This window comes from Macaca mulatta, chromosome 9, assembly GCF_049350105.2.
Source record: "Macaca mulatta isolate MMU2019108-1 chromosome 9, T2T-MMU8v2.0, whole genome shotgun sequence".
Taxonomy (NCBI): Eukaryota; Metazoa; Chordata; class Mammalia; order Primates; family Cercopithecidae; genus Macaca; species Macaca mulatta.
In genome coordinates, this window is record NC_133414.1 from 22,917,856 (window position 1) to 22,989,780 (window position 71,925).

General features: G+C 45.6%; 2 protein-coding genes across 2 annotated transcripts; both read right to left on the reverse strand.

Annotated features, from left to right (window-relative positions):
- Window positions 1-46,979: 46,979 nt before the first annotated feature.
- MIR1915HG (MIR1915 host gene) lies at window positions 46,980-48,792 on the reverse strand. The gene is given in 4 exon segments (XM_015146584.3): window positions 46,980-47,178; window positions 47,180-47,264; window positions 47,267-47,484; window positions 48,282-48,792. Coding segments are annotated over 4 exon segments (657 nt in total). The 5' UTR covers window positions 48,581-48,792; the 3' UTR covers window positions 46,980-47,123.
- Window positions 48,793-66,318: 17,526 nt separating this feature from the next.
- Window positions 66,319-69,417, reverse strand: SKIDA1 (SKI/DACH domain containing 1). The gene has a single exon (XM_028826056.2). It carries the CDS (start codon window positions 69,415-69,417, stop codon window positions 66,694-66,696), a length of 2,724 nt encoding a protein of 907 aa, XP_028681889.1. The 3' UTR covers window positions 66,319-66,693.
- Between the last annotated feature and the right edge of the window lie 2,508 nt (window positions 69,418-71,925).

The following is a 71,925-nucleotide window of genomic DNA, read 5'->3' on the forward strand; positions in this document are numbered from 1 at the left end:
TCTTTTACTCTCCCAATTATTGGTATTGGCTCCCAAACCAGAGTGTAAATTCCTGGAGTACAGAGATGGCCCCCTCCACCATTACTTTCAATATTTACTTTTTGGGGCCAAAGTACCAAATGTACTACAGGACGAATACTGAGCGTCTATTAGGAACATTTGTTGATCTTCAGTTTTGCAATTCAGTAATCTTACCGGCAGACCACTCTAGTTACTGATTCACATTTTGTGTCCCTAAAGGCCAATCTCTAGGAATCCTTAAACTTACAAATATGTCAAAGATAGCCACTTCAATTTAGACAGTCTCTAAATAATCTAGCATTTGAGGTTTTCTCCCTTCCATCGGCTCTAGAAACCTAAGCTTCCCAAAGCCTCTTTTTCCCTATTTTTCACCAAATGACAGCTGCAATGACTTTCAGAGTTCAAGCCAGTACACAAATCATACTACCATGGAAATCTGCAATTCAATGTATTTGGCAAGCTCATTATACAATAAAACTTGAGGTCAGAGATTAAATTCTACTTTGCAGCAAACTAAAAGCGGTTTGACAATATGCAACCAACAGTCTGTTCAATACAATACTTACAAATGGGAAATTTTGCTTCTGCGGTAAACATTATCATTCTTTCAGTCTTTGGTTATAAAAGCAACAAAAATAATAAGTCTATTTTTTCCCTAAAAATGATACAGACAAGCAGTGAATGGTTTTTCTTTCTTGGTTTATATTAACTTAGAACTTCTCAGTATCACCCTGGGCAACATGGTGAGACCCCGTCTCTACAAAAACTAAAAAAATTAGCCAGGTATGGTGGCGCGTGCCTATAGTCCCAGCTTCTCCAGAGTTTGAGGTAGAAGAATTGTCTGAGCCCAGGAGGTTGAGGCTTCAGTGAACCGTGATTGTGTCCCTGCACTCCATCCTGGGTGACAGAACGAGGATCTGCTTCAATCAAACCTATACTATTTTATTTATTTATTTATTCATTTATTTATTTTGAGACAGAGTCTTGCTCTGTCACCCAGGCTGGAGTACAGTGGCACGATCTCGGCTCACTGCAACCTCTGCCTCCCAGGTTCAAGTGGTTCTCATTCCTCAGCCTCCTGAGTAGCTGGGATTACAAGCGTAAACCACCACCGCCTGGCTAGTATTTTGTATTTTTAGTAGAGATGGGGTTTCACCATGTTGGCCAGGTTGGTCTCCAGCTCCTGACCTCAAGTGATCAGCTTACCTTGGCCTCTCGAAGTGCTGGGATTACAGGAATGAGTCACCATGCCCAGCCTAGACCATTTTTAATATCAGCAATTTTTCAACACATTTCTTTCTTCTTTTCTTTTCTTTTTTTTTTTCCCCTGGTCCTTGACCCAGGATTCAATATAACCCTTTAAGAAAAAAACAAAACAAAACAAACAAACAAAAAATTTCAGTCTTTTATTTTTTCTTCTTCCTTCTTTCTTTCAATAAATATGTAGTGCCTACTATGTGCCCCCACTGTGCCAGGCATTGAACAAACAATAGTGAACCTAACACTACTTAGTCATGAAGACAGATATAAGCCAGAGGCTGTAAACTGGCAGCTTTCAGGTCTACTGCAGCCCACACATGACTTTGGTTTGGCCCACACAATATCTTTTGAATTACTTCCCGACATTGTAAAACCAGAGCATTTCACATAAAAAGTTAGAGCTCTGCCAGGCATGGTGGCTCATGCCTATAATCCCAGGACTTCGGGAGGCTGAGGTTGGTGGATCACGAGGTCAGAAGTTCAAGACTAGCCTGATCAACATGGTGAAACCCCATCTCTACTAAAAATACAAAAATTAGCCCTGTGTGGTGGCACATACCTGTAATCCCAGCTACTCAGGAGGCTGAGGCAGGAGAATCGCTTGAACCCAGGAGGTGAGGTTGCAGTGAGCAGAGATCGTGCCACTACACTCCAGCCTGGGCAACAGAGGGAGACTCTGACTCAAAAAAAAATAAATAAAAAGTAAGTGTCCTGGATTATATGAAAAAATGGGGAAATCTGCTAGCACCGAGCCTCTTACTCCCTCAAAAGAACAACTGGCAAACCCGAGTAGGGACTGCCCTGGCCAGAGACATGGAGTTCTCACCAGGCCTCATGAAACCTTCTTCACTCAACACTGAGTTTACAACTGCTGTGTGAACCAGTCACAGATATAAAAACTGCACAGGTGCCAATAGTGGTGGATGTTATAAAAGAAAAGAGCTTTATTAGAGAATAGAAGAGGAGAAACTAATTTAGATTGAGGGTCAAGGATGATCTCTTGAGGCCGTGGCCTTTTTTACTCTGTTCAGTACTGGCACTCACCTCTTTATGAGGCACTTATCCAAATAATAAGTGCCATTTATTGAGAGTATTGGTGCCAGGTAACTTAATTTAATTCTCATAGAAACAATTCTGCATGATCTCCATCTTGCTGATGAAACACCTGAGATGAAATACTTGCTGTTCAAGGAGGTCAGAACATTAGCCCAAATATACAGAACCACAGGTGGAAAGCCTGGGGTCAGAACAAAGCCCTGATTGATGCCAAATTGCATGCTTGTTCCAGTAAAAAGAGATGCTTCAAATGAGGCCCAGTCCAATTCTAAGAGTTGGTTCTTCTCCATTCTTCCCAAAGCACATGACAAGAATATTCAATAGGGAGCTCCCCTGATTGTTTTTGCAATGAGGTTGACCTTGTTCTTGGATTATACCTCCATTTACCCATAGACCAAAGCAAGTTCTCACCATTAGAGACGAGCCAGCTCTGCAGTGAAGCCCAGGATCTCTAGCCAGGTCTTGGTGCCTGATCATGTTTTCAGTTATTCTAACCCGAGCCAGGTTTACCAGAGCAGGTGCCTTTATATTGTCAGTCCTTTCCCGCCATATTGGTGGGAATTTCCTGCCTCCACCAATCAGCTGGGATTTCCCACCTCCATATCAACAGAACTTAAATTTTGTTTTGTCTGTATCACTTAACTAGGAGCGTGGTCATCTACAGAAATCGGATCTGATCTTTCAGGCTTTCCTCTCAAATCTCTGGATCAGAATGGATGGATGTGGCTGCATGTATTCTTTCTTTTTATTAGTTTGGTCCTAATAATACAAGGCTTTTTTGACCACTCAAATTCCTTTTCATGGTGCCTATTCCAAATTCTCCCCTAACTCATCCAGGATCCCAATTAAAAAGTATCATAAAATAGCTTCCCAAGGCATCACTGTGTTGCTACCACCCCCACACTTCAATTCAAATCAAATATTAAAGTATGACATATGACATTCTGAAAATGAAACCAATAGAAGGAATATATATATATATATATATGCATCTCCATCCAAGGACAAGGCAAAAATTTAGGTATTCCAATTTTGGAAGAAAGCAGAATCTAAGAATTCATGGCATGATTTCTTAGCTTCCTAACACTGTGGTACTCACCACCAAGGCACTTCTACTTTTTTAGGTCTTAGTTTCCTCATTAATAAATTTGCTTTTTGGCTGAGCACGGTGGCTCACGCCTGTAATCTCAGCACTTTGGGAGGCTGAGACAGGCAGATTGCTTGAGCCCAGGAGTTCAAGACCAGCCTAGACAGCGTGGCTAAATCCTGTCTGTATAAAAAATACAAAAATTAGCTAGGCATGGTGACACATGCCTGTAGCCTCAGCTACTCAAGAGGCTGAGGTGGGAGTATCACTTGAGCCCAGGAGGTGGAGGCTGCAGTGAGTCATGATCACATCACTGCACTCCAACCTGGACAACAGAGTGATATCCTGTCTCAAAAAAAAAAGTAAAAAGTAAAATAAAGGCCAGGCACAGTGGCTCACACCTGTAATTCCAGCACTTTGGGGAGGCCAAGGTAGGTGGATCACCAGGTCAGCAGATGAGACCATCCTGGCCAACAGGGTGAAACCCCATCTCTACTAAAAATACAAAAATTAGCTAGGCGTGGTGGCAGGCACCTCTAGTCCCAGCTACTGGGGAAGCTGAGGCAGGAGAATCGCTTGAACCGGGGAGGCGGAGGTTGCAGTAAGCTGAGATTGTGCCACTGCACTTCAGCCTGGGCAACAGAGCAAGACTCTGCCTCAAAAATAATATTAATAATAAAAAATAAAAATAAATAAAAATGAATTTGCTTTCCTAGTAAACTTGGCAAATAAGCCAATATAAGAAATACTTCCCTATCCTGGTTAACACGGTGAAACCCCATCTCTACTAAAAATTTAAAAAATTTAAAAAATTAACCGAGCGTGGTGTTGGGCGCCTGTAGTCCTAGCTACTAGGGAGGCTGAGGCAGGAGAATGACGTAACGCAGGAGGCAGAGCTTGCAGTGAGCCGAGATCGCACCACTGCACTCCAGCCTGGGCGACAGAGTGAGACTCCAGCCTGGGCGACAGAGCAAGACTCTGTCTCAAAAAAAAAAAAAAAAGAAAAGAAATCCTTCCACTTCAAGCTCACAGGAATAAGGATCATTTAGCAGTATAAAATGTCATTTTTTAAAATGTTCAGACAGAAATAAGCTGGAAGTCAAGAAGCAAAACTTCTAGGGATGTTGCAGAATTTAGAAGCGTAATTGGGAACTGAAGTCAGAGGGCTAACAGGGGAATCAGAGTTTAATATATGCCTTAACAGTTAGGGCTTGTGACATTAACACCTAAGTAAGGAAGAGAGTATAGAACTCTATATTACGCCAGAACTCAAAAAGGGCCGGCCCTTGTGAAATAGAACCTAAAAACACTTGGCCACCAGTTTGAGGAAGCAGCAAGGAAACTTGTTCCCGTGAATAGAAAAACAGTCACTGAAGAGAAACCTGAAACCCAGGCCTTTGCCCTGTATGGAAGTGAGTTTGAACTTTACACTGTTTGCATGATACAGAGACTTCAAGGCTGAAAAATTAGCATATAATCTGGTCCGAGACCATAGAACCCACAGGTCCCCAGTCAAAGGGAAAAGGAAAAGCATTTCACAGGAACACTCCAACAAGCTAGGGTACAAAAGACTTTCACAGAAAACAACCCCTGATGAAGATAAATTTACAGTAAAAAATTAGAAACCACATAAGGAAATAAGCTACCATGAGGAAAAGTCAGCAAATAGGACAAAGGTGATAATTTATACTGAGGGATGCCGGGCACCACGGCTCGCACCCGTAATCCCAGCACTTTGGGAAGCCGAGACGAGCAGATCACCTGAGATCGGGAGCTTGAGACCAGCCTGACCAACATGGAGAAACTCTGTTTCTACTAAAAATACAAAATTAACCAGGTGTGGTGGTGCATGCCTGTAATCCCAGCTACTCGGGAGGCTGAGGCAGGAGAATCACTCAAACCTGGGAGGCGGAGGTTACGGTGAGCCGAGATCATGCCATTGCACTCCAGCCTGGGCAACAAGAGTGAGACTCCATTTCAAAAAAAAAACATTATACCCAGGGACTGGTTTCAGTAAAATGATCAAAAGAGAGTTTAAAATACCTATGTTTAAGATGTTTGAAGAGACAACATAAAGAATTTAAAATGTTAGACAAAAATAGATTCAATTTGATGGAACCGATGTGATTTACTGAGCACCTACTATATGCCCAGCATTGCTCTAAATACTTGAGATACGCCAGTGAACAAAAGAAAGGTTCCTGCCCTTGTAGTGCTTACATTTTAATGGGAATCAGTACAAAATGATCGATAGGATGGGGCAATCTGAGCTTTATCAACTCTTCTAGCCCTAACATTATTGGATGCTATATATAGTGAGCATAAATCTTGATCTACAGTCCTGGACAATTAAGAAATATAACTTTATTTTCCACACCTCAATTTAATTTTTATTTTAAGTCCTCATTCCATTAATCTGACAGACAATATAAAGTTTGGACTTTTCAGTTCTTTCCATCACCTTCCCGGTTATGTCGATGTGCCAGGGAGCTTTCTACCAAAGCATTAGGGAAGTAAGTCATTCTTCCTATTGTCTTTTGTAATTTTTACAACATAGCATTTGCTCAATAAATGCTTGTTGATCTAATTTAGAAAAAATGCATAATTATTTAATGAAAAAATTTTTACCTGGAACCTACCACATTCTTAAAATATTTGATTATCAGAGGTATCTATAGTAAAGTTTCAAAACGTAAAAGAAAATAAATTAGGATCAAGGGAAAAGAAAATATGTTTCTGCGAACTGACAATAGCATTTTGTTCTAAGCACCCAAGTAGACAAGGCAAAAGGGGAAAAATTGGGAGTCAATAGTTCACATGTTCAGAAAGAAAAAAAATAAACTTTTTTTTTTTTTTTTTGAGACAGACTCTTGCTCTGTTGCCCAGGCTGGCGTGCCATGGCACGATCTCGGCTCACTGCAACCTCCACCTCCCAGGTTCAAGCAATTTTCTGCCTCAGCCTCCCAAATAGCTGGGATTACAGGCACCCGCCACCACACCCAGCTAATTTTTTTTTTTTGTATTTTTAGTAGAGACGGGGTTTCACCATCTTGGTCAGGCTCATCTTGAACCCCTGACCTCGTGATCCACCCACCTTGGCCTCCCAAAGTGTTGGGATTACAGGCGTGAGCCACCAAGCCCGGCCTCACTCAATTTTTAAAAAATTAAATATAGGAAGTCAGGAATAAAAATAATAATTTGTACTCATTGATTAATTCTATAGACATTTGACTGCCTGATATTTGCCAGTCACCATGCTAGGTGTTAGTAAAGAAACAAAACCTACAACATCAGCTCTCATGTTAAAGGAGTTCATAAAAGCAAACTGCACATATAAATGTAGAAAAATGTTAATCATGTTAAGGAATAGTTTGATAGTTATTCTATTAACAGAGGATTATCACATGTGCATTAAATAAGATTGTCCATTTTCAACTGCCCTACAAGATCTATCTGTACCAAATGTGATTTAATCCTTTATATCTTAGATTAACAGGGATTTCTAATTTAGAGGTCAGTAAAAGGCTGTTTAGCTTTATCTCTGTATGTGTTTACACAGTGGTTAGATGAAAAGGGAAAGTTTAGTTACTTTTGAGTTGGGACAAGTATCTTTAGTGAAATTGTTTGTCCCACACTTTAGCTTCTTCATCCTATTCTTTGGTTTTCAATCACAGATATATTAAACATTATTGCTTAGTAAATTAAAAAAAAAAAGCAAATAACTTAGAAAATTAATGGTTGAACCACGGCCAGGCGCGATGGCTCATGCCGTAATCCTAGCACTTTGGGAGGCCATCACAAGCAGATTGCCTGAGCTCAGGAGTTTGAAACTAGCCAGCAAAACATGGCAAAATCCTGTTTCTACTAAAAATACAAAAAATTAGCTAGGCATGGTGGCACTCACCTGTCCCAGCTACTGAGGAGGCTGAGGCATGAGAATCTCTTGAACCCAGGAGGCAGAGGTGGCAGTGAACCGAGATTACACCACTTCACTCCAGCCTGGGCAACAGAGTGAGACTCTGTCTCCAAAAAATAAGTAAATAAATAAATGGTTGAACCAGAACTAGTACGGTTAAGCCCTACTCTGCTAACTCCTAAAGATGATGTAGTTGTGCCTTTGGAGAAAAAGAAAGAATTGTGTTAAAAACTGTTCTCCCATGATCACCTTATAAGAAAAAAAAAATGCCCTTTTACTCATTGAAATGCATCCAAAAACACCTTTTACTTCAATGACAAGGAAAACAATAATAAAAACTGTATAGACATGAATTTCAGAGAAGGTCCATATAAAAGAATGCAGCAAATCAATCCTAATTGTGCTCCAAAATTACTCCTACAGTAGGTTTAAAACTGAAGTTCTTTGGGAGGCACATAACTGCTCAGGACCACAGGAACTATCTTGTGCATCAAAGTGCATTATTAGTGTAAAGAATAAATGGTGCCCTTATGACCTGAAAGAGTTAATATTACTCCCCTCCCCCAAAATTTATTACTAGCCAGGTCTCTGAGATATGATTTGGCCCTGGAAAAAACCCTTTTGTTCCCAAGCTTTTATAATCAAAGACCTCCCCGCTTTCTATCTCCAAACATCCATTGCTACCTAAAAACCATATTTTGTAAACCCAAATTTTAACTATAAGACTGTTTTTTCTCACGAGGCAAAGAAAAAAAATCCTCTATGATTAATGTATTAGCTAAAAGCATAGAATGTAGAATCGGAAGATTATTTATGGTTCTTCTCTTTAGAAGCTAATAGAGTCAGATGTTAGCCTAAAAGGTTGAAAATCCTACAGTGGGATTTTTTTTTCCAACAGGTAAAAGTGGCTTCTGGAAAGCAGCATAAATACTGTCTGCAGTAAGCCATAAGCACTAATAATTTTGCTATAAGTGCTCAGTCAAAGGGAGATGAACGTGTTAAATGTTATTAAAAAATGGACAGCATATCATGTTGAAAGCCACAGTGAAATAGTAGCGTAAGTGACAAGCATTGCTTTCAGTGCTGTTTTAAGATGGACGGTGGTTGAGGGGATTTGCCAGGCCACCCTTCCCTATAGTCAAATCACATTCAGTGGCTCAAATGTAAAATGGATTGGATTTCCCATTTTAGTTTTATTTTCCACAAGGCTGTTACATTCCTCTTTTCCCTAAATTGTTCATTCTTCTTAGGCTAAATCTGTTTGAAAGACCAGCTTTGTACAAGATAGGCAAGTAAGCATGAGACTCAATTTCACTCTTTTTTGTATTTTGAGACAGGGTCTCGCTGTCTCACCCAGGCTGAAGTGCAGTGGCACAGTCACAGCTCACTGTGGTCTAGACCTCCCGGGCTCAAGCAATCCTCCCACCTCAGCCTTCCCAGTGGCTGGGATCACAGGTACACACTACCATGCCCAGCGGATTTTTGTGTTTTTTGTAGAGACAAGGATTCACTGTTGCCCAGGCTGGTCTTAAACTCCTGAACTCAAGCAATCCACCTGCCTCAGCCTCCTAAAGTGCCGGAATTACAGGCATGAGCCACTATGCCCACCCAGCTGACTTTACTACTTTTGACATTGTTAAAATTTAATTTGGCAGAGAAGGGTGTGTTTGGGTTTTTTTTCAATAGGGTATTTCCAGTGAAAAGCTTTTTGCATTTTTGTTCCCTTTTTAAAAACCAGGAGCATTAGAAGATTCCTCTTCTTTAGGGATATTCCTGAAAATAATTGCATTTAATAAATTACTGGGAACAAATAGAGAAACAGCAATTTTTACCTCCTTTGAGAATGAATGAAACAAAGAAAAGAAAAAAAAAAAAGAAATAGCAATTTGAAAATAAAAGGCCTGAGGTATAACACTAAGACAAACATATTGTCCCTTTATAATAAAAGAGATTTCCACAGAACAGATGTGTTGGTTGTCAGTAAGGCAACACTTAGTTACTGGTTTAATTTGAGAGATGATTAAAACATTCATATGCACAGGAATGGCACTGTTACCAAGTTCTTCCACGGATGACTTTGGTCAGCGTGACTGATGAATCACAGCCTCCTGGAAGGACAGACAGCTCCGGAGGACTGCTGTCTCCATGTGGGTGGAAGTATTCCAGGTGTGGGCTGGTGTTAGAGGAGGAATCCAAATCAGACTTCCTAAATATGTTCAGAATGTTGTGCAAGCATATTTATTGATGTGAAAGAAATTTGCGAATTGGCAGTGTTCAATTTCTTTTTCTTTTTTTTCTTTTCTTCAAATAAGGTCTTACTCTGTGGCCCAGGCAGGAGTGCACTGACACCATCATAGCTCCCTGCAGCCTTGAACTCCTGGGCACACGGGATCCTCTGGCTTCAGCCTCCCGTGTAGCTGGGACCACAGGTATGCACCACCACACCCAGCTAATTTTTTTATTTTTGTAGAGATGAATTCTCACTATTTTGCCCAGGCTGGTCTTGAACTTTTAGGCTCAAGCAATCCTTCCACCTCAGCCTTCCAAAGTGTTGGGATTATAGGCATTAGCCACTGCACATGGCCCAATTTCTTAACAGAAAACAAATCTGAAGCAAATAAGGCATAGATAGATTGATAGATTATAAATCTACATTAGTCCAGTTCCAACAGGAAACAGATGCCTTGTTCAAACTGGATAATTAAATATTGTTAAATGAAGAGATAATGTAAAAAGGTGTTATACTAGTTTACTAGGATTGTCATAACAAAATACTACAGAATGGATGGCTTAAACAATAGAAATTTCTTTTCTCAGAGTTCTGGAGGCTAGCAAGCCAAAATCAAAGTGTCAGCATGGTTCATCCCGTACTGGAGGTGTAAGGGAAAGACCTGGTCCATGCCTCTGTCCTTGACTCATAGATGGCCATCACTTCCTGGTGTCTTCACACTGTCTTCTTTTACGTGTGTCTATTTCTGAATCAAAATTTATGCATTTTCTACAAATACCACTCTCATTGGATTAGAGTCCACTTTTTTTTCGTTGCTTGAGGCAGGGTCGTACTGTCACCTATGCTGGAGTGCAGTGGTGAAATTGTAGCTTACTGCAGCTTCAGACTCCTGGGCTCAAGTGATCCTCCCACTTCAGCCTCCTAAGTAGCTGGGACTACAGGTGCATGCCACCACATCTGGCCAGAGCCCACCTTTATGGCCTAATTTTAACTCGATTACCTCTGTAAAGGTCTTTTATCCAAATAAGGTCACATTTTGAGGTATTGGGGGTTAGGATTCCAACATATTAATTGGGAGAGGGGAACATAATTCAACCCATAACAGGCCAGGAGTGGTGGCGCACGCCTGTAATCTCAGCACTTTGGGAGGCCAAGGCAGGAGGATCACTTGAGGCCAGGAGTTCAAGACCAGCCTGGGCAACATGGTGAAAACCTGTCTCTACTAAAAATACAAAAATCAGCCTGGCATGGTGGCGCACGCCTGTAATCCCAGCTACTCAGGAGACTAAGGCAGGAGAATAGCTTCAACCTAGGAGATGGAGGCTGCAGTGAGCCAAGATTGCACCACTGCACTCCAGCCTGGGCAACAGAGCGAGACTCTGTCAAAAAAAAAAAAAAAAACAGGTGTAGACATTGCCTTGAGAAAATCAACAAGACATAGTACAGCACCCTGGGGCTAAAAACAGCAGAAAGCTCTTTCCTCTCTAGGATGGAAGATGGAGAACAATATGGAACTTAAACCATCGGAAGATTGCTTGAGCCCAGAAGGTTGAGACTGCAGTGAGCTATGCCACTGCACTCCAGCTTGAGTGAAAGAGCAAGCCTCTGTTTCTAAAAAAAAAAAAAAAAAAAAAAAAAAAAAAAAAAAAAAAACCACCGGGCGCAGTGGCTCACACCTGTAATCCCAGCACTTTGGGAGACTGAGGCAGGCAGATCACAAAGTCCAGAGTTCGAGACCAGACTGACAAACATGGTGAAACCCCATCTCTAGTAAAAATACAAAAGTTAGCCAGGCATGGTGGTGGGTGCCTGTAATCCCAGCTACTTTGGAGGCTGAGGCAGGAGAACTGCTTGAACCCGGGAGGCGGAGGTAGCAGTGAGCCGAGATCGTGCCATGGCACTCCAGCCTAGGCAACAGAGCGAGACTCCATTTCAAAAAAAAAAAAAAAAAGGAAAAGATACAAAGATCTTGTGTTTTGGCTGGTAGCCAAATATTCAGGGAGGTATACCTATGAAGCATTGAGGAATTAACTACCTTCAGAGTTCTACATGGAACTCCGATAAAAGCTATTTTTATACCCCAAGTATCCTGACTACACTAGCAATCAACAATCTTTGCTTAGACATCTATTCAGAATGTGTGTAAAAATCTTTTACAGAGCCTCCCAAAATACCCTTTCCCATAGAGTGCCAGAACACTCAGTCTCCTTTGTTGAGATCTAAACAGAGTAGAAGTCATTTCTTTGGAATCACCATTGTAAGATTTTTCTATATGACTTCTGCAATGTCATAGCAGGATCTCTCTGTTGTTATATTGGCGAACAGATGTAAAGTTTTAGCTTCAATATAAAGGTTACAGCATAAATTCTGTATGCCTTTGTAAGTCCTGTGACATGGTAAATAAAGTAAAAAACCATCATCTACACAATATGCTATAAAAGTCTCATATCGGTTTTCATCAGCAGATGAAGAGTTACATACCAAACATGTGCAAACATGTAATATTAGAGCTTTCCAACTCAAAAAAAGACTAAGCTTTTTCTCAAACTAACAATGATTATACTCCTCTGAGGGCTATGAATATGTAGAGTTTGAAGGTTTTATGTCCAACTATTCTTAAAGTTATTTGAGGGCAGAAAAAGGTCACTGGGATTTTTTTTTTTTAATCATTTTACAGAAAAACAGCTGAACCGATTTACTCTAACATCTTCCAGCTATGAAATGGGAAGAAATCTGCCCTGCATGACCCTGAACAGCACAACAACATTTCAGAAAGAAAGCAAGGTTTCTTGGCTGGGCATGGGGGCTCACGCTTGTAATCCCAGCATTTGGGGAGGCCAAGGCAAGTGGATCACCTGAGGTCAGGAGTTCTAGACCAGCCTGGCCGACATGGTGAAACCCTATCTCTACTAAAACTACAAAATTAACCGGGCCTGGTGGCGCATGCCTGTAATCCCAGCTACTTGGGAGGCTGAGGGAGGAGAATTGCTTGAACCTGGGAGGTAGAAGTTGTGGTGAGCTGAGATCACACCACTTTACTCCAGCCTGGGCAATAGAGTGAGACTCCGTCTAAAAAAAAAAAAAGAAAGAAAGAAAAAGAAAGAAAAGAAAAAAGAAAGAGAAAGCTAGAAGACTTCCGTGTTGGAATTTTGAAATTCTTGGATTTGATCAACTGTTATTTATTAAAGTTGCTACCACTCTTAAGAATATGACTTCTCGGGCCAGGCGCGGTGGCTCAAGCCTGTAATCCCAGCACTTTGGGAGGCCGAGACGGGCGGATCACGAGGTCACGAGATCGAGACTATCCTGGCTAACATGGTGAAACCCCGTCTCTACTAAAAGATACAAAAAAACTAGCCGGGCGAGGTGGCGGGCGCCTGTAGTCCCAGCTACTCGGGAGGCTGAGGCAGGAGAATGGCGTGAACCCGGGAGGTGGAGCTTGCAGTGAGCCGAGATCTGGCCACTGCACTCCAGCCTGGGTGACAGAGCAAGACCCCGTCTCAAAAAAAAAAAAAAAAGAATATGACTTCTCGGCCGGGCTCTGGGGCTCACGCCTGTAATCCCAGCACTTTGGGAGGCCGAGGCGGGCAGATCACAAAGTCAGGAGATTGAGACCATCCTGGTTAACACGATGAAACCCCGTCTCTACTAAAAATATTTTAAAAATTAGCCGGGCGTGGTGGCGGGCGCCTGTAGTCCTAGCTACTCAGGAGGCTGAGGCAGGAGAATGGCTTGAACCCGGGAGGCAGAGCTTGCAGTGAGCCGAGATCGCACCACTGAACTCCAGCCTGGGCAACAGAGCAGAAAAAAGAATATGACTTCTTGGTCGGTGGCTCATGCCTGCAATACCAGCTCTTTAGAAGTCCAAGGTGGGCAGATCACGGGGTCAAGAGATCGAGACCATCCTGGCCAACATGGTGAAATTCCATCTCTACTAAAAAATACAAAACTTAGCTGGGCGTGGTGGGGTGTGCCTGTAATCCCAGCTACTTGGGAGGCTGAGGCAGGAGAATCGCCTCAACCTGCGAGTCGGAGGTTACAGTGAGCCAAGATCATGCCACCGCACTTCAGCCTGGCAACAGAGCCAGAGTCTGTCTCAAAAAAAAAAAAAAAAAAGAATATGACTTCTCATAACAAATAAATCTGAATAAGAACATTTTTTTTCCTGAAAGTTGGGTTATACCAAGTAGGAGAGAAATCAGAAACTCAAAACATCATGATTTAATTGTTACATTTACTACATTTACTATTTCTACTTGTCTACATGTATATACATAAACAAGGAGTAACATTTAAAGAAGCTGGGCCAGGCATGGTGGTACACACTTGTCATCCTAGCACTTTGGGAGGCTGAGGCAGGAGGATCCCTTGAGCCTAGGAGTTTGAGACCAGCCTGGACAATATAGTGAAACCCTCGTCTGTAAAAATAAATAAATAACTGAAAGACTATAGACTATTTCTAACCCTAATTAAAGTTCAACTTATTCTCACATCACAGATTTCTTTCCTTTTTCTGTCGCCCAGGCTGGAGTGCAGTGGCGCAATCTCGGCTCACTGCAAGTTCCCTCTCCCGGGTTCACTCCTTTCTCTTACCTCAGCCTCCTGAGTAGCTGGGACTACAGGCGACCGCCACCAAGCCTGGCTAATTTTTTTGCTTTTTTTTTTTTTTTTTTTTTTTGAGAGGGAGTCTCGCGCTGTCGCCCGGGCTGGAGTGCAGTGGCCGGATCTCAGCTCACTGCAAGCTCCGCCTCCCGGGTTTACGCCATTCTCCTGCCTCAGCCTCCCGAGTAGCTGGGACTACAGGCGCCCGCCACCTCGCGCCCGGCTAGTTTTTGTATTTTTTAGTAGAGACGGGGTTTCACTGCGTTAGCCAGGATGGTCTCGATCTCCTGACCTCGTGATCCGCCCGTCTCGGCCTCCCAAAGTGCTGGGATTACAGGCTTGAGCCACCGCGCCCGGCCATTTTTTTTGCATTTTTAGTAGAGACTGGGTTTCACCGTGTTAGCCAGGATAGTCTCGGTCTCCTGACCTCGTGATCCGCTCGCCTCAGCCTCCCAAAGTGCAGGGATTACAGGCGTGAGCCACTGCGCCTACCCCTCTTCCCCCGACCCCGACGAAATTTCGCTCTTCGTTGCCCAAACTGGAGTGCAATGGCGCGATCTCGGCTCACTACAACCTCTGCCTCCCGGGTTGAAGTGATTCTCCTGCCTCAGCCTCCTGAGTAGCTGGGATTACAGGCATGCACCACCACACCTGGCTAATTTTTGTATTTTTAGTAGAGACGGGGTTTCGTCATATTGACCAGGCTGGTCTCAAACTCCTAAGCTCAAGTGATCTGCCCACCTTGGCCTCCCAAAATGCTGGGATTGCAAGCATGAGCCACCGCAACCAGCCTCTCCTACATTTTTTAGTCTTTCACTCTTCACCAAAATATTAATCTTGGCTTTGAGTAGTCTCTGCTTCTAACTCACTCAATCCTTTATAAAAGTGTGTCTGTGTGTTGTCATACCATCCTCACAAGTGAGATGGTTACGAAACATGGTATATTTGTTCGTTCTAACTGATGAGCCTCTTAGAGCATATGCAGATTTCCACTGGCTGTAAGAGAAATCTATATATTGATATGGATAGATACTCAATCTATTATTGAATGTTTTATGGGATTTGGAAGGGGAGAGGAATTGGAACAATGCCCTTGAATTATTTGCCAATAAAATTCAAGAGGGAACACTTTAAAGTGGTTAACATAAAAAACGTTATGCTATGTATATTTTACTATGATAAAAAAAAATTCAAGGGGGGAAAATACCAGAAAAACATAAAAAAATAAATTTACATATATTGAAGGAGTTCTGGGACTACTTTGAATAAACAATATAATGGCATCAAGTTCTTTGATTATGGTATGGCAGATTTATATATCTCATGCCTAGCAGTAGAGCAAAACTGAAATGGCCAGCCAGTATAAGAAATAAAATCCAGGCCGAGCGCAGTGGCTCACGCCTGTAATCCCAGCACTTTTGGGAGGCTGAGGCAGGTGGATCACGAGGTCAGGAGATCGAGACCATCCTGGCTAACGCTGTGAAACCCCGTCTCTACTAAAAAATACAAAAACTTAGCCGGGCGTGGTGGCAACACCTGTAGTCCCAGCTACTCAGGAGGCTGAGGCAGGAGAATCACTTGAACCCGGGAGGCGGAGCTTGCAGTGAGCCGAGATGGTGCCACTGCACTTCAGCCTGGGCGACAGAGCAAGACTCTGTCTCAAAAAAAAAAAAAAAAAAAAAAAAAAAAATTAGCCGGGAGTGGTGGCAGGCGCCTGTAGTCCCAGCTATTCAGGAGTCTGAGGCAGGAGAAAGGCGTGAACCTGGGAGGCGGAGCTTGCAGTGAACCACTGCACTCCAGCCTGGGCGACAGAGTGAGACTGTCTCAAAAAAAAATAAAAATAAAAAAATAAAATCCAGCCAGCCATCAGATTTTATGTTAGTGAAGTATGATTATAGTCACTTAAAGAGTAAAAGTAACACTTCTCAATTTTTAATTTCAAGAATTAAGACAGGCCCGGCGCGGTGGATCAAGCCTGTAATCCCAGCACTTTGGGAGGCTGAGACGGGCGGATCACAAGGTCACGAGATCGAGACTATCCTGGCTAACATGGTGAAACCCCGTCTCTACTAAAAAATACAAAAAAACTAGCCGGGCGAGGTGGCAGGCGCCTGTAGTCCCAGCTACTTGGGAGGCTGAGGCAGGAGAATGGCGTAAACCCGGGAGGTGGAGCTTGCAGTGAGCCGAGATAGCGCCACTGCACTCCAACCTGGGCGACAGAGACTCCGTCTCCAAAAAAAAAAAAAAAAAGAATTAGGACATATCTATCATCCTAGAATTACAAAATGTTAAGACAGGAAGAGACCATTTTTTACTAATAAAGAATACTGGCCGGACTGGGCGCAATGGCACATGCCTGTAATCCCAGCACTTTGGGAGGCTGAGGTGAGCAGATCACAAGATCAAGAGTTCAAGACCAGCCTTGCCAATATGGTGAAACTCCATCTCTACTAAAAATACAAAAATTAGCCAGGCATGGTGGCTTATGCCTGTAGTTCCAGCTACTTGGGAGGCTGAGGCAGGAGGATCGCTTGAACCCAGGAGGTGGAGGTTGCAGTGAGCTGAGGTTGAGCCACTGCACTCCAGCCTGGGTGACAGAATGAGACTCTGTCTCAAAAAAAAAAAAAAAAAAAAATACTGGCCGGGCACGGTGTCTCATGTCTGTAATCCTAGCACTTTGGGAGGCCAAGGCGGGTGGATAGATCATTTGCGGCCAGGAGTTCAAGACCAGCCTCCCCAACAAGGTGAAACCCCGTCTCTACCAAAAATACAAAAATTAGCCAGGTGATAGTGTAATCCCAGCTACTCGAGGGGCTGAGGCAGGAGAATCACTTGAGCCTGGGAGGCGGAGGTTGTGGTGAGCTGAGATCGTACCGCTGCACTTCAGTCTGGGCAACAGAGCAAGACTCTGTCTCAAGAAAAAAAAGAATACTGATCCCAGATGAGAATAAAATATTTGCCCCAAATTACACTGTTACTCTAGACTGTGGGTCTTCAATCATTGATACAACAAATTTGTATTTGGTGCCTAAAACATGCCAGGCATTGTGAATTGTTGGGACTATAGAGATGAGTAGGACACTTAGACCCTGCCCACATGGAAGTGCATGTCAAACAGGATAGCAGACGTAGGTAGATGGCTGCAGTGTAGTGTGATGAGTGCAATGGTGCAACGACATACACACTTCCCCAGCAGTACAGAGAGTGATTCTGTCTCAAGAGGTCTTTATGAGAAAATGAGAAAAAGTAAAGAGATGTCTTCATAAAGAGAAGGCGTTCTTTTTTTTTTTTTTTTTTTTTTGAGACAATGTATCGTTCTGTCGCCAGGCTGGAGTGAAGTGGCAAGATCTCGGCTCACTGCAACCTCTGACTTCCTGGTTCAAGGGAGTCTCCTGCCTCAGCCCTCAGCCTCCCGACTAGCTGGGATTACAGGCAAGCACCACCATGCCCAGTTAATTTTTGTATTTTTAGTAGAGATGGGGTTTCACCGTGTTAGCCAGGATGGTCTCAATCTCCTGACCTCGTGATCCGCCTGCCTTGGCCTCCCAAAGTGCTGGGATTACAGGTGCGAGCCACCGCGCCTGGCGAAGAGAAGACATTCTTTAACCAGATCTCCATTTAATAAGTAAAGTAGGAAGAAAAAGGAGACATCACACAGTCTGAAGTTCAGCATGGCTACAAGGATGGGGGACAGGTGAAAAATGGGGCAGGAGGAAAGAATGGAAAAATCATGCAGCTTGAAGGGAAGATAGAATTGCAGATGTCTAATGAACTTGTGCTAAATCACTTAGATTTTATTCTGGAGGCCACGAAGGCAAGACATTCAAGCTGGAAGTGGAAACTGTATTTTTGAAAGAGAACTCTCACTCACAGTGGGCTGGAGAATGGATTATAAAGAAAGAAACTGGAGCCTGGAAGGTCCATTGCCAAGCTGCAGCAATGGTACACTCACTACTTTATTTTCGTTTTCCAGCAAAGACCTTTGGGACTATGATGTTTTCACCCTCCAATATAAAGCCAAGATGTCAAACTGTGAACTGCAGTTCAACCCTGACCAGTCACTGGCTTCTTCTGAAGCTTCTACTACTTCCCCGTCTTCATATGGACGGAGCATTCCTTTTCCCTCAAATACATCAAAATGTACTCCTAGGGGCCAGGCGCAGTGACTCACACCTATAATCCCAGGATTTTGGGAGGCTGAGACAGGTGGATCATTTGAGTTCAGGAATTCAAGACCAGCCTGGCCAGCATGGTGAAAGCCTGTCTTGTACTAAAAATACAAAAATTAGCCGGGCAGGATGGCAAGTGCCTGTAATCCCAGCTACTTGGGAGGCTGAGGCAGGAGAATTGCTTGAACCTGGGAGGCAGAAGTTGCAATGAACCAGGATTATGCCCCTGTACTCCAGCCTGGGTGACAGAGCAAGACTCCATCTCAAAAAAAAAAAAATTAAAATTAAAAAAAATTTTTGTTCTTGTCTCTAAGACTTTCCTAGAGTGGAGAAATGGGATTGTCTCTCTAAACAGTAGTATACAGATGGGCACAAAGAGGATATGGGTTTGCATCTGAAGATACAGATCTGGAAGGCATCTGTGAAGCACGAAGTCACAGAAAGAATCCAATCACCCAGGGAAACACACAAAACAGAAGAAAAAGGCTTAAAGAGTGGACAGAAGGAGAGGCGCAGTGGCTCACACCTGTAATCCCAGCACTTTGGCAGGCTGAGGCAGGACAATAGCTTGAACCTGGGAGGTGGAGGTTGCAGTGAGTGGAGATCGCCCCATTGCACTCTAGCCTGGGCAACAGATAGAGACTCCAACTCAAGAAAAAAAAAGAGTGGACAGAAGATAGGGAATCAGGCAAAGAAATTAGTGAAGACTACCCACCTGGAATAACCAACAAGGGCATCCACAGATATGAAATATCCCAAAGCCATACCAAACAGGCAGGTTATTTATATGTAAGCCAAATTTCAGCTGCCTGCCTGGCCCCCACATTCTTCAGTCATCTTGGTTCAATCTATCCTTTAAGATTAAAATATCAGGCTGGGCCCAGTGGCTCACACCTGTAATTCCAGCACTTTGGGAGGCCGAGGTGGGCGGATCACGAGGTCAGAAGTTTGAGACCAGCCTGACCAACACAGTGAAAACCCGTCTCTACTAAAAATGCAAAAATTAGTCAGGCATGGTGGTGGGCGCCTGTAATCTCAGGCACACAGGAGGCTGAGGCAGGAGAATCGCTTGAACCCAGGAGGCAGAGGTTGCAGTGAGCCGAGATCGCACCACTGTACTCCAGCCTGGGCGACAGAGTGAGACTCCGTCTCAAAAAAAAAAAAAAAAAAAAGATTAAAATATCCTGTGGAAGTCAGGTGTTGTGGCACATGCCTGTAGTCCCAGTTACTCAGGAGGCTAAGGCAGGAGGATTGCTTGAGCCCAGGAGGTTGAGACTCGAGACTGCAGTGAGCCATGATTGCATCACTGTACTCCAGCCTGGGCGACAGAGCAAGACTTTGTCTCAAAAAAAAAAAAAAAAATTATCCTGTGGAACTGCAAATTAATACAATCCGTAAAGCAGATCATTTGAGAATGTCTACTAAAATTTTAAGCATACGTGTATTTTATCTAGCAATTCTACTCTGAGGGATTTATCCTATAAACATATTGCCACATTTGTAAAATTACTTTTAAAGGATTAGTTAAGTAAATCATGGTACTTTTAACCATGAAATACTATGCAGCCAAAATCTATTAAAAGTGGAGGAGGGGGCTCTATCTGTAGTAATATGGAAAGATATAACAAACATATACCATTACATGGAAAAAAAAAAAAAACACAGAAGGTTATGCAAAGTATGCTACCAATTGTGTGAGGAAAAAATAATGTGTAAACTTCTGTGTTAAACAAATGTTTAATATCTCTTGAAGAACACTCAAGCAATTGATAACAATGGTGGCTGGGAGCCACTAAGATTAGTGGCTCACACCTGTAATCTCAGTACTTTGGTAGGCTGAGGCAGGTGGATCACCTGAGGTCAGGAGTTCAAGACTAGCTTGGCCAACATGGTGAAACCCTGTCCCTACTAAAAATACAAAAATTAGCTGGGCCTGGTGATGTGTGTCTGTAATCCCAGCTGTTCTGGAGGCTGAGGCAGGAGAATTTCTTGAACCCACGAGGCAGAGGTTGCAGTAAGCTGGGCTTGAACCACTGCACTCCAGCGTGGGCAGCACAGCAAGACTCTGTCTCAAAAACAAACAAACAAAAAAGATAACAATGATACCTACATAGCTAGGAAACTGAGAGGAAAGGATGCTTACTTTTCATTATATACCCTTTTGAACTTTTTAAATTTTATACCATGTGTATGTAATACCTGTTTAAAAATTAAGGTTAGTTTAAAAAATGAGCTGGGCATGATGGCATGTGCTTGTAATCCCAGCAACTCGCAAGGGTGAGGCAGGAGGATCCCTTAAGCCTAAGAATTTGAGACCAGCCTGGACAACCCACTAAGACCCCATCTCAAGATAAAATAAAATATCAAAATAAAATAAATGTTAAAAATAAGCAATTACACCATCCTGGCCAACGTGGTGAAACCCCATCTCTACTAAAAATACAAAAATTGGGCATAGTGGTGCGCAGCTGTAGTCCCAGCTACTCGGGAGCCTGAGGCAGGAGAATTGCTTGAATCCGGGAGGTGGAGGTTGCAGTGAGCTGAGATCGCGCCACTGCACTCCAGCCTGCCAATAAAGCGAGACTCCGTCTCAAAAATAATAATAATAGTAAGCAATTACATAAGAATTGTTTACGCAAGAAAACATTTACAATGAAATAAAGAAAGAAAAAAATTTTTTTTTTTTGAGACGGAGTCTTGCTGTGTCACCCAGACTGGAGCGCAGTGGCATGATCTCAACTAACTGAAACCTCTGCCTCCTGGGTTCAAGCAATTCCCCTGACTCAGCCTCCCAAGTAGCTGGGACTATAGGTGCCGCCCACCACGCCCAGCTAATTTTTGTATTTTTAGTAGAGACAGGGGCTTCACCATTTTGGTCAGGTTGATCTTGAACTCCTGACCTCAGGTGATCCGCCCACCTTGGCCTCCCAAAATGCTGGGATTACAGGTGTGAGCCACTAATCCTAGTGGCTCTCAGCTACCATTGTTATCAATTTCTTGAGTATTCTTCAAGAGATATTAAACATTTGTTTAACATAGAAGTTTACACATTATTTTTTTCCTCACACAAATGGTAGCGCCTGGCCAGAAAAAAAATTTTACATTAAAATAACTCACTTTCCCACTTCACCATTAGTTTTACAGGGGAAAACTAATGTCCCTCCTAATATCTTCAAGGATTCTTGGGGAGAAGAGAGGGCTTGCATTTCTCCTAGTGACCTCCAATTCTGATATCTTGGTTTCACTGGATTCTTAGGCTCAACTCTCATTCCTGACTCCTACATATGCTACTTATCACTGTGAACAGTGGCAGCAGTCACTGACTCTAATTAAGCCTGTTTTTCCCTACAAAGCCCTCCTTAGAGCTCTTTTCAAAACTCTGTCTACTAGTAACAGGAATGGGGATGTCTTTTCTCCTTCTAGTTAGTACTCAATCAAAAAATTTGAGCCAGGCACAGTGGCTCACATCTGTAATCCCAACATTTTGAGAGGCCAAGGCATGAGGATTCTTTAAGCCCGGGAGTTCAAGACCAGCCTGGACAACACAGTCAGACCCCATCTCTACAAAAAATTTTTTAAAAATAGCTGGGCACAGTGGTGTATGTCTGTGGTTCTAGCTATTCAGGGGGGCTGAAGTGGGAGGATTGCTTGAGCCCAGGAGTTTGAGGTTGCTGTGAACCGTGATCACAGTACTATATTCCAGCCTGGGCAATAGAGCAAGACCCTGTCTCAAAAAAAAAAAAAACAACTTTCTTTTTTTTTATGTATGAGTTCCAGTTACCTCCACAATAGAGAACAGCTTACCCAAGTGGTGCCAGCAACCAGCCAACACCACCAGGCATCTAAAGCTTTGAAGCCTGTACATGACTTCAGTCCCTGTCCATCACTTCTCTCTCCCAGAGATCTGCCACTACTGGGGCATCTCTGTGGTGTGGCCAAGTCACTAAATCAAAGTCCTCAACATTTGTCCTAATTCCATATGCACTATTTCTGGCCATGTCCTTCCTCCCTCCTCCAGTGGCTCCACTATAGTCCAGTTGCTCGCCCTGTAGTCTAGACCCAGTCTTTAGAGAGTCCTCTCCTAGCAAGTGGAGCAGGGTAAGAACACTGGACCAATCAGGCCGGGCACAGTGGCTCACACCTGTAATCCCAGTACTTTGGGAGGCTGAGGTGGATAGATGGCTTGAGGCCAGGAGTTTGAGACCAGCCTGGTCAATATGGTGAAACCTCACCTCTACTAAAAACACAAAAATTATCCAGGTGTGGTGGCACGCAACTATAAGCCCAGCAACTCAGGAGGCTGAGGCAGGAGAGTCGCTTGAGCCTGGGAGGTGAAGGATGCGATGCAGTGAGCCGAGATTGCACCACTGAACTCCAACCTGTGCAACAGAGCAAGACTCTGTCTCTCAAAAAACAAACAAACAAACAAACAAACAAAGACCAATCAAAGCCTGCCTGCCCAGGAACCTGTGATCCTCCGTAACTTGCCATTTCTGCGATGAATTTTTTGGTCTTGACCACTCTAGGAAGTTCACACAATACTGCATACCTTCTGCCTAAAACCACCTTTTTTTTTTTTTTGAGAGAAAGTCTCATCTGTCACACAGCACCCAGGCTGGAGTGCAGTGGCTCGATCGCGGCTCACTACAATCTCTGCCTCCTGAGTTTAAGCAATTGTCTGCCTCAGCCTCCCAAGTAGCTGGGATTACAGCTGTGCACCACCACACCCAGCTAATTTTTGTATTTTTAGTAGAGACAGAGTTTTACCATCTGGGCTAGGCTGGTCTGGTCTTGAACAGGCCTGAGCCACTGTGCCCAGTCTGAAACTTCCTTTCTTAAACTATTGCTTCAAGCATCATCTCAAGCAGTTTAGAAGAACTTCTCTGTAACCCCAGTTCTTTGGGAGGTCTCAGGCAGATCGCCTGAGGTCAGGAGTTCGAGACCAGCCTGGCCAACATGGTGAAACCCCGTCTCTACTAAAACTACCAAAATTAGTTTGGTGTGGTGGCACACACCTGTAATCCCAGCTACTTGGGAGGCAGAGGTAGGAGAATCACTTGAACCCAGGAGGCAGAGATTGCAGTGAGTCGAGATCGCACCACTGCACTCCAACCTGGGAGACAGCAAGACTCCATCTCAAAAAAAAAAAATTATCTGACCTTGAAGTCTCCTTCAAGAACTAAAATATCCTGTGCAGGTGAATTTGTTAGCAATGGCTGGTTACGTGTAGTATTCCTAGCAAAGATGCACTCTTAGCTCAGCTCTAGAGGGATGACTAAAGCTGACACGCAGCTGGGTATGGCACCAGAGTTCAAAACTGCTTTAGACAGGATCCCAAAATGGAACCCAGAGGTCAGCCACCTGGATGCTAATCTTCCATCCTGCAGGGTTTATTCTGATAGAATTTCTGTATTAGTCCCCACCTAAATCTCATGTCGAACTGTTATCGCCAGTATTGGAAGTGGGGCCTGATGGGAGGTGATTGGATCGTGGGGGTGGATTTCTCATGAATGGTTTAGCACCATCCCCTTGGTGCTGCCCTCACGACAGTGAGTGAGTTCACATAAGCTGGTTATTTAAAAGTGTGTGACACCTCTCCCCAGCTCTCTGTCTTACTCCTGCTTTCACCATGTGAGACACGTGCTCCCCCTTCACCTTCCACCATGATTCGAAGTTTACCAAGGCCTCCCAGACACAAGTGCCACTATGCTTCCTGTACAGCCTGTAGAGTCATGAGCCAATGAAACCTCTTTTTTTATATATATTACCCAATCTCAGGTATTTCTTATTGCCTTTTTTTTTTTTTTTTTGAGACGGAGTCTCACTCTGTCACCCAAGCTGGAGTGCAGTGGCTTGATCTTGGCTCACTGCAACCTTCGCCCCCTGGGGTTCAAGCAGTTCTCCTGCCTCAGCCTCCCGAGTAGCTGGGATTACAGGCGCCTGCCACCACACCTGGCTAATGTTTGTATTTTTAGTACAGATGGGGTTTCACCATGTTGGCCAGGCTGACTTCAAGTGATCCACCTGCCTCAGCCTCCCAAAGTGCTGGGATTACAGGCGTGAGCCACCGTGCCCGGCATGTATTTCTTTATAGCAATGCAAGAATGGCCTAATACAATTCTATACCATGATATTTGAATTCAGGTGATTCAAATACTATCTCATGTATGACGGGACACCTGGGACCCCCTCCAATATATCTGGGGATTCTATAGAAAACAACTTTCTTCTCATCTCTTGTTCCAATGTCCTGTACCTGCTAAATTCTCAATCCCTCTCTCACATGTCATCTTGTGAAGCTTTTTCTCTTTCTTTTCTTTCTTTCCTCTTTTTTTTTTTTTAAAGATGGAGTCTTGCTCTGTCACCCAGGCTGGGAGTGCAGTGGCGCAATTTTGGCCCACTGCAACCTCTGCCTCCCAGATTCAAGCAATTCTCCTGCCTCAGCCTCCTGAGTAGCTGGGATTACAGGTTCATGCCACCATACCTGGCTAATTTTTTTTTTTTTTTTTTTTTTTTTTTGTATTTTTAGTAGAGATGAGATTTCACCATGTTGGTCAGCCTGGTCTCGAACTCCTGGTCTCGATCTGCCCAACTCGGCGTCCCAAAGTGCTGGAATTACAGACATGAGCCACTGTGCCCAGCCTTCTTTATATATATATATATATATATTTAGATGGCGTCCCACTCTGTCACCCAGGCTGGAGTGCAGTGAGCACAATCTCAGCTCACTGCAACCTCTGAACCCTAAATTCAAGCAATTCTCCTGCCTCAGCCTCCCAAGTAGCTGGGATTACAGGTGCCCACCAGCAAGCCTGTCTAATTTTTGTATTTTTAGTAGAGATTGGGTTTCACCATGTTGGCCGGTCTGGTCTCAAACTCCTGATCTCAAGTGATCCACCCGCCTCAGCCTCCCAGAGTGCTGGGATTACAGGCGTGAGCCATCTCGCCCATCCTTGGGAAGTTTTTTTCTTTTTTTCTTTCTTTTTTGTTTTTTTTGAGACTGAGTCTCACACTGTTGCCTAGGCTGGAGTGCAGTGGCGCCATCTCGGCTCACTGCAACCTCTGCCTCCCAGGTTCAAGCAATTCTCCTACCCCAGCCTCCTGAGTAGCTGGGATTACAGCCACCCATGACCATGCCCAGCTAATTTTTTGTATTTTTAGTAGAGACGGGGTTTCACTATGTTGGCCAGGCTGGTCTCGAACTCCTGACCTCATGATCCGCCTGCCTCGGCCTCCCAAAGTGCTGGGATTACAGGCATGAGCCACCGTGCCCAGCCTGAGCAGCTTTTCTCTACCTCCAAAATCTCATTTTCAAAGGATCCCACCCTCTGACCCTTCCCTCTTATTCTTTTTCTTTTCTTAAGAGAGGGTCTCATTCTGGCCCCCAGGCTGCAGTGCATTGGCACTATCAGGGCTCATTACAGCCTTGACCTCCTGGGCTCAAGCAATCCTCCCACCTCATCCTCCCAAATAGCTGAGACTATAGGCATATGCCACCACATCCAGCTAATTTTTACTTTTTTTGTAGAGACAGGGTTTCACCAAGTTGCCCAGGCTGGCCTTGAACTCCTGAGCTCAAGTGATTTGCCCACCTCAGCCTCCCAAATTGCTGGGATTTAAGGCGTGCATCACCACACTCAGCTGGAACACCATTTTTACTTGCAAGAACAACTGAGAGATGTATGATTATTTAGGCTTCGGTGTTTGGCACATTGTCTCAATATTAAATGAAGTGAATCTGTCACTTTAAGGAATACAGCTGACACTGTTGGTTGCCAGTAATAAAATTTGAGCTTTCAAGCAAAAACTAGAATTTTCAAAAACTTGAGTCTGCCACTGTGAGCTTAAAACCTTCCCAATACTTAAAACTTTTCTGCTGAGATCAATGGTGATAATAACAAATGTGATTCTTTTAATATTGTGTAATGTAAAGCACCAATACTTGGAAGATCTGCGTGATTCAGGGAACCAATATTTTCCACATAACCAGTGCATGATGTTACAAAATTATGTATGGGCAAAAGATCCATTCATAGAGCAAAATAAATCAAAGAATTTTAATGTAAGAGTACAAAAAGTTCATTGAGGCCGGGCGCGGTGGCTCAAGCCTGTAATCCCAGCACTTTGGGAGGCCGAGACGGGCGGATCACGAGGTCAGGAGATCGAGACCATCCTGGCTAACACAGGGAAACCCCATCTCTACTAAAAAATACAAAAAACTAGCTGGGCGAGGTGGCGGGCGCCTGTAGGCCCAGCTACTCGGGAGGCTGAGGCAGGAGAATGGCGTGAACCCGGGAGGCGGAGCTTGCAGTGAGCTGAGATCCGGCCACTGCACTCCAGCCTGGGCAACAGAGGGAGACTCCGTCTCAAAACAAAAACAAAAACAAAAACAAAAACAAACAAAAAAACCACAAAAAGTTCATTGATATGAATTCAGATTCTACACTGCAACTACATTTTAAGAAATTACCACTTATCAAGTTTTGGTAAGGGACCAAAGAATAACACCTATGATTATCTAAAAATGCTACTAAAATACTCCTCTGTTTTCCAGCTTTATGTCTATGGAGGGCTGAATTTTCTTCAACTACTTCAACCAAAATAACATTGCAACACATTGATTGCAAAAGCAACTATAAGAAACAAGTGACTTTTTTTTTTTGCTCTTGTTGCCCAGGCTGGATGTGCAATGGCACCATCTTGGCTCACTACAACCTCTGCCTCCCGGGTTCAAGTGATTCTCCTGCCTCAGCCTCCCTAGTAGCTGGGATTACAGGCATGTGCCACCACGCCCGGCACATTTTGTATTTTTAGTAGAGACAGGGTTCCTCCATGTTGGTCAGGCTGGTCTCGAACTCCCGACCTCAGGTAATCCACCCACCTCGGTCTCCCAAAGTGCTGGGATTACAGGCATGAGCCACAGTGCCCGGCCCCAAGTGTCTTTTATTAGACCAAATATAAAACAAATTTGCAAAAGTGTGAAACATCATTCTTCTTACTAAATCCTTTTTGTTTTGGAATAAATAGTTATTTTCCTAAAATACATGTCATTTGTGCTAACATGTATAGGGCTTTTGTTATTTTAAAATGAATTAGTGATTATATATTTTTTAAAGTTTCTCTGATTTCTAATACAGTAAACATCGATAAATAGAACTCACAAAATCAAAGCTCTTTTTTTTAAGAGTAGAAATGGGATGCTGAGACCAAAAAGTTTAAGAACTTCTGGTTTCACCGAACAGAAAAAGTCACTTTAGAACGTATCTGTTTTTTGTTCAGGGAAAATCGATGACTGGCCTTCCTTAGTTATGTAAATATATGATGAACAGGCACCTACTGCTCTGGGAGAAGGGGTAAAAGGACCTTTTGTGCCTTGACAAAGTCTGTCCTTCGAAGCTTGGTATACAGAGGTAGTCACTAGGAGTAAATCTGCATGAGGACCAAGAAGCATCCTGGGAAGAAAGCAAACAAACCCTGGCCCCTTCTGTTTGAGATTCAATGTCCTTGCAACCACTCAGAAGCCTTGAGAACTGGTGGGAACAAAGGACATCAAAGGCTTCAAAGGGTTAAACGCACCGTGAGACAGAGAAGAATTCTGCACAGGTGACCGGGGCCTAGAAGGCTACATGGGAGGAATCGCTCCTGCAGTGTGAAATTGAGGATGCCAAACCTCTCTGGATCTCTGGATCTCTGGATTTGTCCCAGTAATTCTGTCTTGGGAATAATGACTGAGCATGAATGTGAACTAGAATAGAGAGATTCTCTGGGAGCCCGTATGTGGGTATCTGCAGAGACCTGAAATAGCAGTGGCATCATTCCAGCAGTGGGGCCGGGCCTGGGCTGAATCACCCTTCAGCAGTGCTAACCAACAAGTGATGATATAAGAAGCAGCAATCCAGTCGGGCGTGGTGCCTCACACCTGTAATCCCAGCACTTTGGGAGGCTGAGGTGGGTGGATTACGAGGTTGAGACCAGCCTGACCAACGTGGGAAACCCCATCTTTACTAAAAATACAAAAATTAGCCGGGCGTGGTGGCGCATGCCTGTGATCCCAGCTACTCAGGAGGCTGAGGCAGGAGAATCACTTGAACCCAGGAGCCGGAGGTTGCAGTGCGCTGAGATCACACCACTGCACTCCAGCCTGGGCAACAGTGTGAGACTCTGTCTCAAAAAAAAAAAAAAAAAAAAAAGCAGCAACCCTAAACCAGAGCCCGCTGAGGAACTGATTTAATTCTGTAGCTTTTTTGCTGCTTGATGTTTGAGAGCAGACCTGATCGCTTTGAACTGAATAAGCCCCTATTATTCTGGAATAATTGGAGGATGATGGACAGTTTTAAAAGAGGGATTCTGTGGTCAGGCACGTAGCTCATGCCTGTAATCATAGCACTTTAAGAGGCTGAGGCAGGAGGATTGCTTGAACCCAGGAGTTCAGAGCCTGAGCAACATAGCGAGATGCCATCACTACAAGAAGAAAAAAAAGGATAAATACAGAGTGCTTCGGAAACAGATAGAGAGGTATCCAACCAAGTCTAAAGGAAATATAGAAAAAAATTCCCAAAGTACATTAATCAGGACACTTATTGCCAGCTGGTAAAACCAGATTCCTAAATATCAATGATTTAACACAATTAATTAATATTAAATATTTATATTTTGTTCTGCACCAACACATTTCCTTTATTTCTTTCTTTCTTTCTTTCTTTCTCTTTCTCTCTCTATCTCTCTCTCTCTCATCTCTCTTTCTGTTGTTAAGATGGAGTCTTGCTCTATTGCTGAGGCTGGAGTGCAGTGGCGCGATCATGGCTCAACCTGTGCCTCCCAGGTTCAAGTGATTCTCCTGCCTCAGCCTCACGAGTAGCTAGGATTACAGGCATGTGCCACCACACCCAGCTAACTTTTGTATTTTTAGTAGAGACAGGGTTTTGCCATGTTGGTTAGGCTGGTCTCGAAATCCTGACCTCAAGTGATCCTCCCATCTTGGCCTCCCAAAGTGTTGGGATTACAGACATGAGCCACCACGCCCGGCCAAACCCACAACTTTCACTTACACTCCATTTTCCAGAACCAGTCACATGGCCCCACCTAGATGAAAGAGAAATGGATAATATAGGTTTTCTGTGTCCCAGGAAGGAAATGAAATGGTTTGGTGAACACATAGCATTTTCTCTGCCACACAGAAATGATTTCTGAGTTAAAGAATGAGGGAGTGATGCCCAGCGCGGTGGCTCACATCTGTAATCCCAGCACTTTCGGAAGCCAAGGCGGGTGGATCACCAGAGTTCAGGAGTTCAAGACCAACCTGATCAATAAGGAGAAATCCCATCTCTACTAAAACTACAAAAATTAGCTGGGCTTGGTGGCACATGCCTGTAATCCCAGCTACTCGGGAGGCTGAAGCAGGAGAATCGGTTGAACCTGGGAAGCAGAGGTTGCAGTGAGCCAAGATGGCGCTATTGCATTGCTTTGGGAAACAAGAGCAAAACTCTGCCTTAAAAAAAAAAAAAAAAAAAAAAAAAAAAAAGAATGAGGGAGTGTATGGAGAAGGTGAAGGTGGAGAGTGAGCATTTTGGATACAGAGCACTGCATATTTATTAAAAGCCCCAGACTGGCTGGGCACGGTGGCTCACGCCTATAATCCTAGCACTTTAGGAGGCTGGGCCAGCGGATCACCTGAGGTCAGGAGTTCGAGACCAGCCTGGCCAACATGGTGAAACCTTGTCTTTACTAAAAATACAAAAATTAGCCAGGCGTGGTGGCATGCATCTGTAGTCCCAGCTACTCAGGAAGCTGAGGCACAAGAATTGCTTGAACCCAGGAAGTGGAGGTTGCAGTGAGCCAAGATCATACCACTGCATTCCAGCCTGGGTGACAGAGGAAGGATCTTGGTGGGAAGTGACTAGAGTCAAAAATGTCAGGGGAAGGTGTGATAAGCTGTGAGACTAAAAAAGTAAGCAGGGCCCTAGCATAAAGAGTCTGTGTGCCATGTAAACTAAACTGGGTTTTTATCCAGTTTAGTTTACATGGCACACGTGGAGAGCCATTCAAGGGTTTTAAACAAGGGAGTGATGTGACCACATCTTAGCTTCTGAAAGATCATTTGGGCTGAGGCATAGAGACCAGATTAGAGGCCAGACACAGTAGCTCATGCCTGTCATTCCAGCACTTTGGGAGAGCAGGGTAGGAGGATCATTTGAGGCCAGGAGTTCAAGACCAGCCTGGGCAACAAGCAAGACCCCACCTCTAAAAATAAACTTGTTTAAAAAAATTGTGTGAATGAAGACTGTGGCAATGAAGGGTGAGCAAGAGGGGGAAAATGGTGTTGTATACTGAGACAAAGAATGTTTTTGGTTTTTTTTGAGACGGAGCCTCGCCCTGTCACCCAGGCTGGAATGCGGTGGTGTGATCTCAGCTCACCAGAACCTTCGCCTCCAGGTTTCAAATGATTCTCCTGCTTCAGTCTCCCCAGTAGCTGGGATTACAGGTGCATGCCACCACACCTGGCTAATTTTTATATCTTTAGTAGAGATGGGGTTTCACCATGTTGGTCAGGCTGGTCTTGAACTCCTGACCTTGTGATCCGCCCACCTCGGCCTCCCAAAGTGCTGGGATTACAGGCGTGAGCCACCGTGCCTGGCCAAAGAATGTTTTTTTAAAGAGCAGTTTTAAGGGGAAGTGTAATATGCTTGGGGAACAGCCAAGTGAAGTCAGAGTTATTTGGAAAACTAGGCCTAAAGACAGATCTTAACAGGAGATGAAAGATGTGATGGGCATCAGTATAGGGATGGTGCTTGAGACTGTAACTGGGGATTACCCAGGCAGGCTGTGAAGAGCAGGAATGGAAGAAGTGATGGACAGTTAAGTGTTTAACAATCATCTCTCCAGCTAAAGGAGGCCTGATTTGTAGCATTTGCTGATGTCTGTGGTCAACTTCAAACTACCAGCTTGTCATCACTGAGCCTAGAGTTGTGAAGAGATGCACCCAATTAGTTTTTATGAGCTGCTAGGAGCCAACTCCACACAACGGTGGATACAAGAGAGCCCTGCATACACATATTTAAGAGACAGACAGAATAAAAGAAATCTTGACCAGGCTCAGTGGCTCACGCCTGTAATCCCAGCACTTTGGGAGGCCAACGTGGGCCGATCACTTGAGGTCAGGAGTTCGAGACCAGCCTGGCAAACGTTGTGAAACTCAATCTCTACTAAAAATACAAAAATTAGCCAGGCCTGGTGGCACATGCCTGTAATCCCAGCTACACAGGAGGCTGAGGCAGAAGAATTGCTTGAACCCGGGAGGTGGAGGGTGCCGTGAGCCAAGATCGAGCCATTGCACTCCAGCTTGGGCGACAGAACGAGGCTCCATCTCAACAAAAAAAAAAAAGAGAGAGAGAGAGAGAGAGAGAGAGAAATCCTGAAAGAAGAAACCTCGGAAAGAATATAAAGGAGGAAACAGTTACAGTTGACACTTTCCTCACTCTATTCCCGCAAAAAAAAATCAAATAAATTGAAAACCAAAAATTACCAACTGGATTTAGTATCCAAGAGTCATTAGTATTTTTTTTTTTTAATTGAAACAGAGTCTTGCTCTGTCACCCAGGGTGGAATGCACTGGCACAATCTCAGCTCACTGCATGCAGCCTCGACCTCCCAGACTCAAGGGATCCTCCCACTTCAGCCTCCCACATAGCTGGGACTAACTACAGGTGCATCTACCACTCCCAGCTAATTTTCTTTTTTAGTTTTTGGAGAGATGGGATCTCACTATGTTGCCCAGGCTGGTCTCAACCTGGGCTGAAGCAATCCTCCCACCTCAGCCTCCCAAAATGCTGGAATTACAAGCACGAGCCACTGTTTCTGGCTAGTGTCCTTAATAAGATCACTTTTAATGGAGTAGCAGGAATACAAGACAGATGATGGGGGGCCTAAAAGTAAATGTGAAATCAGATGTTGAAAACCACAAGTGTAGCCAGGTTCGGTGGCTCACGCCTGTAATCCTACCACTTTGGGAGGCCAAGGTGGGTGGGTCACCTGAGGTCAGGAGTTCAAGACCAGCCTGGCCAACATGGTGAAACCCCGTCTCTACTAAAAATACAAAAATTAGCTGGGCATGGTGGCACATGCCTGTAATCCCAGCTATTCAGGAGGCTGAGGCAGGAGAATCCCCGGAACTTGGGAGGCAGAGGTTTCAGTGAGCTGAGAGCTCACCATTGTACTCTAGCCTGGGCGAAAGAGTGAGACTCCGTCTCAAAAAAAAAAAAAAAAAAAAAGAGAAAACCACAAGCGTAGATAATAGATAATTCTCGGACAACAAAGACAGTCAGGCTGAATTCGATTTTCCAACAGAAAATAGAGCTGGACAAATCATTCAAAAACATAACAGCGCTATCCTTCACTCCTCTCTATTCCACTCCCCCCAAGCACGTGCCTGGATTTCTATAACTTATTTTATTTTACTTTATTTTCTATTCTGAGACGGAGTCTCACTCTGTCGCCCAGGTTGGAGTGCAGTGGCTCCATCTCAGCTCACTGCAACCTCCGCCTCCCAGGTTCAAGTGATTCTCCTGCCTCAGCCTCCTGAGTAGCTAGGATTACAGGCGCCTGCCACCACTCCCCGCTAATTTTTTTGTATTTTTAGTAGAGACAGGGTTTCACCATGTTGGCCAGGCTGGTCTCAAACTCCTGACCTCAAGTGATCCACCTGCCTCAGCCTCCCAAAATGCTGAGATTACAGGTGTGAGCCACTGTGCCTGGCCTGGATTTCTATAACTTTTATGCCTCTCACAACGGACCTCAGAGTGGTACCATTTTCCCAGGAGACATGGGAAAATGTATGCAGTCTGCACTGATTCTACTATTGTCAACGTAATTAATGACAATTCCCAAAATCCCTTTCCTGGTCTGTTCCAAGTTAGAATTGACCAAAAAAGGAACTTGAGTGAAATTTAGAAAGCAGAAGTGAAGCAGCAGTCATTGCCCTCGGCAGATCTACAGTCTCGTGTGTGGACAGACTCCCAGCTGCCTGGCAAGGCCCCAGCTGATCGTCACTCTCTTTCACACTGCATTCAGCTCAACCTCCCAATCATTGTCCATAAGACCAACAGCAGCCCCAGGTAAACCACCTGGGTGTAGTGTGCGCGTGCAGACCCGTGGAGGTGACAGCTTCCCAGAGACCCATCCGTGAGCTCTCCCTGTAAGGCCCCACTGCAGGGCCTGAATGGTGCTTGGCCTCTCACATTTCTTTGCAGCCCCGACTTGTCTACCCATTTCGGTGCTTCCAGCCAATTGAATGATTACTTTTTTTTTTTAGAGTCAGTTTTGTTCTGTCTCCCAGCCTGGAGTGCGACAGTGCAGCAATCATAGCTCACTGCAACCTCAAACTCCTGGGTTCAAGGGATTCTCCCACCTCAGCCTCCCAAGTAACTGGGACTACAGGCATGTGCCACCCACACCTGGCTAGTTTGTCGTCGTTGTTGTTTTAGAGGTGGGGTCTCACTATGTTGCCCAGGCTAGTCTCCAACACCCGGCCTCAAGTGATCCTCCTGCCTCGGCCTCCCAAAGTGCTGAGATTATAGGCATGAGCCACTGCACCCAGATGTCAATGACTCTTTTTGACCCTTCAGCTCCCTCCCAAAACTTAACTTCCCTCATTTCTCTTACATTTGTGTAATGTGTCTAATTTTTTCTCTCTCTCTGTCAATCAGACTTCACTGCAGCCTCCAACTCCTGGGTTCAGGCGATCCTCCCACATCAGCCCTCTGAGTACTGTAGGACTACAGGTGCATCCTACGACACCCAGCTAATTTTGTTTTCTTTTGTAGAGAAGGAGTCTTGCAATATTGCCCAGATTTATGTCTCTAATTTCTAAAATAAATCCCTTATCTCTTCAGTGCTCTTTTTTCCCCCCATACCCCACTTCTGCAATAGTCTTGACCTCTCTGCTTCCTTAACTGAACCCTGACTGGTATCATTATTTGTACTGGGCATGAAGTGAAGCCTGAACAAATCTAAAATATGTGGCTTTGGTTTCAGGAGGGGGCAATGGGTAGAGGTTGAAAAAGCAGCATGAAAACTGTTAGCAAAAACTGGGAAAATCATTAACGAAGCATTAGCAGCGGTTGGGAAAGAGGTGAAAAACTGCTACTGCAAACTGGAAATGGTGGTTTGTGTTATACAGCAGTGAAACAAATTGGCAAAACTGTCACCCGTGGCAACTTGGAAGACAGAAAATGTGCCTAATGAACTTTTGGATCTTTTCAAGTAGAATGATGAAAGCACCAGTTAGTCCTAGCTGCATGTGATAAAGTGCTGCGAGAGAGGTGAGGGTAAAGAAGGAGCTGTGGCTAGCAAGCCGAATTTAGAGGAGACAGAACGTGCAGGACTCGCTTTTGTTGGAAAGCAAAACTTGTTCGCATCTCCAGCTGATCCAGCCTGCAAAACATTCTCAGAGTAAGGGATGGCCTCAGGGCTCTATGAGACCCTTTGCTGGCTGGGTGCAGTGACTCATGTGTGTAATCTCAGCACTTTGGGAGGCTGAACCCAGGAGTTCGAGATCAGCCTACTAAAAAACCCATCTCTACTAAAAACACAAAAATTAGCCAGGTGTGGTCGCACACGCCTGTGGTCCCAACTACTTGGGAGGCTAAGGTGGGAGGATTACTTGAGCCCAGGGGGCCGAGGCTGCTGTGAGCCGTGATCCCACAACTGCCCTCCAGCCTGAGTGGAAGAGTGAGACTTTGTCTCAAAACATTAAAACAACAACAACAACAACAACAACAACAACAACAACAAACCCTTTGCTGGCCAGGCATGGTGGCTCACGCCTGTAATCCCAGCACTTTGGGAGGCCGAGGCAGACAGATCACCTGAGGTCAGGAATTCAAGACTAACTTGGCCAACATGGCAAAACCCCGTCTCTACTAAAAATACAAAAAGTAGCTGGGTGTGGTGGCGGACGCCTGTTGTCCCAGCTATTCAGGAGGCTGAGGCAGGAGAATCAATTGAACCTGGGAGGTAGAGGTTGCAGTGAGCCAAGATTGTGCTTCTGCACTCCAGCCTGAGCGAGTCTCAAAAACAAAGCAAAACAAAACAACAACAACAAAAGAATAGTCATATCCAGTGGTTCCTAAAATAATTAAAAATAGGGCCGAGGGCCAGGCACGGTGGCTCATGCTTGTAATCCCAGCACTTTGGGAAGTCAACGAGGGTGGATCACCTGAGGTCAGGAGTTCGAGACCAGCCTGACCAACATGGTGAAACTCTGTCTCTACTAAAAATACAAAAATTAGCTGAGCATGGTGGCATGCACCTGTTATCCCAGCTACTCAGAAGGGTGAGGCAGGAGAATCATTTGAACCCGGGAGGCGGAGGTTGCAGTGAACTGAGGTCACGCCACTGCACTCCAGCCTGGATAACAGAGCGAGATTCTGCCTCAAAAAAAAAAATAATAATAATAATAATAGAATTACCGGCGGGGCGCAGGGTCTCACGCCTATAATCCCAGCACTTTGAGAGGCTGAAGCGGGTGGATCATTGGAGGTCGGGAGTTCAAGACCAGCCTGACTAACATAGAGAAACCCCGTCTCTACCAAAAACACAAAATTAGCTGGTCATGGTGGCCCTTGCCTGTAATCTCAGTTACTTGGGAGGCAGAGGCAGAAGAATCGCTTGAACCCTGGAGGTGGAGGTTGCGGTGATCCGAGATCAAGCCATTGCACTCCAGCCTGAGCAACAAGACCGAAACTCCGTCTCAGAAAAAAAAAAAATAATAATAATAATAGAATTACCATATGATGCAGCAATTCCACCTCTGGGTATAATCATTAAAAATATAAAAGCGGGCCGGGCGCGGTGGCTCACGCCTGTAATCCCAGCACTTTGGGAGGCCGAGACGGGCGGATCACGAGGTCAGGAGATCGAGACCATCCTGGCTAACACGGTGAAACCCCGTCTCTACTAAAAAATACAAAAAAAATAGCCGGGCGAGGTGGCGGGCGCCTATAGTCCCAGCTACTCGGGAGGCTGAGGCAGGAGAATGGCGTGAACCCGGGAGGCGGAGCTTGCAGTGAGCTGAGATCCGGCCACCGCACTCCAGCCTGGGTGACAGAGCGAGACTCCGTCTCAAAAAAATATATATATATATATAAAAGCGGCCGGGCGTGGTGGCTCAAGCCTGTAATCCCAGCACTTTGGGAGGCCCAGGCGGGCGGATCACAGGTCAGGAGATGGAGACCATCCTGGCTAACATGGTGAAACCCCGTCTCTACTAAAAAATACAAAAAAACTAGCCGGGCGCGTGGCGGCGGGCGCCTGTAGTCCCAGCTACTCGGGAGGCTGAGGCAGGAGAATGGCGTAAACCCGGAAGGCAGAGCTTGCAGTGAGCCGAGATCCAGCCACTGCACTCCAGCCTGGGCGACAGAGTGAGACTCTGTCTCAAAAAAATAAATAAATAAATAAATAAATAAATAAATAAATAAATAAATAATAAAAATATAAAAGCAGGAGCACCAACAGATACTTGTATACCCGTGTTCCTAGCAGCATTGGTCACAGTAGTCAAAAGGTGGAAGCAACCTGAGTGTCCATTGAGTGTCCATCAACAGAAGAATGGATATGTAAAAGGTGATATATACATATAATAGAACATTATTCAGCTTTAAAAGGGAAGACTTTTTTACATGGATAAACCTTGAAGGCATTATGCTAAGTGAAATCAGCCAGTCACCAAAGGACACATGCTGTATAATTCCACTCACATGAGGTATTTAGAGCAATCAAATACATAGAAACAGAAAGTTGAACGGTGGTTGCCAGAAACCGGTGGGAAGGAGGGGATTAAAGAATAGAGAGTTATTGATTCATGGACCCAGAATTTCCATTTTGCAATATGGAAAGCGTTTTAGAGATGGATGGTGGTGATGGTTGAACAACGATGTGAATGTATTTAATGCCATTGAACTATACACTTAAAAATTCTTAAAATGGTAAATGTAATGTATATTTTACAACAATTTTTTTTTGAGACAGGGTCTTGCTCTGTTCCCCAGGCTGGAGTGCAGTGGCGCGATCTCGGTTCCCCAACTGCAACCTCCGCCTTCCAGGTTCAAGCAATTCTTGTGCCTCAGCCTCTTGAGTAGCTGGGAATGCAGTCACATGCCACCAGTCCAGGCTAATTTTTGCATTTTTAGTAGAGAAGGGATTTCACCATGTTGGCCAGGCTGGTCTGGAACTCCTGGCCTCAAGTGATCCACCCAACTCAGCCTCCCAAAGTGCTGGGATTGCAAGCGTAAGCCACAGCGCCCAGCCTACAACAAATTTTTTAAAACTTAGCCGGGTGGTAGTGGTGCGCGCCTGTAATCCCGGCTACTCGAAAGGCTGAGGTAGAAGAATCACTTGAGCCTGGGAGGCAGAAATTGCAGTGACCCAAAGTGCTGGGATTACAGGAGTGAGCCACGGGGCCCAGCCTCTCTCAAATTTAGATGATTGTAGTAGTTGCAAGCATGGATACCTATTGATGTGTAATAAGCCACTCCAAAGCTTAGTGGCTTAGAACAACAATGACTTTTTGTTTCTCATGATTCTGTTGGCTGTATGGTTCTGCTGATTGGGTGGGGTCTCACGCATGTAGCTCCCAGTGGGTGTGCTGGGTGCTGGACTCCTCTCACCTCATGATCCTTCATCCCAAGCTTCTTTGTGGCATGGTGTTTCTAGAGGACAAAGATGGAAGTTGCAAAAGCTCCTTGGGGTCTAGATTCCAGAAACTATACAACATACTTCTGCAATAGCCCATTAGCCAAAGCAACTGGCAAGACCAGGCCACATTCCAAGGGAAAGAGAAGATTCCACTTCTGGATGGGAGAAGTGGCAAAGTCACATTGCAAAGGGCTATGCATTCTGGAAGTGTATTAATTTGTGGCGGCTAAAACAATCATTGGGCATTATATTATTTTTAGAGTCCAGACAAATGTCAGTATAATTAATGATATAATTTTGGTTTCTAAAGCATTAAGGAAAGCAATATTCAAATAAACAGGGCCAGGCACTGTGGTTTATGCTTGTAATCCCAGCACTTTGGGAGGCTGAGTATCACTTGGGATACTCATCATTTGGGAGGTAGGAGTATCACTTGAAGATAGGAATTCAAGACCAGCCTGGGCAACATAGTGAGACCCCATCACTGTAAATTTTTACAAAGTAGCTAGGTGTAGTGGCTCATGCCTGTAGTTCCAGCCACTCCAGAGGCTGAGACAAGAGGATCATTTGAGCCCAGGAGTTCAGGGTTACAATGAGCCATGACCACATCATCATACTGCAGCCTGGGTGACAGTGAGACCTTGTTGCAAAAACAAAACAAAACAAAAAAACAAAGCTTCTCTCAAATTATAAGGTTGTTATAAACATCTCCAAAAGTTTATCCTTTTCTCTACACATACACACACCAGGCATAATTCTCACTCATCATCAGCCATGTAATTTTCCGTTCTTTTTAATACAGAAACTTTCTTTCCCTCTTTCTAGTTTGCTATGGCAGTACTTCCTTCAGTCTTGTAGCTTGGCAGTTACCTAAGTTTCCTACTTACTTTGGCCACTTGCCACCTAGAATATTAAGTCCCCTGAGACATGCTGTCAAAGGCAACACTCCTGGAACTGCCTATTGCATTTTTTTTCCACGCTTGTTGGGAAGAGCAAGACTCCCACAGGGCAAAGCAATCTCCTTTGAATCGAGCAGAAAAAAAAAAAAAAAAAAAAACTGGTAAGCGCTGGACTTTGACAAGCAGCTTCTGGTAAAGTCTACAGAACTACTTTTAAGTGGCTGGGTGGGCATTAACTTTTCATGGGGCTTTTTTTGTTGTTGTTACTCAATGATTTTTTGGAGCCAGCAGATATTTTGTAACAACTAAAAAATACCTAAATTCATTCTGAAAAATAGTCTTCCATTTTTTGTTTACTCAGCAAAAAAAAAAAAAAAAAAAAAAAGGCTTCCTTTTTTTTTCCTTTGCAGACAGACAGGGTCTCAGTCTGTCACCCAGGCTGGCTTGAGTGCAGTGACGTGATCACGGCTCACTGCAGCACAACCTCAACCACCAGGCTCAAGGTATCCTCCCACCTCAGCCTTGTGAATAGCTGGGACCACATGCATGCACCACCACGCCTGGCTAATTTTTCTTTTTTTTTTTTTTTTTTTGTAGAGATGGGGTCTCCCTGTATTGCCTAGGCTGGTTTCAAACTCCTGGGCTCAAGCAATCCTCCTGACTCTGCCTCGTAAGTGCTGGGTTTACAGGCATACCCCACCTAAACTGTTTCCTTCATCTACTTTTAACTATTTATTAAATAACTTGAACAGGCTAAGTTCAAGTTCCAAGTTACAAAAATTGTTGAAGAGAGCATTTATTTTTACATCCTAAAAATGTGAGATCTAATGTTGTAGACAAAAGAAGTTAAAAATCTGGTGCAACGGCCGGGCGCGGTGGCTCAAGCCTGTAATCCCAGCCCTTTGGGAGGCCGAGATGGGCGGATCACGAGGTCAGGAGATAGAGACCATCCTGGCTAACACAGTGAAACCCCGTCTCTACTAAAAATACAAAAAAAATAGCCGGGCGAGGTGGCGGGCGCCTGTAGTCCCAGCTACTCGGGAGGCTGAGGCAGGAGAATGGCGTGAACCCGGGAGGCGGAGCTTGCAGTGAGCTGAGATCCGGCCACTGCACTCCAGCCTGGGCGACAGCGCGAGACTCCCTCTCAAAAAAAAAAAAAAAAAAAAATCTGGTGCAACAAGGTGAATACAGAATAAGAAAAGAATTACTAAAAAGCTTTCTGAATTATCCATCAATAGTTCTAATTTGAATTACTGCCCATGCCAAAACATTACCTCTGAGATTTTACGACTGCTGTATCTGCTACTATTAACTTAGCTAACAACATTTGCTCACAAGGAAATAAAACACATACAAGGAAAAACTGACACCAAAATAGTAAGTTGACAAATTTTCTGTTGAAAAGGAAAATAGAAAACATATTTCTATGAAAAATTATGGAGAATTTAAATTATTTTAATTTTTCAAATATTCTATTTGTCTCACTAGAAATTTTTTCTATTTCTCACTAGAAATTTTACAGTTTTGTTTTTTAAGATGCGATGTTTTGCTCTGTAGCCCAGGCTGGAGTATAGTGGCACAATCATAGCTCACTGTAGCCTCTAACTCCTGGGCTTAAGCAATTCTCTTGCCTTAGCCTCCCAAAGTGCTGGGATTACAGGCGTGAGCCACTGTGCCCCACTCAGAAATTTTAAAATTCTTAAAATGTGCAAACAATTATTTCATGAAGCTACTGAATATTTTCATATAAAGAACATGCCACAATCAGTAAATTGATTGATTTCCAATCAATTTACGTAATTTATGAAAGGCCATTATATTGATGTAGATAAATGTATATGTGTATTATGAATCAAATTTATTTGAAATCTTCCTGTATAGAATAAAGTATGAACTTTTAGATGACATACATATTTTTCCCATTCTTTTTTTTTTTTTTTTTTTTTTTTTTGAGACGGAGTCTCGCTCTGTCGCCCGGGCTGGAGTACAGTGGCCGGATCTCGGCTCACTGCAAGCTCCACCTCCCGGGTTCACGCCATTCTCCTGCTCAGCCTCCCGAGTTGCTGGGACTACAGGCGCCCGCCACCTCGCCCGGCTAGTTTTTTGTATTTTTTAGTAGAGACGGGGTTTCACCGGGTTAGCCAGGATGGTCTCGATCTCCTGATCTCGTGATCCGTCCGACTCGGCCTCCCAAAGTGCTGGGATTACAGGCTTGAGCCACCGTGCCCGACCTTCCCATTCTCCTTAATAATATGTTGGGCAGAATTGTTCATCTAAGTTGACTTTGCTTTTTTGTGGTCATTGTTTTTTCTATTTTTATTTACATAGTCAGATGCTAAGTTTTAAGCTTTTGAATAGTATGTCTGTCTGATATATCACTTCTTCCAGGAGCCTCCCTAAGAGAACTATAAATCTGCAATGAGAAGGAAGTATGGGCAAATGAGTGAGAAAAATGTGAAGGAAAGAATCCTTGCTAAACATTGCCGCAATTGAATATTTCACACTTAAATTATTCTCACCATGTTATTTCCAAAGGGTTGCTCATTAGGTTTTCACTTGCCTTGATGACCTTAATTAGACTTGTTCCAGATTTATGAGAACTGTAAAATTAGGAAACTTTCATTAAACAAACAAACAAAAAAATGAAAACGCCCGGATGGTTTTCCAAAGCACATACAGCATTACTTAAGACTATGATTTTCAGCTAGTTGTATATATCTATCTACAGCTCTAGCCAGGTCTGTAAGAATTCTGTGACTGAGGCCTAATGGAACCAATTTTCACTCTGGCAGAACAAATTCAAGTTCTAATACTAACTTGAATTCCAGTTTCCCTTAGATGCCAGGAATCAGATCCTTTAAGAGGAAATTGTATCAGCACTTCTGCCTATTAAGCGATATTCCATATAGTTCGTCTAAATAGCTAGCAGGAACAACTGACTCAAGTCAAATCTAAGACAGAAAACAAATGATTTTTTAATTACTGAAATTGTTTTATTATTATTTTAAAATACTAGTCAAGTGCAGTTATTCTGTTGGTGGTGGTGGTGGTGGTGGTGGTGGGTTTGTTTGTTTTTGTTTGTTTGCTTTAGTCTTTTCCTTTCAGGGCCTCGATTTTCTGCAAACTTCACTTATCTTGACTGTGGACCACTGATCTTCTTTAAACAGGAACCAATATATTCACTCACCTACACTAACAATCATATTACAGTCACAGGCCATTAACTGTCACTCACATTTTTATTACCCTGCATCTGATGAACATTGATACACTTGGGTGTCTTCCTCTGCACTGGGGAAAAAAAATAATTTAGATAGAATTCTAAAAGTTAGCATGTTTTGTCAATAGCTTCATTGTTCCTCATGCCCATTCATCACATCTTGCTTGCTATTGAAATCCTCCCTTGCTTTGTAACATTATTAAAGTCAGTCATTATTAAAGTCGTCTCAAAAAGAGATACCTCTGCAACTTCTAAGATGTTGTCAACCAGGAATCATATTTTCAATACTTCAAATTATATTGTATTTCCAAGCTTTGGAAACAAATATAATATTCTTGCATATTTTCTAAGATGAAATTTCATGTAGACAATGATGTGATAGAAAAGATGATGCTTATCTAATGATTTTGGCATTGCCCCTTGATAACTATGACGCTGAGAAAACCAGCATTGGTTTTCCTATTATCAGAACAAATTACAGTCCATGTTCTTTTTTTTTTTTTTTTTTTTTTTTGAGAGGGAGTCTCACTCTGTCTCCCAGGCCGGAGTGCAGTGGCCAGATCTCAGCTCACTGCAAGCTCCGCCTCCCAGGTTTACGCCATTCTCCTGCCTCAGCCTCCCGAGTAGCCGGGACTACAGGCGCCCACCACTTCGCCCGGCTAGTTTTTGTGTGTGTGTGTGTGTGTTTTTTAGTAGAGACGGGGTTTCACCGTGTTAGCCAGGATGGTCTCGATCTCCTGACCTCGTGATCCGCCCGTCTCGGCCTCCCAAAGTGCTGGGATTACAGGCTTGAGCCACCGCGCCCGGCCCAGTCCATGTTCTGGAGTCCTACATGTCTTACATTTGAGAGAGAGAAATCACTGGGAAATAAAAAAAGGGAAATAGTTATATCTGTATCCATCTAGTTTCACTAACATATCTTTAAGGTACAGATTTTTTATAACAATCACATATGGCCAGGTGTGGTGGCTCGCGCCTGTAATCCTAGCACTTCAGGAAGCCGAGGTGGGCGGATCACAAGATCAGGAGTTTGAGACCAGCCTGGCCAATATGGTGAAAAACCATCTCTACTAAAAACACAAAAAAATTAGCCGGGTGTGGTGGCGAGCGCCTGTAGTCCCAGCTACTCAGGAGTCTGAGGCGGAAGAATCCCTTGAACCAGGGAGACAGAGGTTGCAGTGAGCCAAGATTGTGCCACTGCACTCCAGCCTGGGTGACAGAGCGAAATTCCATCTCCAAAAAAAAAAAAAACCAGGCCGGGCGCGGTGGCTCAAGCCTGTAATCCCAGCACTTTGGGAGGCCGAGATGGGCGGATCACGAGGTCAGGAGATCGAGACCATCCTGGCTAACACGGTGAAACCCTGTCTCTACTAAGAAATACAAAAAATAGCCGGGCGAGGTGGCAGCGCCTGTAGTCCCAGCTACTCGGGAGGCTGAGGCCGGAGAATGGCGTGAACCCGGGAGGCGGAGCTTGCAGTGAGCTGAGATCCGGCCACTGCACTCCAGCCTGGGCTACAGAGCGAGACTCCGTCTCAAAAAAAAAAAAAAAAAAAAAAAAAAAAAAAAAAAAACCACAACAACAACAACAAAAAAAACCATATGATTTTACAAGACCAACTTAAGGGGGATTCTTATGTTGCTTTAGTTTTGTTTTTCACAAAAACTAGATTTAATTCAAGCTTCACGAAAAGGCTAAAATAACACACAAATAAGTCCATAGTTCCTAATTTTCTAACCCTTCCTTCAGTAGGCATTGCAGGTCATTTGAACCAGATAGTTTAAATTTTTGATGGTGCAGCTAAGTGAATAAGCATCCCTCCACAGAATGCATGCACTATTGTGTCATTTTCAATTAATGTGAAATAGTTTTGCCAAAATATGACTGCAAATGTGAAGCTGCTATTCTGAACATTTGGAACAACTATAGCTCATTTTTCATTATGTGTTGTTTTGGTATAAAAATACTGTTTAAGCAGTTCATGAATACTCTTTTCCATTTAATCACAAAGAAATATATTCAGAGTGAACATGATCACTTTATTGGTTACCAAAGATCCTTGGCAAAGTGCAAGCACCGTGAAGAACGAAAGTAAGTCTTCAACAGTTTCCCAACTTCAATGAAAACCTATATGGGCCTAGATTTACAGATTACACATTAAGAAAAAGTCTGTGCATGATGTATCTGCTGCGTGTGTATTCGTATGTGGGAAATAAAGCAAGCCAGAGAGAAAGTGGGTGGGGGCACAATTGCAAAAAGTTATCTCTCCTAGGAGATTTATTATTGGGAAATGGAGAAACAGATAATTCAGCACTCTTCTTTCTGGTTACAATACAACACTAGAAAAAAAAACTAATTTTTTATAATTTACCATAGAATCTCTTATCTTAGACTAGAAGGAATACAATCCCTGTTACATGTGTATATATGTCCATGTGTACACACACATTTTTCTCTTCTGAAATTTTTATCTCAAATCTCTTTCAATCAAAATGAGTTGAGCTTCAAACAGGATCTGGGTGAGACAGAACCTTTTTAAAACTGTGCTCAACTCAGTGAATGCTTTAAAAATGAATTAATGCGGTGGCTCAAGCCTGTAATCCCAGCACTTTGGGAGGCCGAGACGGGCGGATCACTAGGTCAGGAGTTCGAGACCATCCTGGCTAACACGGTGAAACCCCGTCTCTACTAAAAAATACAAAAAACTAGCCGGGCGAGGTGGCGGGCGCCTGTAGTCCCGGCTACTCGGGAGGCTGAGGCAGGAGAATGGCGTAAAAACCCGGGAGGCAGAGCTTGCAGTGAGCTGAGATCCGGCCACTGCACTCCAGCCTGGGCGACACAGCGAGACTCCGTCTCAAAAAAAAAAAAGTGAATTAATGAATAGTATCCCCAAATGCAAAAACATGCTCCAAGACTGACTGCCTCTCTACATTTTGATTCTGAAAGAAAGTGCTTGGGTTTTTAAAGAACAAAGAAGAAAAGCCTTCATTTTTCCTTCCTTCCCTTCCTCTCCACAATTTAACCAAGCATTTTTTTCTAGGTTCTTTTCTTTAACATAAAAACAATAAAGCTCTTCTGTCTTTCTTCTCTCTTCCTCTTTCTATCTCCAGGACCACAAATTGGACTAAAAATAATTGTCCACATGGAATCCTTAATACATCAACATAGGAAGGAGACACTCACTATCCCAAGACTCAGCCCACCTGGCCTAGATTTAAAGTATGCATTACAGGCTGATTAAGTCTGGCGCATGGTTTATCTGGTGAGCGTTCCCCACCCCACTTCTTGCGGCTTTGCTTGCTCATCTAGGGGTTCCTGGAAGGCCCCCAGCACCCCCTAGCAGGGCGCGAGGTAAGTGGAGAGTCTGCCCGGGTGCTGGGTGATGTGCCCGGCAACTTCTGCTTTTTCTCCTGGGGGAAACTGTGACGTTAGAAAGGTATCTGCAAGTGTTTCTTCTGGTTGGCCTGGAGGTTTCCCGAGCGCCTGGACTGGCGACCCAAACCCCTACACTTCCTGCCCGGTGCTTGGAAGAAACCCAGATCAGCAGACAAATCAACGCGCACCACACACTGCGCCCCAACATCGAGCGCCAACATGTGCCTTTCAGGCCAAACGAGAAAGCACGGACCCCTTGCAAGGAGCATATGACCTCGGCGTGACCCGTGGAGAGGCGGGACCCCAGTGGAGAGCGAAGCACGGAGAAGCCTGGGAAGGAGGTGGTGAGAGGGGCACAGTCCAGGCTGCCCCATGCGCGCTGGGGTTGTCGCCGCGCGTCCTGCGCGCCCCAGTGCCCCTAGAATCTCCAAGAGAGCAAAAGTGAGCGCGGATCAGTTTCTCTCTTTCCCAGAAAGCGAGCTTTTTATTGAGGGGAAACTTAGCTGGGAAAAGTCCGCTCCTAAGTTTGTTTTGGTTTTTCGTCTATTTGCTTCCCAATTTAAAAGGGGCCGTCTGGGCGACAGGCTTGCGGTTTTCACAGTGTAAAACGGATTAGAGGAAAAGCTCCAGCCCCTCTCGACTTTCGCTTGCGGTTTGCAACCCCTGGAGAGGGTCTGACCCCGCGCGGCACTTGCCCAGGCGAGCTTCCCTCGCGGCGGCCAGACCCACTCGCGGACTCGGTTTCCCCGAGGTAGGACCCACTAGGTGGGCCATTGGGCCCCAGGCCTGGCAGGGCGGAGCCTAGGCCGAGCGCCCCGGGGTTGGAGGTTCCCACGGTGCTGGGAAACTGCGCGCCCCAGGTCCGCAGGCAGCCTCCCTTCCCCCGCGCCCTCGCACCTGCCCTCTGCTCAGCCGCTCCCGGTCCTGGGTGTGCGGGAGTCCCGGGGGTCCCTCTCCTGGAAGCAGAGGAGGAATTTGGTGCAAAAGGAAGGGAATTTACTGCGGATGGCACCGGAACCTGGATTGGCTTGTGCGTTTCCTGCTCTGGGCACGTAGGTTTCCCCTAGAAATCTGGAGTTCGCTGAGGACACTTATTTCCAAGAGATTGTGGGTTCACATACACATACCATTTACATACACATACCATAAGTTCACATACACATACCATTAACTTAATACCATTCAGTTAAAAATAAAGAAAAAAGAAAAACTGCACTTCGATCTTCTCCACTTTCCCTGGTGTCACCAAATAAATAAAGCATGCGGACGAGAGTGGGCTGCTGCTGGGGGCTCGAGAGGTGCGCGAGACGAGGTTACCCTGCGGGTCCGCCGCTGCCCCCGGCCTCTAGCACCGCACCTGCCCATGAGTTTGCGAGATAGGAGCGCCGAAGGAGAACCCCGGACCGCCCAGTCTCACCCTAAAAACTTGTATCCAAGAGTCCTACGGTTGTGGAAGTGCCAATCCTCCGCGACCCCTTCCTGCTGGCCTTCTGCTTTTTATAAACGAAAATAAAAGTTTGATTTAGGCTTAAAGAAATGCCATTCTGGTCGTTCCTCCCTGAAGCGAGACTTACGCATCCTTATATACTCGCAGGGAATTTTCAATCTCGCCTGTCGAAATCGCTATCTGGGCATCCGCGGACGAAGTCCTGCAGGTGGTAGGGTCAAGGGATCAAGCAGATAGCAGCAGGGATTAGCACACTCCGGCCGTTCCAGACGGTCAGGCCCACTGCTCGAGGGAAACATGCAGCGATGGAGCCAGGGCTGCGGGCTGCGGACCACGAGAGCCGCGCACGCGGGCTGGGAACCCGGTGGTGCCACCTTAAGAGTAGGGTCGGCGCAGCGGCTGTGGAGACGCCCGGTACCTGCAGGGGGCGCTGCTGTCCCGTGGTTTCTCCCGCGCCGCCGCGTTCAGCGGGCCTGGCAGCTCCGGGGCCCCGGTCCCCGGAGGGGGTGGGGACTCTGGGGGAGGAAGGGATCGAAGTGCAGCCGTTAGGTAAGGAACCCGAGCCCTCCCGGATTTAGAAGCGGCCTCAGTGAGGCGTTTGCAGGAGGGAGCTTTCCATCATTCGGCCGCGAGAGGAAACGTGGGGAGACGCCCTCCCCTACCCCCACTGCCTGCCTTCCTGCCTCCCTCCACCTCCGCTCCCCGACCCCGATCGTGCTTCCCAGACCCTTTGTTCTCGAGGTTGGGAACGGCTGGGTGGGGGTTCCCCGGGGAAGAGGTCCCCCGCGCCACTCGGAGGGGAAGGGACTGCCGCCTGCCCCGCACCCCGGCCCTCCCCGGTGCCGTCCCCCTCTCCCCTGGCCCCTTCCATCGCGTGCTTCCGTTCTCACTCGGACTCCCCCAGCTCCCGAGCTCCGGCTCCCCAGCCTGCACTGTCTGCAAGCCCGCCTGCCTTCCCACCTCCCCGCCACCTCCGAGGTCCCCGGGAAGAGGGGAGGACAGGGAGACGTGTGGGGGAGGAGAAACCATAGAGCCTTCTCGGCGCGGAGCATTCCCAGGGACCCTTCCAGGCCCAACCCCTGGGACCGGCTGCAGAGGCAGGGCTTTCCTGGCGCCGCCGCAGGTCGCAAGGGCCGCCCCCGCCGCGTCGCCCTGGGGCCCACGGGTGCACTGCCCGGGCAACGAGGCAAGGCGCGCCCTCTCAGCGCCAGGACCCAAGACCCCCAGCTGGAGAGAAGGGGACACCGTGGTCCGCGCCCTGGGGAAGCTAATTGCACACGAACGCCCCCCTCTTCCCCGCCCCCCACCGTACCCTCTGCAGCGCCACCCGCGTCGCCTCTCCGCCGTGCGCCACCCTGAGGGCTCCCGCGATTGTATCTTCTTGAGCACAGTTACCAATGCGTTCAGCTTCGTTTCATACTCGGATGGAGGCGTCGCGGAGGGAAGCGAGGGGACAGGGATGCGGGAGTAAGGGAAAGGTGGGGCGGGAAACAGAGCAGAGAGGTGGGAGATGTGGCTGAGGCAATGGCACCGGGCAGCGCCGCCCGGAGTCCCGAGTCCAGGTCCACGAGGCAGGCCCCGGTGCAGCCGCCCCCCGGCCGAACCCTGCATGTCCTCTGTACTGTAGACGCGAGTCCGCGGAGCGCCACTCACACCCCCGTACCCCTGCAAGCTCCCACGGTAGAGGGAGCTCGGCACCAGCCGGGTCACAAAGTAGGTGCCCCCACCACCCACCCCCAGGTGAAGAGGACGCAGCCCGGCGCCGTCAGCTCCAGGCTGCCTGGAGCCCCCTCCGGCCTCTCGGCGTGACCCTGGTCCTCACTGGGCTCGTCGCGAGCTGCGCTAGCTGTTCTTTCAGCAGCGGGTTCCCCAGGACACACCCCGGCCCCACCCCCCGAGAGCTGGCGGCCAGCTCAGGATGCCAGGCGGCCAGGCGGGCGCCCTGCCAAATTCCGCGTTCCTCTCCAGGATACGGGGAGTTGCGTCCCAGGCTCGGGAAAGCCCGCAGTTCGGGCTTGGGACTCGCTTGCAAAGCCCCCTAAGGCGCCAGGGACGCCTCTGCAGGTTGAATTCCTGCTCCGTATCACTTCAATTTTAATTAATCTTTTAAAACACCGCTGTCACGTCGCTTGCAGAAAATTAATCAAACTTGAATCCTTGTTGCATAGCAAGAATTTCGATCCGAGTCTTTTAAAAAGGACTTGACTTTGCAAAGTCACGTCTTTTACAGTTCCCTCATTCCCCCTTTAGCAAGGGAAATATTGCAAAAGTCAAGACATGTTTGTTTGGTTCTTTCTATCTTCAAAATGAAACTTTGCTTATTTCTGATCTTTATTTTCCTGTCTTTGAACAAACAAACAAAAAAACCTAGATAAATTGCCTACGTCGGTTAATTCAAAATATAATTACTTTGAATGATCTTTGTTTAAGAGCCCAGATAAACTAAGATAATCTTAATTTTAATGTGACACGACCCCTATTTTTCCTTGCAAATCATGAGAATAAAGCAGTCATTAATTAATACCAAGATATCTCCATAGAAGATGGTATCCGGTCTCTCTGAGACACTGAAACATCAGTTGTATTAGTAATTGATACTGTATAATTGAACATGAAGATAACCGTCTATTTTTAACCTCCAAGCTTAGAGTTTATTTGGAGATTACTGAGCTCCTAATAATTAATTTTTGTTCCTTCTTACTGCATAAATAATTCTTCTGACTGCCAGTTCCCATGCAATGCAGAGGCTTCTCATTAAAACCTACCCCTCAAAATATAAGATTGTGAAGCTATATTGTGCAGCAACTCCTTCTACTCCATTATTTGTAACATATTTGTTCTATTTCATATCTTCCTGGTACATTTCCTTTGCTGTGATTTTCCTACTAAATATGTGAGAATATAATTATAACATCTTTTACCACAGCTTTGTCTTTCTGTGATCTCTTGGTTCAGTTTAATACACAATAGTTAAGACTTCAATTTTTCAAGTTTCTAAAATTTGAGGATAGTTCCATTGAAGAATCAAAAATACTTGTATAGTGAATTTGCCATGATTATATTCCCAACCTAACACACAGTCCACTTTAACTCACACTTTTCTGTTGTTAAAAATAGACTTTGCTCAAACACATTCCCTTTTTCCAACTTGAGTTGAAGATAGTTCTTACAATTTCCTGGGTTAAATGTACACACTAACACAACCTTTGACATTAAAAAACAAATTCCCCTCCCATGTTGGAGAGAAGTCTTCCAAACAGTTATGGAAATTTAGACTGTAGCTTTAAGGTATCTAATTATTTCTTAGCCTCAGTTATTTTGGGGCATCAATGATCTTCACTTTTTAAGTGGAAAGGGTTATAATATTTTTCTCATATATACAAAAAATTCTCTACTTATTTTTCCGATAAAGTGTCTCCCAAGTATGACATGTTTTATACCACACAAATATTCTTAGTACCTCCACTACCAAATCCATGCATTTTCCTTGTCAGTGCTCTATCTAAAGTGTTGGAAAATATATAGGGTTTCCACTTTTATTTCCCCCTTAGTATAATTAAAACTTTAGGTCAATATATAACAGAGTGATATATATGGAGAGCCACTTGGATTTTATATTTTCCCACTATAATTTGGACTGAAATGGGATTAAAACAGGATCTAGAGTTCTAATCTTGGTTGATGTTTTGGTGTATTCACCGTAATGAGTCCTATTCCCTGGGGTCATGAAGCTCCCAAATGTCAATCAAGCAAACTGATTCAGAAATGCCATTGTTCGACTCCCACGTCACTCGCCTTCCTCTCATTTTATTTAACAATACCGGAGTTCTCTGATCAGTCATTCGGAATATGAGGCATTATCTGGGGAAAATTCACAAAGTGTCTTGATCTTTCTTTGGGAGATACTGTTAAGGGGTTTCCGCAAAGCAAAAAGTGGTTGTTTATATTTCTGTCTTTGGACCGCACTATGGATGGAAAGAACCAATGAATACTGCTTGAAAGAAAATCATACCGTAAATCCGTCAAAAATTAATTCGTCCAGTTGAATGTTACATTTCTATTTTCTATTTTCTTATTGGAAGCACCCTGATTTGTCACCAGAGGAGAAGTATGACCCGATCTGGGTCCAGTTGACATGCCCCCACTTTCAACCCTATTTTCACCACTTAATACTATTAACGTGTTTAGTCTACACTAGTTAACTAGGAATTTATTTGGGGGCGAGGAAGAGCTAACCTTTGCTCCCGGAGTTCTACCCAGCCCACTCAGATACGTCCGGGAGCCTCCGCAACTCGCATTTCCCAGTCGCAACCCTGGGTCATTCCTGCCTCCGTCCCAGCTCCCGGACAATTCCCAAAGCCAAAGGCGTCGAGCGTGCTACCGGCTCCCACCAGCACAAATTAATAATCAGCTTAACTCGTGGAGGCTTTGAGCCCCAGTGCTCCGTTCCCTGAAGCCTCCCAGTGCGGAGCCCGGCTCCTGCGAGGACTTCTTTGGAGGGGGGCAGGGACGGATTTCCTGGGAAAAGCCGTCGCTGGCGTGTTGCACCTAGAGGGCTGTGGGCAAGGAGGAACGCACCAATGTCCCAGTTCTGGGTTCTCAGATCGGGATTCCTCCAAAATCGCGACAGCCGCTTAGGTGTTGGGTGCTTGCGTTGGCAGCACAGAGCGCCAAACTCACGACCCCGCGCGCCCCGCGCGACCTCGGCTAAGTAGAGCCGAGGTGACAAGGGAAGGCGGCGGAGATGGGAACAGGGGGTGGAGCCGCTCTCTGGTGGAGCACGATCGATCACTTTAAAGTAAAGGGTTCAAAAGTTCCAAGTTCCCCTTTGGAGGGGAGAGGTAATGCTTCCCGCGGCCTGCTTCTCTCTGCGACCCGCAGGTTCCTGGCAGCCGCGCAACCACTGGGGATCTCGGCTGCAGCTTGCGGGAGCCCCTTCCGGGGAACAAGCTGTCCGGCCCGCGCAGCCGTGCGAGGTTGACGCAGCTGCTAGGGAGCAGTTTGGCTTCCCCGGGAGTACCGGAGTTGCTCGGCACAAACGTGATCTCAGCCCGCCGGGGCCGGGGCGCGCGCTTTTCCCTTTCTCAGCAAGCGGGAAAGGCCTGTTGGCAGAGGCCGGCGGAGTGCTGGCTGCCAGGGGGCGCGAGGCTTCGGCGGAAACCTGAGCTCCCTGCGACCTGTTCTGCTAGCAGGGGCTGGGGAGAGCCCCAATAAGCCGCCCCAGAGGCGGACCATGCAAATTCCTGAGAAAAAGCCCTCTAGAAAACACCAAACCCTTCGAAAAGCCGTGGCTCTGCCCCTCCCTCGTCCTGCGGCCTTCCATCCTGCGGGCTCGCATCACACAGCCGGCCGTCACCTGCGACCTGGCCAACGGCCTAGCCACCCCTCTGCGTCCCCACCCTGCTCTTAAGCTCCTTCTCCCCCTGACCTTTCTGAGGCCTGGGCGAGGGTAGCCAGGGTGCTGCAGAGGAAATGAAATTGTTCTGGAGATTACAGTGGGGCTTTGGGCCAGAAGGGGTTTTTCCTCCTTCTTTTTCTCATGCTTCCATGTTAAGTGCAAACTTGTATCTCCCGTCACAAGAATAGCCAAATTTTCTCGCTTATTTGCAGTTTTGCAAAGTTCTACACACAGATCAGTGAACCTTAAGCGCCCTTGTTCAGCCCCACATTGTGGAGGTTTGTCAGGGGCCCTGGGCAGTGAGCGTAATGACAGGTGAATCCAGCAACCCCAGGGGGAGCCCGACCTAACCCCAGGACTTACAGTAGGCCGGGGGGGGGGGGCCAGAGGCTCCCCACACAGCTTCCAGCAACAGGTACCCTACACCAGAGCAGGCCTTCAGGGTTCTTCGCTTAGGCCCTGGGCCCAGAAACTCCCTCAGTGACCTGGGACAGAGAGACCCCACCCACATGTCTTCCCCCAAGGTGATTCCTTGTCTCCAGATTACCCCTTGGTCACACAAGAACAAGAATCTCTGCTCTCTGTGCCACCTGCCCAGACACAGCCAGGCCTTGTTTCAGCTGCAGCAGAGGCCCTCACAGTGTAAGCCCATTGGTGCTTTCGACCTGCTTGTTCTTCTGACATGATTTAAAATAAAGAAGAGAAGGAGGAAAGGCAGAAGAAGAAGCAGGGAAGAGAAGGATGGGGGGCAGGGAGGAAGAGGAGCAGGGGAGATGCAGAATAAAAGATGACCAAAGGGGATCAGCACAAAATGGAACGATTCCTTTCTTATCCAAATTGCCCCATAACTCAGTGTTTCCCACACTCTAAAAGAGAGATAACTGATTTCAATAACTATTAACACTTTCTCAAAGTAACTTTTCTGAGTGAATTTTACTCTTGCACCTGACTGGACCCAACCTACCCCTCTCCCCAATCTGAAGAGAGGAATAGGCCATGTAGCTTCGGGGAGATAAATAGCTTTATAAGGCATAATAGCCTCCCTGTAGCCAGTCATCACTCCACAGAAAGCCAGGGAGATTCAAGCTGCGAAAACCTAGGTGCTTTGTTGCATAATCAATCTCAGCCTTAATCCAGCCAAGGTCAGCCCACATTAGATTCCCAAGAAATGGGCTTAGGGTTCCTCCTCCTGCCTGGACCATTCCCAGGTAAGGAGGTCCTTATAGACAAGTACATCTAGTACTTACAACCAAACTCCAAGTAAGAGCAAGTCATCATTTGTGATGAGAGTAGAAGACCATGGTAGAGAAGGGAGGAGGTGTAGATATGTATAAACATATGTTTGCTTTTGCCCAACTCTGCAATTCTAGCCTGACTCAGTCCATCCTCACTCAACTACCAGGGTAAAATAGAAATCAGCCTCTGGGTTGTCAGAGAGAGAGTAGTGGTTGTGTGTGTATGTGTTGGGGGATGGGGGTTGTTGCTTTCTCCAACCCCAGGCTTCTGTATAAGGAAGGATATCGCAGGTAGGAAAAGATGGAGTAGAGGGAAAGAGAGGCCAGAGCAGAACCACAGTCTACAGTTGCTCTGAGGAAGTCATCCTCATTAAAGAAATCCTTTGTATGATGCTGCATGTCTTTCTCAGATTTGTGGCAGCCACACTGAAGGAGGAGGCAGCTGCAGGAGCTGCCGCCGCTGCATGCAGGCATCCAGCAGTGTGTCCCTAGCAGCGACTTGGTGTCCCCAGTGTGAAGAGCCCAGGCTTTGCCCATCAGGCTGTGACTGAAAACAATCCCCCGGCTCCAAGCAGCCTCCACAGTGACTACCCCAAATCCCTAAACAGATTCCTGGACTGAGAGAACACAGTTCATAGCATGAATGCCTAAGAGCTGGATTCAGTTAAAATAAATAAATAAATAACAGAAAATCCCACCCAATTATGAAATCACTAATGAAATCATGTGTGGTAGTGGGTATTTGTCCCTGCATGGATCACAGTTTCATACTTTTGTCCCCAGAATGACATTTCAAAAATATTCTTCCCTACGTAGCACCAAAGGCTGTTTTTATGGCCTGCTATTGTGAATCAACCTTCTGTAAACTATATTGTGCATCTTTCCCTGGATTTTAGTGAAAGAAGAATTGTGCAAAGCAACTGCTTTGTCCCGATGCTGAAACAAAGACTAACACAGAGGAAAGAGGCAGCCTCTCCAAAATGTACGCTTCTCTGATTTGGGAGGAAAGCTCCTAGAGTGACCAGCCCATAATTGTGGTTGATATTTAATCCCCTTGGTACAAAGGCTCATCGTTTCACTAAGCAGAAGCACCATTGAGATATGACTAACCTTTAGGGCTATATCCCAAATGGGGAGTCCAGGGCCTACACTTGGATTGTCTAGGCCTCTTCTAACCTGAACAAAAAGGATCTGGAGAAAATCACATTTTTCCCCTCACAACAAAGCATTCCTAATCACTTCAGCTTGTTGGTGAATTTTTATTCCCATGTCCACTTGGGGTATTGAAATCGATTGCTGCAATATTTAATATATGACACTCCTAGGGTCATTGCTCTCCTAAGACCGAATTCTCTCCCTCATGCCCTCAACTCAGCCCAGTTTCTACCCTCCCACTCCCATCTGTCCAGGTCCTCTGTTTATCTGTCCACAAAACGCCTTTAATTCTCAGCCCAGCCAGGCAACTTCACGTTTATTCTGTTTTCTTCTGGTATGGAAAATGCTGAAAGCTGTAGGCAGCAGTGCACTTAAAAGGGAAAATGAGGAGCTTAGTAGATTGGATAAAATTAACCTGCCACAAACAACCTCATTAAAGAACTGCCTACCAAGAGTTAAGAATTAATAGCAAAATGGATGGGAAAAAACCCTTCAGTGAAGAGACCTTAAACCTCTTTCCTTGAAAGGTGCATAATTTACAAGCCCAACCTAACATTCAGTTTTATTTCCCTTTCCTAGTGACCTGTCCCATAACCTTGTAATCCACTGTGGGGGTGTTTTCTCTTTCGTCCCTTTCTTCTGGTTACACACCCATAGGTTTGCAAGCCCAAATATTTTCTGATATTTTTGGTTCAAAAATGCACTTAAATTGTTTGGAGCCTTTTAATTTAGAAAGACACTTTAAGAGACTCCTGGAATATCCTTTGGGAATTGTTAGATGATTTGAAGAGTGCCCTTAAAAGAACTGTGTTTGAATAGGAGGGGGGCTGAGGGAATCATGCAGAAAGAAGCATGAAAAACCAGAGTGAGGACATTTTGTGGATTTAGTGTTCTGATGGCACTGTGGTTTATTTTGCACGTGAAGTTCAAATTTAAGTAAAGCCCATGTATATGGGCTGTAAGTTGCTTTTCTAATGTTTTATTGGGCAGTGTATTCTATATTGGCATTTTATATGCATAATCTCATTTCGATGCAGAGCCGCATACTAAATCCTGGAGCAAGCAGATGAGAATGCTATATGGATATTACACTCAGTTTCATTGGCTTCAATGAGACTTTGCACATCACGATTTCCATTGTAATGGCTTATCTTTGGCTAGAATTTTACACGTTGACATGCTATTCCTTTGGCCAGGATCCTGAATGAAGGAACCACGTCAATGCAACAGCCATAATGATTCCATTCACATTATAGCAGGTAACTGGGATCAATGGTTCTAACAGAATTTATAAAAGACTTCCTGCTTCCCTCCTTCTTCTTCTTTTTTTTTTTTTTTTTTTGAGACAGAGTCTCACTCTGTCGCACAGACTGGAGTGCAGTGGCCTGATCTCCGCTCACTGCAACCTCCGCCTGCCTCCCAGGTTCAAGCGTTTCTCCTGCCTCGGCCTCCCAAGGAGCTGGGATTACAGGCACCCACCACCATGCCGGGCTAATTTTTGTATTTTTAATAGAGATGGAGTTTCAACACGTTGGCCGCGCTGGTCTCAAACCCCTGACCTCAAGTGATCTGCCTGCCTCCTCAGCCTCCCAAAGTGCTGGGATGACAGGCATGAGCCACCATGCCCGGCCTTCTCTTTTTCTTAATATTATTTTTTTGCACTTTTTTTTTTTCTTGAAGGAGATCACAGTTAAAATCAATCTTGGAGTATACACTAAAGTAGTGGTTCAAAACAGGAAAAGATAGGATATTCACAATCAGGATGCTTCCAATTCATCTAGAAATCCTTCTGTTGTGTCAGGATATTATATGTAGTGCCTTCATGTGTGGTAGGATCAGATCCTTTTCAGATAAACCAGTTAGAGACTCACAGAAAGGACAAAATTTTAGAAATACTTGTAACCTCCTTAAGTCTACAAAATAAGTTATATTTCTTTCCGACTTACATTCTACAAAATAAGTTGTTTTTCTCCTGTTTAATGGTAATCTTAAATTACAAACAGACTGAAATGTATAAGATAATAAGAAATACTGGCTGTATCAGGGAAAGTAGATGTTTCAGAGGTAGTTTCTTTAAAGAAGATGACAGAAGTGTGTAACTAATTTCCTAATTTACTTTTAAATTTATGGTGCATAAAGATGTAAAAGGATAAAAAACACAATAATTAAATTTTTTTTTTATTTTCTTAAAGTCATGAGTAGCAAAACAATTGAACAATTTGAATGATTTGAATGTTAACCAAGATCTTCCACTTACAAATCTTCCTTATTTAGGAAAGGGGAAAAAAAAAAGAGATCCCACCTCTCTTTAAAATCAGATAAGAAACATTCCGGTAGTAGTGATGTACACCCTTTTAATTATCAATCATAAATGTTTAAGTTTGTTTAAAAAGTCTTTATTATTAACAGAAAAAAATAAAAATTGGCTTCCTGAAGGCCAATTTGCCACATGATGTATAACACTGGGAACAAAATTAAAAGCATCTCTTTACATTTGCATCTGGCAATGTGCTCCATGTTAGAACCATAGCCATGTGTTTATGGAGTGCAGCTCTCCTGGTCTTGAGATACATGCTGTTTTTTATAGCCTAACCAGAATAGCTCAGCACATGCAGGACAAGAGGCTGGAAAGCCCTGGCCCCTCACCCCAGCAAGGAAGCTCAGGATCACTGCAGGCTCCCACACTGCTTCTCTCAGCATTGGTTTAAGTCCAGATCTTACCCTCTTTCCACTTCTAGGGCAAATATTACTAAATATGGGTATTTCCCAACATAGCCTTCACCTGGGTGCAAGGGTTAGGTAGGGGGAAGGGAAGAAGGGGAAAAGCTGAGAGAGTAGGAGGAGAGAGAAAACAGAAGATACAGGGAAAAGGAGAGAAAGGTAAATAAACCTGTTCAAGGCAATTCCCATTATATCATGCAGGTTTGACTTTGAATGGATAGGATAACTAGACATCTGAAAGCTTAACCAGCCACACTGGTCTGCATATTTGGACCCAACGTAGAGGAAGAAAACTAATCTCAGACATTTGCACCACTGACAATCAGGGTATTCATTTGAAGGGAGGCGGTGGCGGGGTGGGGTGTGGAGGGGAGAGATGAGAGAATGAATGTAAAATGTGTCTTTATTCCTGAATATCCAAGAATCTAGGCCCTTGCTGAGAATGGAACCCCTGCCTACTGACCAAGTGGTAGCCTTCAGAGCTCTTATATATCTAACTTTCACAGGAAAGGGGGAGGAGGTCAGCTACCTCCACTCAGTGCAGCCTCTCTTCCACACAGTGTTTCCTTTCTACTGTTCATCACTTACCACAAGTATTGTGTTTTTCCTGGAACCAACTTAAACTGATCCTAAAGAGGGCAAGCACTAACAACAGAAATTCCATTTCAACCTCCGGTGCCCTACATGTGCTTCTCCCAGCCTCCCGGAGAATTCTGAGTTTGTTTGTTTGTTTTGGTGGCTTGAGGAAGACGAGGGTAAGCTGCCACTCAGGTGGTTTCTCTTTTTTTCTTTTCCCTCCCTTCCTTCTGTGCACTGGGGCTGGAGAAGGCCTTTGCAGAGCTGCCCTCTGCTAGCCTGGTGATATTTTAGGGTCTAAGTCAACTGACTGCTGAGCCTTTTCCATGCAAAAAGGGTCCAACACAAACGTGTTGATGGCAATGATTAGATGAATAACTGCATCTTACTGGAAGGCCTCTAGACTGTCTGCTATTATCTCTCCACCTTTTTCTTTCTTGTTCCAGTTATCTACTCTGAAGGAAGATCCAGACAGCAGGAATTAAGGAATCAGGGACACCCTGGCATCCTAGGTATTTGGGTTGTTTCCCATATATTCTTTTTAGACTATATACATACACATCTGTGGGCAGCAAGCTCTTCTGATTCTCTTTTGGAATCCCTCCCACCCCCCACATACACACCTCTATGGCCTTAAACATTTCTTGCAAAAGGGGACAACCACTGCCCTTCCCCACCTTGTCCCCCTGGCGCCCCCCGCCCCCGCCACACGCACACACCCGGTTAGGCACCAGTCGCCCCGCAGCCATGGCCGCAGCCCGAAAAGAATAGAGAGCTCGCTGTGCTGCAATTGAAGCAGCTCAGCTCTGGGCGAAGAAGACAGCGTGGGAGCTAAGTAGTGGCACAGGATAGGGCTGCTCCCTGACCAGTAAAGCATTTATTCAGCTGAGCAAACGTTTTCGGAGCGTGGCACTGCTAGGTGCTGCTGTTCGGTCCCAGGAAAGTAAAGAAAGGGAGATGGCAGTCCGCAAGGCAAATGTGAGAGGAGACCTGTACGGAAGCCATCGACAAGAGTTTCACACCACAGGTTTTGGGGTCGTGTTTTTCCAAGCAAACCCGAGTGATCTTTAGGGAAAGCCAAATACACTAGACGAAAACATCCTGTTTTGAGAGGCAGAAACGGTGGAAGCACAGCTATCTGAGAGTGCGTTAATCAGTCAGGATAGGGGCTTGGAAGCCCAGGGCTTGAATTTGGTGAATTCGTGCAATTTGGAGCATTTCGACTTAGTATTGATCCCTAAACTCAATTTTGAAAGCAGCCTCCATTGCAGAAGTGTGGGTTGTGTTATCCCAGTATTTGCACGCATCGATTGGGCTAAAATAAAATGCATCATACTCTCCGCAAAGAAGGAAGAGGCAAGGACAGTCACAAGAGGAATAGCAGAAAGTGCATAGTTAATATGGGTTGTACGCGAATCCGTGAAACAAGTGCCTTAAACCCAGGGGGATTTCACGTAATAGCTAATTTGGTGAGAGCTAGCGCGCAAGCAAGCAGAGGGCCATCTTAGAAGGGAAGGAAGATAGCTGAATATAGGCTTTTCCGACTGGAATTAACATCTCCTTGTGATTTGCATTAGCTGATGTCTAAACCCTCACATGCAGCCCACCTAACCCAGGTTTTCTTCCACCCTTGTGGGCCCAGTAAGGAATTGTCTTCCTTCTAACTGCACTGCCAGAGATCAGAGGCTGCGGAGAGGCGGCTGCTGCTTTTCCCCCGACCCACCGGGTCCTAAATCCCGGGAAAGGCCTCGGGGCCGAGGCCGGGGAGGCACTCTCCGCTTGTCCTCTCCCGTCCTGCAGGACCCCAACGGGTCGTCTCCTCAAAGTTAATCCAAGGAATCCAGCGCCTGCCTGGTTTTGCCCATACCCTTTCCAGGTCCCAACTGGGTGGAAAGGGAAGTGGAGGAGATGGGAAAAGGAGATAGGAATATTTTATCTTAAAAAAGACATTCTTTTTCCTTGTTCAACACACAAAACCAAAACCCCTTTCTCTTATTTCTCGTCTTCCGATTTCATTTTAGTTTCTAATGGAGTGTGTGTGTGTGTGTGTGTGTGTGTGTGTGTGTGTGTGTGTGTGTGTGTAAGAGGGAGAGAGAGGGAGAAAAAGAGAGGGCGAGAGGGGGGAAAGAAACGGGGTGAGGGAAAGAAGAGAGAGATGGAGATCCCTTTAAACAAAAGACAAGAGGCCTGAGCTGGGGCCTGGAGCTGTCCCCGGAGCCTGCTCTGTCCCGCAGACCCTGCGGTCTCCAGGCCCGGTAGGCATTTTTGGGTTCCGCAGACCTGACCGAACCGGCCCGATTCCGCGTTCCAAGCGTCTGGAGAACTGGAGACAAAGCCCAAGATCTAATCCCACCGCAGCGCGGCTCGAGCCGGCGCCCCGGACCCGCAGGCCTAGGCGCGACCCCCGGCGGCCTGTGACCGAAGAGGGGAGCCGGGGCTCCCTCCGCTTCCCGGTTGCCCTCTCGGCCGGGGTCCCCCCGGCGCGCCCGGTTCCCCCTGCCGCACTCAACCAGCTGCTTTTGGGGGCCTGAGAATTCCAAACACGCCTTCCCATTAATTAAAACCTGGAAAGCCTGACCACTTTCTTCCCAGGCCGAGGCAGCATCTCCAGAGGTCCCCGAGGCACTCTCGGCCGGCGACGGCTCCCGCGCGGGGCCTTGGAGGCCGAGCGGCCATTTACTGCCCTGTGATTGCGCCGAGGACCAGGTTAGCTCATAAAGCCTTTCACACTCAACAATGGGGATTTTCTCAACAATTAACAAGAAACAACATAATAAAGCCATTTACAAAGACCTTGCTATTTACTATAAATTAGGCACTCTTTAAGAGACCAGTGCGTAATTTCACACACTTTACAACTGGGGCTGCATTTTAAACACCCGGGAAAACAAGCTTGTTGCACTTTCCTGTGACCTAGCTGCGGTGCACCTCTGTTTCCCCTCTTCCCCGGTAGCAGCTTTGTTTGCATTGCTGCACTCCAACCTCCCCAACCGAGGGTGGCTTTCCAGGTCACTGTCTCACGTTTCCCGTTTCCAGGCCATCATTCCCCTTGCAGATGCACGGAGAGGTACCCAGGGACGGGAACCACGCGCCAAACCCAGCCAGCCGGGCCTCATCCCATTTCTCCCACTGTGGGAGTTGCGCCCGGCCCTGCCTGCGCCCCCCCGCGCCCTCCCCACCACCCAGGGCCTCTGGTCTTGGGCCACTTCCCAGAAGGCGTTCGCGGCCACGCTGACCCAGGGGAAAGCCGCAACCCTTTGCCACTGGCGATCCACACGCGCCTTTTGGAGGCCTTGGCCAGCCCTCCTCCCAATGCGAAGAGCTGGGCCCCATTTGCCTGGGGAGCGGAGATGAGGCCTAGGCGAGAAGGTGAGAAACGGCGAGGCTGCGTGTGCGTGTGCCAGGGTGGGCGATGACTTCGGGACACACAAAAGGAGCGCCAAGTGAGGGGAGGCGTTCCAGGCCCCGAGGGCCGGCCCCCGCGCGCCCTGCGGCCCCCCGCTCCCGCCGGGCCTGGTCCCAAGGCCGACTGGCCGAGAGGCTGCGCAGGAGGTGCCGCGGCGCGGGCCCTGCCGCCCGCCCCGGGGGTCGACATCGTCACCCATTCAGAGGACAGCAAGATCTGGGCGGGAAAACAAAAGTCACAAAGAAATTTGTTTGCCACCATGCAAAATGGCGGCACTTAAACATCTTTCTTGTGGTGGTGGCCCTGGCCAGAGAGCCCGGAGCTGCCCTAGGTTTAGCGCGGTGCGTCCTAGAGCTCGGCGGCCGGGGGCAAGCGAGGGGGAAAGGGACCCTGAAACCCCCGCGGCCCCCAAGCCGGCCCTTAGCCCGCAGCCCATCGCGCGATCAGCCGGCCCCTGCCTTCCCTCCCAGCCCGCCAGGCCCCAGGCCAGCGCCAGCAGCCCCCGGCCACTGACCGCTGTTTACAAACACAGCCTGAGGGCGGGGTGGGCCGGCCGGAGCGCGGGCTGGCGGGGTGGGGGCGGCCGCGCGCCCCGGAGGACGCCACCAGCAGAGAGGAACGAGGAGTTGGTGCGAGCGAGCGGGCCCGGCAGCTGGAAAGGACTGAACGCCTTGTTTTTGAAACTGTCAATTCCCTCAACCCCTATTGTGAGGGCTTCATGCAAAACATCTCAGGCCTTTTAAAGTAGGAGCTTGTGAGGCCGCCACAGTTTGAAAAGGAGCGAGAGAAGAGCGGCGGCCCAGGGCATGGGCGAAGAATGATAGCTGAGCCCCCCTAAGCCCTCCCCACCTACTCTGTGTTTTTTTTTTTTTTCTTTTTTGCAAAGGAGGGCCTGCCAAACAGGTAAAATACAGCCCTCCCCCACCTCCTAGATCTGCCTTACGTCCCCATCCCCCAGGCTAGTTTGCAAAATGCCCTTTGGCCTAGGGAGCAAACCAAAACCAAAGCTAGCATCAAAAATAGTTCTTCCTTACAGGGAAGGGGAAAATCCTGGAATGACTGGGGTGACCGGGTGGACTCGCTAAGGTGGATGCCCTGTTCCTCCTTGCCAATTTCCTGAGGTTAGTTGATGGGAAGCATTTTTTTTTTCCCTTCCTAGTTTGGCTCTAGGAACTCCTTCTTTTTACATCCTTCCCAGCAGGAAGTTATTTTTAAGGTGAAGCAAAACTCACCACATTTTCTTTATTTTTTTAGATGCTAATGCTTTATTTAAAAAAAAAAAAAAAAAAAAAAACTTTACCATGAAGGATTTTTGTTTTTGTTTTTGAAAGAAAAAAAAAATGCTTTTGAGGAATTAGTTTCTACATCTCTTCCTGCATGCAAACAAAACTGTCATTCTCATATCAGCAGAAACTCCCAATTTTTGTTGATTAGAACTTTGAGGAATTTCTAGACCATTGAAAATCACCCAGACACACAAAAGATAAAAATCCAACACCAGCCCCATGTAGTTTGTGTTATTGTTGTTTAGTGGTGGCTCCTTGTTGATTTTCAAATAAACAACCATTATTGAGATTACTCCACTGTAATCAAGTAAGCCAGTAGAAAAGAACACCCACTTTAAAAAGTAAATAGTTGAAAAAGAGCAAGCTGCATTTTCTATAAAGGCGGATAACCTAACTGTGGAAGACAGAGTACACACATCTCTTTAAAAAAACTTAAATTTTCATTTCACAGTCTTACCAGGAAATCACTTTTATAGGAGACCAAAAATAAGTTTGTTAACCCAAAAAGTTAGAAAAAGAGCCTTTTCCTGCTTTTTTCCCTCATGTCTCTAAATGTTGGATTTTAGACACAGGAATCAGTCACCCTGGAGCCATATAGTGCTTGTTTTTTTGTTTGTTTTTAATTCTATGCCCTGAAAACATCTAAATGTAAAAATGTAATCTATCAATGGAGTTAACTTGTTTTTCTCTCAATAAGGCTTAACTTTCTGAACAAATGGGACATTTATAGCAGCTTAGAGAAGTCTAGATATTGTCATTAATCATAAAACAACCAAAATAATATAAACAGTACTGAGAATAATTCCCACATCAGAATGGGGAAACAACTAAAGGGCTAGCAGGAATTGAAAGAATACCTTGTATTTGCAAGTTACTGCATACTATTTGGTACTCTTTCCTTACGGAAGCACTAACTCAGGTTTTGCTGTGGTTGGCTGGCTTATAGTAGTACTGTGGGGTGAAATTTGTGTTGACTATTTAATTTCTTTCCTTTTGATGGTATCACCCTGGAAAGCCTCGGCCTCCATGCTGTTCATTCTCCAGCTCCTATAAACTGAAACTATTGATTCTATGAGGGTTAGAGACTAAGTGTCAAAGCTGCAGGCCAATATTTTATGTCAGAAATTCCATAGGGTATATTTGTTTTAAATTATGCTTATTCCATCTTACAGTCCTTCCACACCCAAAATCTGTAGACTTCAAATATATTCTCGCTTTATAATTTAGGAACAATGAGTCCTTAGCCAACTAGAGAAGTACTAGTGTACATGTAGTAGTCACCGTACTTTGAACTTTCTTAACTTAGAAGTAATTAAAGAGTAGAAATTACACACTTCCAATGTGTGTGTCACACTTTTTACCAGATTGATTTTTCAGGACAACTTACTGCACCTAAATTCTGTATTGCCTTCCAAAGAGAAAAGAACTCAGACTATAAAGCCAATTGTTTAGCTTTCTGGGGCTTTAACTATAACATGGACTGGTCTTTGGAATTATATACAAACAAGAATTCAAGGATACCATCCCCAAATTTTTACTTTGACCATATCTACCATTCCAATAAAAAATAATCCAGTGAACCTACACCTGGCATGGCAACATTCAAGAAGGAAAGAAAGGAAGGCAGTTGAAAGCATCTGTTTACTCCATCCAAATATATTTGGATGCAGGTATTCTCAGCCTCAGTCCTTTACAATAAGAGGAAAACCACACAGCATATTCAGCAATTAGGGGCTGAGACCATCCAGATCTATCTGAAACATTTATAGACAAAAGGAAAATTTCAAAGGGAATAGGAACTAAAAGGTTAAGGAAAAACAAAAACAATAGACTGAATTTCCATGAGAAATAGTGACTTAAATTCACACAGTAAACATTTCATTGGTGTTTTGTTTTGTTTTGTGATTTATGATCTATAGATGCAACTTCTTAGATTCAAGATAGCAAGGATCTGAGATACATAAGTTGTCAGACTAAAGGAGGTGGGCCAGAAATTATTAGATTCAACTTTCATTAAAACAATCACTGATCTCTGCTTCACTTTCTTAAGCCTGAAACTTTTCCTACTTGATTTGTAACAAGTTTGTAAAGTTTTGTTGTTACTTAGAAAGAAATCCACCAGTGTTTTGCACAGAACCTGACTGGCCTCGGTCACATAGTATCACAACAAAACACTACACCCAATAAATGCATTTCTTTCAGGTAAAAACATTACAAGTGAAAATGTCAACAAAACCATTCAATCCTGTTAACCCTTCTTCAATCTGGAATAAGTAGAAATGTATGGAACCAGGAATTTTAAACAGTGTTTTTAATTGAAAATAAAGCTAAAGCATGCTTTTCAACAGTGCAAATTTCCATAATTTTGATTTACTGCTTCCATCATCACAACACAGTACACCAGCATGGCCCTTATCCAGGGCTAGACCCTAGCATTTGCATGTTGAACTACTTTGATTTTAAGTGCAAATATAGATAGTCACCTCTGATTGTCACTTGCAGTAGAAACTCTCCTGCTCTATACACAGGATGGTCTGAAAACAGAAGTTTTAGAGAGATGCAGAAAAAATATAAGGTAATAAAATCCAAGTGCCTGAGTTCTGGTACCAAAAAGCCCTGAAAAAACTGTTATTTTTCATTTGGGGTATTGCAACTCTGACCTCTCATTTTCTTTTTCTTGGTTGTATTTACTGATTTGTCACTATCAAGAGTTCAACCATAAAATATTCTGCTATTAAGAGAAATATTTCAGCCCCGGCATGGTGGATCACACCTGTAATCCCAGCACTTTGGGAGGCCAAGGCAGGCGGATCACCTGAGGTCAGGAGTTCGGGACCAGCCTGGTCAATGTGGTGAAACCCTGCCTCTACTAAAAATACAAAAATTAGCCGGACATGGTGGCGCGCACCTGTAATCCCAGCTACTCAGGAGGCTGAGGCAGGAGAATCATTTGAACCTGGGAGGTGGAGGTTGCAATGAGCTGAGATTGTGCCACTACACTCCAGCCTGGGCGACATAGCGAGACTCTCTCCTAAAAAAAACAAACCAAAAAAACCATATATATATATATATATATATATATATATATTTCAATTGTTTTGGGAGTTTGAAGAGTCATGTTCAGACCACAAGATAAGCAGGACTATAGTAAGAGTCACCTTATTTAAAACCTTTGGGTGAGAACACAAAACGGACTTTTCCAATTGCAAGGAGTGGCTTTAAAAGTAAAATCACACCCTTTACAAAAAAAATACAATTCCATATTTATTTTACTCAGTATGTATGAGGCAGCTTTTACTAGCATTTAATCAGGACTCACACCCCAATCTTTCCACTAAAAAAAAAAAAAAGTTAAGTGCAACTACTCTTGAAGAGAGAATGAGGGGAGTCAAAAGAAAAAGATACCCCACAAACAAGAGCTCCAGAAAATAACATTTTGGGCTCACAGAAACTTCTTGCTACCTCACCTCACCTCACTGTGTAACCATGTAACCTAACAAACTTTCACTGAATTAACAGTTACACTTTCAGCTCTGAAATCTAGTGCATAAACTTAATGGCTCATTGTAATATTTATTATTCAACCTTTTGACATTTATTTGTAGCAGTTGAATTGAGGTACCGGGTGCATTATTAGCATTGAAACAGTAAAGTGTTCCAGCTCTACGGTAATAACTGAGTTTTACTTGAGTCTTTAGCCTGAAGTAGTCTGTGGAATGTAAACCAACCCTTCTCCCACCCCACCCCCACCCTACTCCAGAAAAAAAAAAAAAAAAAAAAAAAAAACCCGCAACAGAAAAAAAGTAATCCGATTTCTGTCTTCAAAATGCGATAAACCAGGACTCCAAAGGGGGTGTAACACATTAACGGACTTGTACAAACCATCCTGTGCAGTTTACAACAAAAGGAAGGTAATATGCTTCAAGAAAATATCTTCCAAAACATTTTTATGAATTAAATTTCCTGAATTTGTGACTAGGTGGAAGAGGTATTGCAGAACCGCCCAGCTGCCATTTCCATATAGGATGGGCCTTGTGAGGAGTTTGAGAATCCTTAGTGGTGTTTAAGGAATACGCCGGCCACAAGTCCCCATCTCTCCCAATAATGAGTGATGGTGGACAAGGAAAATTTGCCATGAAATTAAATGGCCTTTTCACTGCTGATGCTACATTGCTGGCTACCTTTTTGCGTCTGTTTATAACTGTAAAATCATCCAGTGTTCCTTCATGTGTCTCAGTTTTACCTGTAGGACGAGGGCTTCTAGCTGATTTCAAATTTGGTTTGACTGGAGGTGTCTGAAGGACAGGTCGCTTTCCCAGTACTAGTGTCCGGTAATTTTTTCTTACCCTGGCACCAAATTTATATTCCCCATCCTCAGGTTTTGGAGAACCTAAAGTGCATGAAAGGCCCTGACTTTGAGCCAGTGGATTTAAGGAAGGAGTATCTTTTTCAGGGCATGCAAAACCTTCCTTGGCTGTGGTTAACAAGGCGTCCTCCTCTTTACTCTCAGTCACACTGTAAAACTCACCCTTTGTATCATTGCACTCGCACTTTAGCTTATTTGTAAAAAGGTGAGGTTCATATTCTTCATTAGCACTACTGTCTTCTACTTTGATTTTAATATTGTGCAGAAATGGCAATGTCTTGTCACCTGTGTCAGTGCAGGGATTCTCGGCTTTAGTTGCTGCTGCTCCTGCAGCGTTCACTTCAGGATCAGTCTGCGAAGAGGGCAAATCCGTAGCAAATTCAGGACAATGAAGGATTTTGGAATCTTTTTCTGAATTTGCTTCTGCTCCTGAAGAATCATTATTTAAGAACCTAGCAGCTATTGTGTTGTTATCTGCACAGTGTGTAGTAGGAGTTGCTTGTAGGCATTTCCTAGCCTCTCGGAGTATTCTTTGTTGTGGAAATGCATTGTTTGTCTTTGGGCTAGGTGAAGAGGCCCCCTCTGCCAGGCAGTTAATTGTCAGGTCAGTTCTCTTTACAGTATTGGAAATTTCAGAGTGTGGGAATGTAATCTCAGATACCCTATCGTTCCTTATCTCTGCGAAACAACTCCCCAGGCTGGCCGGGCAGTACACCGGAGACGCTTTGGGGGCCCAGCTCTGCAGATTCCACTCCTCCGGCGACTCCGCTTTGACACTACTCTTGAGGTCGGGAAGTCTGCCGGCATCCTCGAAAGCAGCGGGTTTGGTTGCAGCGGCGGCAGAGGCCAGATGGTACAAGAAGTTGGCCTGCGCCTGCACGCTGGGAGGCTTGCAGAAGCTGGTACGCCTGAATCGGATGCTCTGCACTGACACTTGGCTGGAGCCGGAGCTGGAGTCCGACTCGGTGGACGAGTCCTCCTCCTCCGAGCTGACTTCACTGGAATCCGAGGCCCCGCTGCCCCCCTCCTCCTCCTCCTCCTCTTCCTCCTCCTCCTCTCCCTCCTCCTCCTCTTCCTCCGAGGACACAGAGTTGCTGGAACTGGACAAACTGGAGCCAAAATCCGAGTCGTTGGCCGCGTGGTCCGAGTAGGAGCTGGACTCGGAGTCGCTGCTGCAACTCTCGGGAAAGCTGCCCAGATGGGGCTGCGGCCGGTGGTGGTGAGGGGGGTGGTGACTCTGCTGCGGCGGCTGGGCCCGGTGGTGGTGGTGGTGGTGGTGATGGTGGTGGTGGTGGTGGTGGTGCGGAGGCGGGCAGAAACCGTTGACCAGATGAAACCTCTCCAGGCAAGTGGCCCCGGCGGCAGCCGCAGCCGCTGCCGCCGCCGCCGCCGCCGCCGCGGCCGCCTTGGCTTTGTAGGACCTGGGCAGCAGCAGCAGGCGCCGCGCGCCGGTGTGGGGCGCGAGCAAGCAGTCCTTGGTGCCGCCGCGCTTGCGTTTGCAGCGGTAGCTCAGGCTTCCCGGGCCTCTGGCGCCCGCCGCTGCCTTGGGCTGGGGCCCGGCCGCGGATGCCTGGTAATAGGCGGCAGCGGCGGCGGCGGCGGCGGCGGCGGCAGCGGCGGCGGCGGCGGCGGCGGCCGGGTGCTTGCTGCACAGCAGGCTCCGAAAATAAGCCGGGTCCGAGGGGAAGGCGACGTAGTTTCCCTGGAGCGGGGCAGTTTCATAGTTTAGAGGGGGTTTGCAGGGCGAACGCACGATCTCCGGGTAGTGCGAGCCGGGGTATTTGCTAAAAATCTGAGGTAGATGGGCGGCGGGGCGCGCGGCGGCGGCGCCCGGGCGCGGGGACTGCGCGCTGATTGGCAGGGGCCGCGCGGCTCCGCTCAGGCCCCGCCAAAGTTGGTGCTTGTCCTTCCAAAATCCCGGGCGGGGGCTGGCGGCGGCGGCGCGCTCTGGCGGCGGCGCCTTTGTGGCCAGGGCCCGGCCGACCCGCCTGCGCTTGGTCTTGAGGACGCGCTCGGTTTTGCAGGAGGTGTAGAGCGCTTCCACGTCTTCCCGGGAGATGAGTGTGCATTTGGCTGCGTGGAAGGCGATGCTGTTGATTGCCTTGAGTTTCCGCAACTCCTCCAGATCGCAGTGGTGCTTCTTCACTTTCAGATGATCCATGCGCTTGTGCACGGTCGTCCTCGGGATGTTTTTCAGCAGATCTGTGAAGACTTGGGAGAGAGCAAACATTTGCTTCCCTTTAATGATGAGGTAGCCGAGCCTCACGCCATCCACCTCTTCAAAACCTGACTTCAGGTCTCCCATCTCGGGCACTAAATGATCCCCACCATTTGCAGTAAATATATACGTGACGCATACATACACATGTATGTATGTTAATCCTCCGCCAGATGCTGCGTGTGTCTCAAGGCATCCTGCTAATAAAATAACAAAGACTGTTATTCCCGGCGAAGGAAGTGCCAAACTCTAGGCGAAATTATTGGGGGGGGGGGAACCCCATGAAATTACACTGACTTGATTCTTGCTTTTTTGTTGTTGTTGTTTTCGTTTTTTTAAAAAAGAGGGAAAAAACCATCCGGTTTCTGATCTGCCAGTGTGTTGGTCTGAGTCCCCGATGCAGATCAGTACCTGGGCCCCTCTATTCCTTCCTTCTCCATTGGAGCACTATGATAATGGAATGTGAAGGGAGAAAGAGAAAAGAAATGCAGCTGCTATTCCCGCCGCTGCTTTAGCTACAAATAAAATGACAGAGTGAAGTGAGCTCGTCCGGAGACACCTTCATCAATTAATTCCCCTAAAGCCAGCGCTGATTGGACACTCCTGACAGGTGATGCAATAAAAATTGATATTCCACCCCTTCCCCCCAAAATCTCCCACTAATTAGCATACCCTTATACTGCCACCTCCCCTCCCAAAGTAAATAATACAGTCGGTATATAAATCTTTCCATTAAACTATCGGAGCTCAGAAACAGCCTGACTCACAGACTTCATCAGAAGCAGTGTGTGTACGGTTAAGGAAGAAAAAAAAAAACCAAAAAAAAAAAAAAAAAAACAAAAAACCCGCACCGTATATTCGCCTTTAAAGAAATACTGCCTATTTTTTCCTTTATTTGCATTTTACCGATACAGCTATTATCATTTCAAAGAAAAGCATTTAAAAAACATTATCAAGCCGAAAGAGATATACCCCACCCCCTTTTCCTTTTGGAAAATGGAGCTTAAGCGAAAATGTGCAGAATAGCCTGGTATTTCCCTTACAGGAGTGGGGAAGAAGACCGGCTAGGAGCTCCAAAGTTAAACCCGCCCCGTGAACCACCCCAGTGCGGACTTACGTTTGGAATTTCTCTCGATTTTCCTTTTTTTTTTTTTTTCCCCCTGAAATGCCTTTTTACAACCAGAAACAAAGTTATTTGACCAGGGAAGCAGTTCAAGGCTCCAGCTCTGAAACACTGTAACAATTCAACTGGATTTCGGTTCTCTGCTGGGGGGTGGGGTGGGGAGGAGGTAGTTTCACGTCAGACCCATAACAAAGCATAGATAAGCCAGAAATGTGTACACTTTTCCACAATTAACCGTACTGGATTGGAGGCGGGATCGTCCAAGAGTCCCCAGCAAAGCCTTTGCCAGGGTCCTGTTCACCACAGGTCAGAATTCCAGGGAGCAGATTGCTTCCTTCTGCAGCAAAGAAAAGAAAATGTCAAACGCCCAAGGTGCTTCCAGAGGTTTTACGTAATAACAATGAAAAGAAAGTGCTGATGTACGATGCAGACTGTTTCAGTGGTTTGTGATGCTTTGGGTTGGTAGTTTAGGTGAATCTTCCACAACTCCCAGTTTTTCCATCAAAGTCAAGCATCTGCTTTTACAAAATCACTTTGGATGAAAATCAATGTGGTTTAACCTCTTCTTAGTCAAATTAAGGCATATTTTGGTGTCATTTTCAAGGATATCCAAAATATTGCCAAATGAGAGCAAGGGTCCTCCCAGTCGCATTACCACGATCCCAAGGCGGCTCGTTGGCTGCTTTGCAAAATTCGGCAAAATCTTCTTAACTGTTCGGTGTTTGCAACTACAACATAAATGCAACCCAGGCATTTATGTGTTTCCTTGTTCCTCCAAAAATAGACACATCCGCGTGATTAAAAGAATAAACGGATATTTCTGAGCCTGCAAGAAAAAAAATTATACAATAATTTCTTTCTTCACATTCAAAAGTTCCAGCTTCCTCTGCTCTGGTCTGGCTGGCACGAGCAGGTATGGCCCAAAAAAGAAAACAGAAAGATAAAAACAGAGGAATCAGACATACAAAAAGGTAGTTTGCTTGACAAGATGAAATCTCGGCCATAATTCCCCACCCCCACCCTCATCTCCTTTGTAATTTCCCAGGAATTTTGAAGAGAATTGGGAATTTCAAGAAGTGCATCCGGAAATTAAGGAAGTCTATTTAAGACAGTCTGTAACTCAGGAGGTTGGGATTTGAAAAGTCAGCCCCTGAACTACTTTTGCACTCAGCACAGATGTAATCGCCGCTCTTCAACTTAATCAATGTGTGTACAAACCGCGATGTCTAGTTCTTGCCTTTGAAATCTAAGGCTAGCATTTCCATCCAAGAAATCAGAGCTACAGCAAATTACATTTTTGTCCCTTGAATGAAAGAAGGATCATTGAATGGATCTCGTGATATTTCAGGCTTTAAACGTAACCGAGAGGCAGCAATGAACAATGCCTCGTCACAGCTAATACCATCCACCGAGTTGGCTTTCTTTTGCATCTGGATCTATTACACTGCGTTTTTCTCTTTCACTTTCACAAG

Bases quoted from the DNA above. Each gene is read 5' to 3' on its own strand.
- SKIDA1 (XM_028826056.2), bottom strand. From the start codon at position 69,417: ATGGGAGACCTGAAGTCAGGTTTTGAAGAGGTGGATGGCGTGAGGCTC.